This window comes from Mytilus galloprovincialis, chromosome 7, assembly GCF_965363235.1.
Source record: "Mytilus galloprovincialis chromosome 7, xbMytGall1.hap1.1, whole genome shotgun sequence".
NCBI lineage: Eukaryota > Metazoa > Mollusca > Bivalvia > Mytilida > Mytilidae > Mytilus > Mytilus galloprovincialis.
Window position 1 is genome coordinate 91889193 of NC_134844.1, and position 53417 is coordinate 91942609.

The 53417-nt window shown below is 33.2% G+C and overlaps 1 protein-coding gene across 1 annotated transcript; it reads right to left on the minus strand.

The window, feature by feature from the left end:
* Positions 1–2187: 2187 nt before the first annotated feature.
* LOC143084315 (putative ankyrin repeat protein RF_p14) lies at positions 2188–32427 on the minus strand. The gene is made up of 6 exons (XM_076260727.1): positions 32324–32427; positions 12644–12818; positions 12007–12030; positions 11355–11447; positions 2796–2897; positions 2188–2193 (listed from the first exon to the last, which is right to left on the minus strand). The coding sequence occupies exons 3-6, from the start codon at positions 12022–12024 to the stop codon at positions 2188–2190; spliced, it is 219 nt and encodes a 72-aa protein (XP_076116842.1). The 5' UTR covers positions 12025–12030; positions 12644–12818; positions 32324–32427.
* Positions 32428–53417: the final 20990 nt, after the last annotated feature.

Here is a 53417-nt window from a genome sequence, read left to right on the forward strand (position 1 = left end):
TATTTGTCTGTGTTGATTGGTGATTTAAAGTGTGGTCTGTGGGTTGGTATGATTAATGTGTGTAATTCTAGTGACTACACCATGTTAAATACTTTGATTATTTGTCTGTGTTGATTGGTGATTTAAAGTGTGGTCTGTGGGTTGGTATGAATAATGTTTGTAATTCTAGTGACTACACCATGTTAAATACTTTGATTATTTGTCTGTGTTGATTGGTGATTTTAAGTGTGGTCTGTGGGTTGGTCTAATTAATGTTTGTAAATCAAGCGACTACACCATGTTAAATACTTTGATTATTTGTCCAAGTGTTAAGATTAGATAGGTGATTTAAAATGTGGTCTGTGGGTTGGTATGATTAATGTTTGTAAATCAAGTGACTGTACCATGTGAAATACTTTGATTATTTGTCTGTGTTGATTGGTGATTTAAAGTGTGGTCTGTGGGTTGGTATGATTAATGTTTGTTAATCAAGTGACCGCACCATGTTAAATACTTTGATTATTCGTCCGTGTTGATTGGTGATTTATAGTGTGGTCTGTTGGTTGGTCTGATTAATGTTTGTAAATCAAGTGACTACACCATGTTAAATACTTTGATTGTTTGTCCGTGTGTTAAGATTTAATTGGTGATTTAAAGTGTGGTCTGTGGGTTGGTTTGATTAATGTTTGTAATTCTAGTGACCACACCATGTTAAATACTTTGATTATTTGTCTGTGTTGATTGGTGATTTAAAGTGTGGTCTGTTGGTTGGTTTGATTAATGTTTGTAAATCAAGTGACTGTACCATGTTAAATACTTTGATTATTTGTCTGTGTTGATTGGTGATTTAAAGTGTGGTCTGTGGGTTGGTCTGAATATGTTTGTAAATCAAGTGACTACACCATGTTAAATACTTTGATTATTTATCCGTGTGTTAAGATTTGATTGGTGATTTAAAGTGTGGTCTGTGGGTTTGTATGATTAATGTTTGTAAATCTAGTGACTACACCATGTTAAATATTTTGATTATTTGTCCGTGTTGATTGGTGATTTAAAGTGTGGTTTGTCGGTTAGTCTGATTAATGTTTGTAAATCAAGTGACTGTACCATGTTAAATACTTTGATTATTTGTCCGTGTTGATTGGTGATTTAAAGTGTGGTCTGTGGGTTGGTATGAATAATGTTTGTAAATCAAGTGACTGTACCATGTTAAATACTTTGATTATTTGTCTGTGTTGATTGGTGATTTAAAGTGTGGTCTGTGGGTTGGTATGATTAATATTGTAAATCAAGTGACTACACCATGTTAAATACTTTGATTATTTGTCTGTGTTGATTGGTGATTTAAAGTGTGGTCTGTGGGTTGGTTTGATTAATGTTTGTAAATCAAGTGACTACACCATGTTAAATACTTTGATTATTTGTCTGTGTGTTAAGATTTGATTGGTGATTTAAAGTGTGGTCTGTTGGTTTGTATGATTAATGTTTGTAAATCAAGTGACTGCACCATGTTAAATACTTTGATTATTTGTCTGTGTCTTCAGATTTGATTGGTGATTTAAAGTGTGGTCTGTGGGTTGGTATGATTAATGTTTGTAAATCAAGTGACTGCACCATGTTAAATACTTTGATTATTTGTCTGTGTGTTAAGATTTGATTGGTGATTTAAAGTGTGGTTTGTGGGTTAGACTGCACCATGTTAAATACTTTGTTCACATAATATCAAGTGATTTTTTGTTCTATATATCAATTTAAAATGTATACATTTTTTGTTAAGAAAGATCGCGAATAAAAATGAAAACTGAATATTACCCATTTTGTTTTCACCCAAGGACTGCATCCTTGATCTGTTAACCATTTTGTTACATCAATCCGTCCATACTGAGCAGCCCAATGTAAAGCTGTGTATCCATTCTATAACAATATAAAAATATAAACATGTTAATGGTGTGTGCTAATAAATCAAGAGAGGTGTCAAACAATTTATCAAAATGTAAGAAATATAACATCGAAGAAGATAATATCCAATTATACTTATGTATAAACTGATAAATGGTAGATTAAGATATATAAACTAAATATATATTTTCTGATTCAGTTCTACAAAACAGGAAAAAATAATAGCAAACCCTATTTAATATAAGTCTAACAAGTATTTGTTGTCCATTTTACATGTCTGATTAACAACATAATTTTATGTTGATTCTGTCAAGTCTGTAGAATAATCAAAGTTAAAAAAAATAAAAAAATTCAAGAAACCTTGAAATGAGTTATATTTTCTGATTCAGTGCAAAAAGACAAGAAAAATAAGACCCCACTTTATATAATTCTCTCAAATATTAGGTCTCCATTAAACCCGTCTGATTAACAATGATTCAGTAGAATAATCAAAGTGAAAATTTTTTTTTTTTTCAAGAAACATAAAAAACAAGTTATATTTTCTGATTCAGTACAAAGAGACAAGAAAAATAAGACCCCATTTTATATAATTCTGTCAAATATTTGTTATTCTTAAAAGATGTTTTACATTAGATCTGTAGAATTAACATTATCTGACTAAAGATGTTAACACAACTTGTTCTCATCAACTTCTCATTTAAATCAGATGTTTATAAAATAATTTTTTGTCAGGAAACAAAATAAAACCTTTCCTATCTGATTCAGTTTTGTGTTACAAATAAAATGAGACCCCACTTTATATAATTCTAACAAATATTTGTTGTCCATTAAATCTGTCTGATTAACAACATGATTTTGTGTAGATTCTGTATAAAGTTGTGTTTTGGTAAGAGTAAGGTGATTATATCTATCATTACCCTGGTGTCTGTGGCCTCTAATTGACTGCCCTGACTAACGAGGTACATCACTACCTCCAGGTGTCCTTCCTCAGCCGCCCACATTAATGGTGTCCTTCCAAACTGTAATATCAACATATAACAGACATCAAAACTTGTGTCATAAACTGGACAATGTTGTGTAAAAAATATAAACAAAATATATATCACATGAATCAGTGGTCAAAACTGAATAAAATGACCAGTCACACTTGTATTTATATTCTACATAAACAACAAATAAACATGTTTTATTGTGAGATGTCAGAACTTCCATCAAAACTGTCAGATTAAAAAAAAAACTTTTTTCAAGAAACATAAAAAAGAGTTATATTTTCTGATTCAGTACGAAGAGACAAGAAAAATAAGACCCCACTTTATATAATTCTGTCAAATATTTGTTATTTTTAAAAGATGGTTTACATTAGATCTGTAGAATTTACATTATCTGACTAAAGATGTTAACACAACTTGTTCTCATCAACTTCTTATTAAAATCAGATGTTTACAAAATAATTTTTCGTCAAGAAACAAAATAAAACCTTTACTATCTGATTCAGTTTTGTGTTACGTATAAAATGAGACCCCACTTTAAATAATTCTAACAAATATTTGTTGTCCATTAAATCTGTCTGATTAACAACATGATTTTGTGTAGATTCTGTATAAAGTGGTGTTTGGTCAGAGTAAGGTGATTATATCTATCATTACCCAGTCTGTGGCCTCTAACTGACTGCCGTGACTGGCGAGGTAAGTCACTACCTCCAGGTGTCCTCTCTCAGCCGCCAACATTAATGGTGTCTGTCCATACTGTAATATCAACATATAACAGACATCAAAACTTGTATCATAAACTGGACAATGTTGTGTAATAAATATAAACAAAATATATATCACATGAATCAGTGGTCAAAACTGAATAAAATGACCAGTCACGCTTGTATTTATATTCTACATAAAACAACAAATAAACAACATGTTTTATTGTGAGATGTCAGAACTTCCATCAGAACTGTCAGGTTAAAAAAAAAAACTTTTTTCTAGAAACATAAACAATATTTATATCAATGGACTCAGCTGGACAAGACAATTAAAATAAGACCCCACTTTATATAATTCTATCAAATATGTGTTGTCCATTAAATCTGTTTGATTAACAATGATTACGTAGAATGACCAAAGTTATAAAAAAAAACTTTTTTCAAGAAACATAAAAACGAGTTATATTTTCTGATTCAGTACGAAAAGACAAGAAAAATAAGACCCCACTTTATATAATTCTGTCAAGTATTTGTTATTTTTTAAAGATGTTTTACATTTACATTTAACATGTCTGATTAACAACATGATTTTGTGTAGATTCTGTATAAAGTGGAGTTTTGTCAGAGTAAGGTGATTATATCTATCATTACCCTGGTGTCTGTGGCCTTTAACTGACTGCCCTGACTGACTAGGTACATCACTACCTCCAGGTGTCCTCCCCAAGCCGCCCACATTAATGGTGTCTGTCCCCGCTGTAATATCAACATATAACAGACATCAAAACTTGTGTCATAAACTGGACAATGTTGTGGAATAAATATAAACAAAATATATATCACATGAATCAGTGGTCAAAACTGAATAAAATGACCAGTCACGCTTGTATTTATATTCTACATAAAACAACAAATAAACAACATGTTTTATTGTGAGATGTCAGAACTTCCATCAGAACTGTCAGGTTAAAAAAAAACAACTTTTTTGAAGAAACTTAAAAACGAGTAATATTTTCTGATTCAGTTCAAAGAAACAAGAAAAATAAGACCCCACTTTATATAATTCTGTCAAGTATTTGTTATTTTTAAAAGATGTTTTACATTAGATCTGTAGAATTAACATTATCTGACTAAAGATGTTAACACAACTTGTTCTCATCAACTTCTCATTAAAATCAGATGTTTTCAAAATAATTTTTCGTCAGGAAACAAAATAAAACCTTTACTATCTGATTCAGTTCTGTGTTACGAATAAAATGAGACCCCACTTTATATAATTCTAACAAATATTTGTTGTCCATTAAACCTGTCTGATTAACGACATGATTTTGTGTAGATTCTGTATAAAGTGATGTTTGGTCAGAGTAAGGTGATTATATCTATCATTACCCAGCGGTCTGTTGCCTCTAACTGACTGCCGTGACTGACGAGGTACGTCACTACCTCCAGGTGTCCGTACCAAGCCGCCAACATTAATGGTGTCCTTCCTAACTGTAATATCAACATATAACAGACATCAAAACTTGTGTCATAAACTGGACAATGTTGTGTAATAAATATAAACGAAATATATATCACATGAATCAGTGGTCAAAACTGAATAAAATGACCAGTCACACTTGTATTTATATTCTACATAAACAACAAATAAACAACATGTTTTATTGTGAGATGTCAGAACTTCCATCAGAACTGTCAGGTTAAAAAAAAAACTTTTTTTCAAGGAACATAAAAACGAGTGATATTTTCTGATTCAGTACGAAGAGACAAGAAAAATAAGACCCCACTTTATATAATTCTGTCAAGTATTTGTTATTTTTAAAAGATGTTTTACATTAGATCTGTAGAATTAACATTATCTGACTAAAGATGTTAACACAACTTGTTCTCATCAACTTCTCATTAAAATCAGATGTTTACAAAATAATTTTTCATCAGGAAACAAAATAAAACCTTTACTATTTGATTCAGTTCTGTGTTACGAATAAAATGAGACCCCACTTTATATAATTCTAACAAATATTTGTTGTCCATTAAACCTGTCTGATTAACGACATGATTTTGTGTAGATTCTGTATAAAGTGATGTTTGGTCAATGTAAGGTGATTATATCTATCATTACCGTGGATGTGGCCTCTAACTGACTGCCCTGACTGACTAGGTACATCAGCACCTCCAGGTGTCCTCCCACAGCGGCCAACATCAATGGTGTCCTTCCATCCTGTAATATCAACATATAACAGACATCAAAACTTGTGTCATAAACTGACAATGTTGTGTAACAAATATAAACAAAATATATATCACATGAATCAGTGGTCAAAACTGAATAAAATGACCAGTCACACTTGTGTTTATATTCTACATAAACAACAAATAAACAACATGTTTTATTGTGAGATGTCAGAACTTCCATCAAAACTGTCAGATTAAAAAAAAAAAACTTTTTTCAAGAAACATTGAAACGAGTTATATTTTCTGATTCAGTACGAAGAGACAAGAAAAATAAGACCCCACTTTATATATTTCTGTCAAGTATTTGTTCTTTTTAAAAGATGTTTTACATTAGATCTGTAGAATTAACATTATCGGACTAAAGATGTTAACACAACTTTTTCTCATCAACTTCTCATTTAAATCAGATGTTTACAAAATAATTTTTCGTCAGGAAACAAAATAAAACCTTTACTATCTGATTCAGTTCTGTGTTACAAATAAAATGAGGCCCCACTTTATATAATTCTGTCAAGTTTTTTTTTTATTATTATTAAATCTGTCTGATTAACAAAGTTAAAAAAAAATTATTTCAAGTAAAATAAAAACAAATTATATTTTATGATTCAAATTAATGAGACAGGAAAAATGAGGCCCCACTTTATATAATTCTAACAAATTTTTGTTGTCCATTAAACCTGTCTGATTAACAGTATTTTGTGTTAATTCAGAATATTGACCAAAGCTTAAAAAGAATTCAGAGGTATTTCCATGTAAAATGTTTGTGTGGTGTATAACAGTTGCTTCAAATTATATGTGCTGTTGCTTATTATGGTAATATAGCAGTGGTGTATGTTTGTGTTGAGTATAAGTGAAGAATTTCAAAAGCCGTGTTTTTACTTTTTGTTTGCGTTGCCTATAAATGTTGATATGTCACTTGTTTGTGAGCAGTATAAGAGTGTCATTGCTATGTCACTTGTTGGTGTTGAGTATAAGCATGTCATGGTTATGTCAAGTGTTGGTGTTGAGTATAAAAGTGTCATTGATATGTCACATGTTGGAGTTTGGTATAAGAGTGTTATTGCTATGTCACATGTTGGTGTTGAGTATAAGAGTGTCATTGCTATGTCACATGTTGGTGATGAGTATAAGAGTGTTATTGCTATGTCACATGTTGGAGTTTAGTATAAGAGTGTTATTGCTATGTCAGGTTGGTGTTGAGTATAAGAGTGTCATTGCTATGTCACATGTTGGAGTTTAGTATAAGAGTGTTATTGCTATGTCACATGTTGGTGTTGAGTATAAGAGTGTCATTGCTATGTCACATGTTGGAGTTTAGTATAAGAGTGTTATTGCTATGTCAGGTTGGTGTTGAGTATAAGAGTGTTATTGCTATGTCACATGTTGGTGTTGAGTATAAGAGTGTCATTGCTATGTCACATGTTGGAGTTTAGTATAAGAGTGTTATTGCTATGTCAGGTTGGTGTTGAGTATAAGAGTGATTTTGTAATTTCACATGTTGGTGTAAGTATGTGATTACTATGTCACATGTTACCAGGATACCCATGTCATGTTTAGTATAGAAGTGGTAAATATATGTTGTATGATCAGGTATCACATGTCATGTTCAGTACAAAAGTGGTAAATAAATGATGTATGATCAGGTTTCACATGTCATGTTCAGTACAGGACTGGTAACTGAATGCTGTATGATCAGATGTCATAATTCATATTCAGTACAGGAGTGGTGAATGAATGTTGTATGATCAGGTCACACATATGCATGTCATGTTCAGTACAGGAGTGGTAAATGAATGTTGTACAATGTTGTGTCACATGTCATGTTCAGTGGAGGAGTGGTGGATGAATGTCGTATGATCAGGTGTCACATGTCATGTTCATTACAGGAGTAATGAATGAATGATGTATGATCAGGTGTCACATGTCATGCTCAGTACAGAAGTGGTAAATGAATGTTGTATGATCAGGTGTCACATATCATGTTCAGTATAGGAGTGGTGGATGAATGTTGTATGATCAGGTGTCATATGTCATGTTCAGTACAGGAGTGGTAAAAGAATGTTGTATGATCAGGTGTCACATATCATGTTCAGAAGAGGAGTGGTGGATGAATGTTGCATGATCAGGTGTCACATGTCATGTTCAGTACAGTAGTGGTGGATGAATGTTGTATGATCAGGTGTCACATGTCATGTTCAGTACAGGAGTGGTAAATGAATGTTGTATGTTGTGGTGTCATAATTCATGTTCAGTACAGGAGTGGTAAATGAATGTTATATGATCAGGTGTCACATGTCATGTTCAGTACAGGAGTGGTAACAAATATTGTATGATCAGGTGTCGCATGTCATATTCAGTACAGGAGTGGTAAATGAATGTTATATGATCAGGTGTCACATGTCATGTTCAGTACAGGAGTGGTAATGAATGTTGTATGATCAGGTGTCATATGTCATGTTAAGTACAGAAGTGGTTAATGAATGTTGTATGATGTGTTGTCACATGTCATGTTCAGTACAGGAGTGGTAACCAATGTTGTATGATCAGGTGTCACAGGTCATGTTCAGTAGAGAAGTGGTGGATGAATGTTGTATGATCAGGTGTCACATGTCATGTTCGGTAGAGGAGTGTTAATTGAATGTTGTATGATCAGGTGTCACATGTCATGTTCAGTACATGAGTGGTTAATGAATGTTGTATGATGTGTTGTCACATGTCATGTTCAGTGCAGAAGTGGTGGATGAATGTTGTATGATCAGGTGTCTCATGTCATGTGTAGTACAGGAGTGGTGAATGAATGTTGTATGATCAGGTGTTGCATGTCGTGTTCAGTACAGGAGTGGTAAATGAATATTGTATGATCAGGTGTCACATCTCATGTTCAGTACAGGAGTGGTAATGAATGTTGTATGATCAGGTGTCGCATGTCATGTTCAGTACAGGAGTGGTAATGAATATTGTATGATCAGGTGTCACATGTCATGTTCAGTACAGGAGTGGTAACGAATGTTGTATGATCAGGTGTCACATGTCATGTTAAGTACAGGAGTGGTTAATGAATGTTGTATGATGTGGTGTCACATGTCATGTTCAGTACAGGAGTGGTAAATGAATATTGTATGATCAGGTGTCACATGTCATGTTCAGTACAGGAGTTGTTGATGAATGTTGTATGATGTGGTGTCACATGTCATGTTCAGTGCAGGAGTGATGGATGAATGTTGTATGATCAGGTGTCTCATGTCATGTGTAGTACAGGAGTGGTGAATGAACGTTGTATGATCAGGTGTGGCATGTCATGTTCAGTACAGGAGTGGTGGATGAATGTTGTATGATCAGGTGTCACATGTCATGTTTAGTACTAGAGTGGTGAATGAATGTTGCATGATCAGGTGTCACATGTCATGTTCAGTACAGGAGTGGTAAATGAATATTGTATGATCAGGTGTCACATGTCATGTTCAGTACAGGAGTGGTAAATGAATGTTGTATGATGTGGTGTCACATGTCATGTTCAGTACAGGAGTGGTTAATGAATGTTGTATGATGTGGTGTCACATGTCATGTTCAGTACAGGAGTGGTAACGAATGTTGTATGATCAGGTGTCGCATGTCATACTCAGTACAGGAGTGGTAACGAATGTTGTATGATCAGGTGTCGCATGTCATGTTTAGTACAGGAGTGGTGAATGAATTTTGTACAATGTGGTGTCACATGTCATGTTCAGTAGAGGAGTGGTGGATGAATGTTGTATGATCAGGTGTCACATATCATGCTCAGTACATGACTGGTAACGAATGTTGTATGATCAGGTGTTGCATGTCATGTTCAGTATAGGAGTGTTAATTGAATGTTGTATGATCAGGTGTCACATGTCATGTTCAGTATAGGAGTGGTAACAAATGTTGTATGATCAGGTGTCACATGTCATGTTCATTACAGGAGTGGTAACAACTGTTGTATGATCAGGTGTCGCATGTCATGTTCAGTACAGGAGTGGTAAATGAATATTGTATGATCAGGTATCACATGTCATGTTCAGTACAGGAGTGGTTAATGAATGATGTATGATCAGATGTCACATGTCATGTTCAGTACAGGAGTGGTAATGAATGTTGTATGATCAGGTGTCATGTGTCATGTTCAGTACAGGAGTGGTTAGGAATGTTGTTTGATGTGGTGTCACATGTCATGTTCAGTATAGGAGTGGTAACAAATGTTGTATGATCAGGTGTCACATGTCATGTTCATTACAGGAGTGGTAACAACTGTTGTATGATCAGGTGTCGCATGTCATGTTCAGTACAGGAGTGGTTAATGAATGATGTATGATCAGATGTCACATGTCATGTTCAGTAGAGGAGTGATGGATGAATGTTGTATGATCAGGTATCACATGTCATGTTCAGTACAGGAGTGGTTAATGAATGTTGTATGATCAGGTGTCATGTGTCATGTTCAGTAGAGGAGTGGTTAATGAATGTTGTATGATCAGGTGTCAGATGTCATGTTCAGTGCAGGAGTGGTAGTGAATGTTGTATGATCAGGTGTCGCATGTCATGTTCAGTATAGGAGTGGTGAATGAATGTTGTATGATCAGGTGCCACATGTCATGTTTAATACAGAATTGGTAAATGATTGTTGTATGATCCTGTGTCATGTCTTGTGTCATGATGATGCAAGATTTATGTAAAACCAAAGGAATTTTTTAATAGAATACCATGAAAGTGTATGTTAAGTGTCTTAAAGTATAATAAAATAAATCACAATATTTCAGTTGTATGCAGTTAAGAGGTTTTAGACAGCAACCCTTTGACATACAAACTAGAGTGGTATTCATCAGTGAAATGAATAAATCACAATGTTTCAGTTGTGTATGCTCACAAATTATTAGACAGCAACCCTGTGACATACAAACTGGAGTGGTATTCGTCAGTGTAATGAAGTAAATCACAATATTTCAGTTGTATACGCTTACAAATTATCAGACAGCAACCCTTTGACATACAAACTAGAGTCTTATTCATCAGTGTAATGAAGTAAATCACAATATGTCAGTTGTATACAGTTCATGCAGTAAGGAAGTATCAGACAGCAACCCTTTGACATACAAACTGGAGTGGTATTCATCAGTGTAATGAAGTCAATCACAATATTTCAGTTGTATACAGTTAGGAAGTATCAGACAGCAACCCTTTGACATACAAACTGAAGTGGTATTCATCAGTGTAATGAAGTAAATCACAATATTTCAGTTGTATACAATTAGGAAGTATCAGACAGCAACCCTTTGACATACACACTGGAGTGGTATTCATCAGTGTAATGAAGTCAATCACAATATGGCAGTTGTATACAGTTATGAAGTATCAGACAGCAACAGTTCTATATACATTTGCGATGTGTAATCATGTTTCTTAATATTTTGAAGACTATTTGCAATTATCAGAAATTAACATTGAATCATTGAACACTAAGAAGAGCAATGTTTAACTGATTCATATTGTGTGTACTATATATATAATAAATACATTTTACTTCACTTACTCTATCATCACTTCTACATTCCAAACTAGCTCCATTCTTTACACATATTTCTACCTCTTTTATATTCCCCTCCCTTGCAGCTTTAAGAAGTTTCTGTAAGCAAAACAAAGTTTTTACATTTTCCTCTAAAACATACAAAGGTATTATACATGTAATAATTGAATTTAAGCTATATGTTTACAGTTTCAATAGCTTATATTTAAACATTTAAATACAATGACTATGACAATGTACATGTATGAAGAGGGAATGAAATTGTCTATAATTTCAGAGTTTTTTTTAGAAGAATCTTTAGACAATTGTATTAATTATGCATCAGTTTTGAGATGAGCCTTTTGAGTTTTTGTTGGGGTTAGTATTGTAGGGTCTTGTATGTAATGTTTTGAAGAATGTTGTTTGTATTTTGGTTGTTTTTCATTTTTTGCCACATTTGCCATGGTGTCGTCAGTTTCTCTTTGACTTGAAAAGAGTTTTGATATCTTATGTCTCTTTGTTTGTTCCCTGGAATTTTGTATATTGAAATTCTTTTCACTGTAATGATATTCTTTTTCTCCTATTCTAATTCTGAGAATACTACACGCCTGTATCTTTCTGTACAGTTTATTGACAACATAGGTCACATGACCATTGACTTTTAAGGAGAAAATCTTACCTGATCCCAACTTGCCATTATATCCTACAAAAGAAAAAAGAAAACATTTTATCATGTTTGTACACAGGAGGTGTAATTTGAAGAGGAATATTGTAATTGTAATCATGATGTCATATTTAGGTTTTTCTCCGAAATATGATTAGCAACCAACCTTGTCTTATTACATACATGTACAATCATATAACATATATAAAGTTGTATTAGATAATTTTAGAACAAATCACTTTTTTTTTAAATAGATGCTGTACTTTCAGATTTTGCATACATTTTAGCGTCATTGTTAAAACAATCAAGGGCCATAACTCCTGAGCAGTATAAGTGAAAATTGGCACTTTCATATAATAGAATGCAAGTTATTACACAGAAATGTCATAAACAGTTATTTTTCAATCAATCAGGACAATAGCCCTTAATCAGAAAAATGAAAATGTAAAAGTCTTTGTAGCAACCATTTGTCTAAACTGGTTCAGTCATTTTTAGTCTCTGGTGGAGAGTGGTCCCATTGGCAATAATACCACATCTCTTTATTTTTATATTGTTAAAATATTATCAGTTTCAGCATGTGTTCAGCATAAATCATTAAAAAAAAACTTAAAGTAAAGTAAAGCCCCTATCTTAAGCTAATTTTATTAAATACCCAAAGTGAAATCTGTAGGTCCAAGTTCTGCAAATGTCAATAAAGGTTTACACGTGGGCCTTCGTCAAACTCTAACTTCAACTTCAGCATGTTATGTAAAGTCTGTCTTCATGGCCTTAATGCCACTTTATATTACATACCCTTTCTGCCAACAGTCAATTAGCATGATAAGAAACTGCAAATAAAGTTTTATAAAAAATGTTAAACAAATACACATATGAAAACCTGTAAACAAAAGTGCACAATCTGTTTTGTCTGCTTTACTGATAATCATTGAATGTTGACATGTGTTGAAAGTGTAAAGTGTAACTAAGGAACATTCAATTAAAGTTTGCAGGTATTTGGCCCAGTAGTTTCAGGAGAAGATTTTTAAATGTTAACAAACTTGATGAACAAATTGTGTAAAATTGTCTTTAAAGGGCAATAACTCCTTTAAGAATACCCATGAGACCAGGAAAGATAATAGTGTTAATCACTTGTTCAAATGATTTTAAATCACTGCACATAGTGATTTACATTAAATAATTAAAATCACTTGTACAAATGATTTTAAATCACTGCACAGAGTGATTTCTGTGATGGTACAAATGATCTTACTGCACAGTGATTTTTAATAATTTGATATAACATGCATAAATCTGGATGTTAGATCAATAAAAACTAAAATGCAGGCTCGTATTGATGTACAAGATTGTCAACAACAAAGTAGCCATCAACAAAGACATGTACCTCCTATTAGACCTACTAGAGTATCTAGCAGGGGTGGATCCAGCCATTTGAAAATGGGGGGGGGGGGAGGGGGACAAAAAGGGGGGGACAACTATATGTCCCCATTCAAATGCACTGATCGGCCAAAAAAGGGGTCCAACCCCCGGGAACACACCCCCCCCCCCCCTGGATCCGCCAATGTCTAGACATACACAACAGCATGAACGCAGGGTACAAACAGTAACCAAAGACTGCAGGAAATGGTCCTTCTTTGTGAACACCACCAAAGACTGGAACAAGCTTCCCCTGGAGATCGCCACAGCAGTCATCAGTGGCGGATCCAGAATTTTTCTTAAGGGGGGCGCTGACAGACCTAAGGGGAGGCCTGCTCCAGTCATGCTTCAGTGATTCCCTATATAATCAACCAAATTTTTCCCTTGAAAAGGGGGCAAGTCCCCCACCCCCACCCCTGAATTCGCCTATGGTCATTTGAGACATTCAAAACACAAATGACCAATCTCACAAAATAAAAATGAACATTTGTTTTTATCCTGTATTAACCATGCAGAACCAAGTTGCCTGTATATATAGAAAGTTGAATGTGAAGAGTATACACGGAAAAATATGTAAATTATTTGTTTATCATCTCTGGTAAAAGAACATTATATTGGCATGTTAGTTGTTACGGAGTTTGGTCATAAAGATCTGCTTTATTAAGTCTGAATTTTTCAAATAAATATTTAATATTTCTGTTTGCAGTGTGAAGAAACTGTGAAATTATAATAAATATAAAGAAGGCACACAATGATTTCATATTCATATTATCGTGCCAAAATTTTCTGACATTCTGACAAACATAAACCTTTTTGTTTAAACTTTTTAAGTCGTCAGGAGTTAATCCCCTTTAAGTTAATTCCATTCCAAAAAATCACTTGCTGGAATGATCTTTTATATCTGAATAAAAATATCACTCATTGAAGTGATTTCCAATCTTCAGAAGGTCCAATTTTCGGACCACGCAAGTACTTGTATTTCTATCGAGAGTACATATATTTTTCAACGTCAAAATGTAGTTTAAATGTTGAAGTTTATCGGAAAAATATTCACAGTATCAGCAGAAATCTTATAAAATCCCCAGACTATAAATATTTCAAGGCTATTTTTAGTCATTTTCAAGCAATTTTTGTAAATTCCTTTATTTTGTCAATGTTTACAGTGTTTCCCACCATATCTTTGGAAAACCATGTTGTTTACGAAAAATCTCGCGAGATTATATCAAGCTACAAATTGTGGGAAATTCAAATTTTCAAGTTTTTTTACCGATTGCTATGTTTCTAAGCAAAAATAAAAAATCACTCAAATAAGTGATTTTAAAAATCACTTGTACAAGTAACTCCCCTGTGTGTACACTGTATTCATGTGTGTTGGGAGCAAACATTTAAATGACATGGGATAGAAAAAGTCTGCCAAAAGTAATGGAACGGGGACCCAATTATTTGCCCTATTGGAACGCATTGAAAATCATAGTAAATACATAGGGTCCTGTTCAATAAATAATTTTGATAGCCACCTTGGGACTTCTGGTTCATGTTAGGCATTCATTTTGCAGTGTCTAAGCACAATCTCAGTACCTCATGACCGTCATTCCGTTGCAAAAATTTGTTTTTATTGACAACAGGGTCAGTCTGTCTACTTCCAGGGAAGAATAAAGGCTAGAATTTAGGCAATTTACTCTATGTACTGATGCCAGATTACATTGAAATCAATCAAAATTTTTACAGAAATTTAAACTAGAAAGCAGACCCTTAAAAATAAATCTACTGTCAGTTACAGAACTAGTGAAATAATAACACTACACAATTTATAACAAAAGTTATATATTTTTTTTAAGAACTACATTCGTGGGTACCGGACTGGTTGCCCTAACTGGGATCCTATTCCTAATGTCAAAGAGGCCGGCAGGGGAAAGCATCTCCCTATGCTGCAATGCATTGGTTAAGGGAGATGGATTTTATCAAAAATAAAACTTTAAGCTATTCTTTGAAAGAAACGTTCTGAGAGACCTTGTAGAGGACTCAAATTTTATCTTTTGTAAAGCAGAAACAGATGATTTCTGCTTGGCTTTGTCGCTTCATGAGATAGTTTTTCACCAGGACATCACAGAACAAATATGTGTGGCTCTTACATGTTTTGAACTTATTAAATATTTGAAATTTATCATTGACACATTTTCCCTTGAACCAGAGAACAAAGTATCTACTATTATCAGAACCACAATCATGCAGCATTCAAGATAATTATGGCTGTAAGCACCAAAGCTTAAAGACCAAAATGGTCCCAGATTTACAGGTTTATAGTAGTTTTGTACCAGTAGATGCTAGCCTGGTACAAAACATACATATTTTAAAGACTAGCATCTTGTGTCTTTTGAAGTACTTCCCCCTTTTCTTGCCTTTCTTCTTAACATGAATAAGATAATTCTTAAAACATAAAAGATACTGACAGAAACATATTTATAAATGTATCTAGTGTACTAGTGATGAATAAAATCCCCTCCTTTTCCACAATTCTAAGGGCTCATTAATTTATCTGTATTCATGTAATGCATGTCCAGATTTCTGTTAATCAAACAAGCATTACAACCCATTATTTATTTATCTGTAAAGATTGTCTGTCCTGCTGCATATTTCCATTTTGAATTTATCATACGTTTTAAACCTAGCTCTGAAAAACCTTGCACTTAGATAATATATTATTAGTATAAACACCATGTCTATTTGTGCCAACCTTCCAAATATTTAATATTTTGCTATCCTAATTTGGTTCAGATCCTTTATCCTCAAAACTTATCAGGGGCAGTATGCTTATTTGTATGGTAGTTCGTCACACCTTACATGTATGATTACCAGCCTCTAGGTATTGGTTTGAGCCCTAGTTGGGCAGTTACAAAATTAAGGTTTGATTTTCATGTCATATGTGATAAGTTAGTTTCCTCCCGCAGGTTGGCGTTTTCCTTCAAGTACTACGGTTTAGTACGCCACTAAAACTGACTGCCATGAAATTACCCATATGGTGTAGAAAGTGATGTTTATAAAACCAAAGCAAACAATCAAAGTTTTAAATCTTTGTCCATTTATACAAGGAGCCGTAGTGGTTGAGCCATTTAACTTGTGGTAATTTTACCAAACTGTGACCACAACTTCAAATGTGACATTAGGCCTCTGTTCAATAGGTCCCACAATAAAAGTTCAATTTTCACGTCATACATTTTATATGGTTAATTTGTCAGTTTCCTGCCTCAGTTCTGTGTTTTTTTCTGGGTACTTTGGTTAACTCTGCCAATATTTAAACTGGCTGTCTTACATACCTGTCAACTGACCCGTATTCTGCGGGTGTGACCCGAGATTTTCACAATTCTGAGGGATCACCCGGAACACCAACCGGGTCATTGAAATAACCCGGGAATTACAAAAATGACCCGATTTCACCCGTATTTCTTAGCCTTGAGATTGATTTCATAAGTAATATTCCTTTGAAATACCGGCAAATTCGTAATTCTTCCATGAACAGGAAGTTCATCTAGCTATGTAAACTGTCAAATTAAGTGACCCATTAAGTGCATGGCTTCACTTGACAGCTTTCGGGTGTCAAACACACTGTTAATTAACACCAATTACCTTAGCTTTAGGTCGTAAATAAATTGCACCATAATTTGGTTTACAAACTGAACTAGAGTTACTTCCCCTTATTTGTCACCATTCAAAATTATTCCTTATATTTATGTTTAATGGGTGAAAAAGATTAAATCATAAAAATATAAAATTCAAATTGTGGCATCTTATGCTACATATATATAAAGTAGAATCCAAGTAAATACTAGTATTTATTATACAACTCAAACGATCGAACTACAGTTACAGAATGATTATAATCCTAATAAAAGCCTTATTAAACTATCGGCCTAGCCAAGATCAGATGTGCATTTCATATTGGGTCTATGTTATAGGCTTGTAAAGACAAGAAGATAAACTGTACATAAGTAATACATCTTTGAACTGAAGAAGAGAATGTAGGGCTTCACAATGAATATCAAATATCAAGTATAGGTGTTACCGTTTTGAAAAAAAACACTAAAATACACGCTGAAAATGGGCAAAATTTCACGTTATGTTGTTTCATTTAAAATTTCGCTGTTTTTATCAATTGATAGTTAATAAGTGAACTTAATTTGAACTACATTATTGGTTCATTGCTATAGACAATTTATTCATCTTTCTTTTACTGTTTGTTGTAACAAAAAATCTTCAGTGGTTACAAAGTTATGATAAAAAATTGAATACTATGCGCTTGTTATGCAATTTTGTACTTTTGTTTTTAGCTTGCTTGAGTGTAACGATAAAAGAGAAAAAGAAATCAAATTTATGCTATTATGTGTTTTGTTTTCTCTTCTAGTATATACATTATCAAAAACTACCTCATTTATCAAAATTGAAGTACCCTAGCTGGAGAAATATGCCATCAAAGTTGGATATACAAATAAAGTGAAAAAATGTCTTGTCCGTAGACATGCATTCCCTAGTAAACTGGAAGCATAATTACATTAATGTTGCATTGCTAAGTTCCTGTTCTTTTGTAGATATGAAAACACTACTAACATTTTTTTCTACCATCTATTAATAGAGGAAAAAATTCAAAAATATGTCAGAATGTCTTGTCCGTAGACACATGTCTTGTCCGTAGACACATGTCTTGTCCGTAGACATGTCTTTTTATCAATATTTCATGGCTTTATGGGTCTTAATCAGTCCTATGTGTTGTTTAAACTTAGAAATATCTTATTTTAAATAAATAAATGGTAATTTAAGTGTTCTCAATTTTTGTAAAATTACTTTACAGGAGCGGATTTTAAAAAGTGTCAGATTATCAGTCATAAAAAGCATACCTTATTTTACTTCAATATTGTTTATTCCAGTTGCTGCATACCTTAAAAGATTAAACTAAATCAAATGAAGAAAAAGTATTTCTCTCTCTCTAACTTTATCTTTTGCATTTCAGTATTAATAGCAGATGAGGAAGTGTCTACGGACAAGACACTTGTACATAACAAGTATTAAATTCAATTATTTGTCTGCTATGGAACTTAAATCTTATTTATAAGTGATGAAAGTTATCTATTCAAATTAAAACTCAGTATTTTGAACATAAATATAGTCACAATTAATTCTAACAGATTTTTTTTTAACTAAAATTGTCTTGTCCGTAGACATTACCACAATTCATTCGTATCCAATTTCCTTGAGTTCAGCCTAATTTGATAGGTAAAATGTATATACATGTTATTTTTTCAAGAGAACACATTCAACTATGTCAAAATTAAGTTTTAGTAATAGTTTGATTGTTTTAAACAGTCAGATATATGGATTTCAGTTAAAAGAATGTGTCTTCATTTTGGCTTAATCAATAAATTATTGAGAAATGTAAAGAATTATGGGTACATTTTTATATTTTCCAAAATTAAAAAACACCGCTTAAAACTTAATTAGTAACTTTTAATCTTAACTTTAACAATCATCTTTGAAAGCATTTAATTGAATATCAATAAAATGTCTTGTCCGTAGACATTATCAAAATGTATTTGTTTCTATTTTCCTCGAAGTTAAGCATCATTTGATAGATAAACCTGATAAAATGTATGTTTTTTCTTTCAAGATAACACTTACAGCTATATCAAAATTAGGTTTTAATAATGCATTTCATTAAATATGAATACAATGTCTTGTCCGTAGACAAAACATATAAATTGTATTGCTAAGTTTGATTGTTTATTGTAAGAATAAGTTGTTTTAATGTTCTATACACCAAAAGAAAGGTTTTTTTTGGAAGTTTTGTTATTTATAGATAATTTTAGATACAGTTTTATCAGATAAGATTAATAATCAAAGAAAGCTACTGTTGTTTGAAATAACTGTGAGTCAAACATGTTCTTGTTAATTTCTTTTCAATTAAAATGTTTGATATTCAATAGTTCTAAACATATTTTGTTGTCTTTGTCATTGACCAAAAATCTGTCGCTGGTGACCATGTCTTGAAGGCAACCATTAAAGAAAATTATACAGTTTTTAAACACCATTTATTTAATAAAAATATTAAATATTTCCTTCAAAAACTGCATGGAATTATATAAATGCTTCCAGTGTTAGCCTAACGATGGCAATTTTTCATAATTTAAACCATTTTTGAACCAAAATATCAAAAGAGTTTTTCCCTGAGGTGATACTCATTTTTGACTACATGTGAAACACAAAATGCACATCTGATTGTGGCTAGGCCGTATGTGCAGATAATGAACCTGTGTGTGGTCGAAATGATAGAAACATAGAAACTGTCACAGTATCAATTATCAGCGGATGTAACTGTTTATATTAATGTCACTACACACCTCGATCCTTAGATTTCACATAACCTTAATGTTTATAGTTCATTTATCACTGAATGAATGAAAACACAATCAGCTGCTTTTACTTTAAATTTATGAATGAAATTCTGCACATATATTTATCTACAGAATTTTAAACTGAATGAACTTTTACAATTATAGTGTATTTCCTAAATCCTACTAAAAATTGAAAATAAGCAATATGTAAATCTATTTTTGCATGCAAAACAAAGAATAGGTAGACTGCCTTATTTCTTTGCATAAAATGGTTATAAGGGATTATTCTGCCCTTTAACATTTTAACCATTGCCTTAACCAAAGTTCGTTCAATTTTAATTATACACAAAATCTCCATATCTATTTGGCGGTTTCCGTGGTCTGGTTAGTCTCGGAGTCTCAACGGTAAGTTTTATAACAGATTTTGAATTGTCACTTAATATGTCACTAGAACCAGACGGTGTTTCTACATCTGCTTGATTGTCGGATACGACTGGAATCGGAATATCTGGAATCTCAGATATATCTGGTAATTTATTGTCACTATACTGATCATATTTGTGTCTGATCTGATTCAGAGCAGATAAATGTTGACCTGATAAACAATTTTACCCCATGTCAGATTTGCTCTAAATGCTTTGGGTTTTGAGTTATAAGCCAAAAACTGCATTTGACCCCATGTTTTATTTTTAGCCATGGGGGCAATCTTGGTTGGATGGCCGGGTCACCGGACACATTTTTCAAACTACTAACCCAAAAGATGATTGTGGCCAAGTTTGGATTAATTTGGCCAAGTAGTTTCAGAGGAGAAGATTTTTGTAAAAGATAACTAAGATTTACGAAAAATGGTTAAAAATTGACTATAAAGGGCAATAACTCCTAAAGGGGTCAACTGACCATTTCAGTTATGTTGACTTATTTGTAAATCTTACTTTAGTGAACATTATTGCTGTTTATAGTTATCTCTATCTATAATAATATTCAAGATAATAACCAACCAGATGCTCCGCAGGGCGCAGCTTTATACGACCACAGAGGTTGAACCCTGAACGGTTGGGGCAAGTATGGACACAACATTCAAGCTGGATTCAGCTCTAAATTTGGATTGTGATTAAATAGTTGACACAGCATAGGTTTCTGACACAGAATGAATGTGGTCTAATGAACTTAAAATATTTTTTTTGCCTTTGAGCAATTCACTATGCTGTTGAATATTAATCCTCTCAAAAAAATGTTTGAAGAAATTTTCTTTTTATTTATGAAATCTGAAATGAGAAAAATTTAACCCCCACCCCCATTTGTTTTCACATCCCCCTTTCCCTTTTTCCAAAACTGATCTCAATTCAAATTACTAATGGAGTTTGCAACAATAACTACTCATTTAAATACATCATAAAATATTAAAATGTAAAATAAAGTGCTTGTTATCACTGAAAGGTAAAGATTGTTTTAATTTATCAGTTGGTAGAAAAAGTGAATATAAATTGTATATTGTATAAAACAATGATTTACGTTGATTCAACTACTATTCTGGACAAAGAAAGATAACTCCAATTGAAATATTAATTATATATCTGTATTGTATAAAACAAAGATTTAAGTTGATTCAACTACTAATCTAGACAAAGAAAGATAACTCCAATTGAAATTGCAATTAGATATTTCTTGCTATTGCGCAATACTGAGTATTTGAAAATATTTGCTATTGCACAATACTGTGCAATTGAAGATTTCTTGCTATTGCACAATACTGTGCAATTGAAGATTTCTTGCTATTGCGCAATACTGTGCAATTGAAAATTTCTTGCTATTGCACAATACTATGCAATTGAAGATTTCTTGCTATTGGTGAATATTGTGCAATTGAAAATTTCTTGCTATTGCACAAAACTTAATATAATTATTTTGGATCCTGATTTGAACCAACTTGAAAACTGGGCCCATAATCAAAAATCTAAGTACATGTTTAGATTCAGCATATCAAAAAAACCCAAGAATTCAATTTTTGTTAAAATCAAACTAAGTTTAATTTTGGACCTTTTGGACTTTAATGTAGACCAATTTGATAACGGGACCAAAAATTAAGAATCTACATACACAGTTAGATTTGGCATATCAAAGAACCCCAATTATTCAATTTTTGATGAAATCAAACAAAGTTTAATTTTGGACCCCGATTTGGACCAACTTGAAAACTGGGCCAATAATCAAAAATCTGAGTACATTTTTAGATTCAGCATATCAAAGAACCCCAAGGATTCAATTTTTGTTAAAATCAAACTAAGTTTAATTTTGGACCCTTTGGACCTTAATGTAGACCAATTTGAAAACGGGACCAAAAATTAAGAATCTACATACACAGTTAGATTCGGCATATCAAAGAACCCCAATTATTCAATTTTTGATGAAATCAAACAAAGTTTAATTTTGGACCCCGATTTGGACCAACTTGAAAACTGGACCAATAATCAAAAATCTGAGTACATTTTTAGATTCAGCATATCAAAGAACCCCAAGGATTCAATTTTTGTTAAAATCAAACTAAGTTTAATTTTGGACCCTTTGGACCTTAATGTAGACCAATTTGAAAACGGGACCAAAAATTAAGAATCTACATACACAGTTAGATTCGGCATATCAAAGAACCCCAATTATTCAATGTTTGATGAAATCAAACAAAGTTCAATTTTGGACCCTTTGGGCCCCTTATTCCTAAACTGTTGGGACCAAAACTCCCAAAATCAAACCCAACCTTCCCTTTATGGTCATAAACCTTGTGTTTAACTTTCATAGATTTCTATTTACTTATACTAAAGTTATTGTGCGAAAACCAAGAATAATGCTTATTTGGGCCCTTTTTTGGCCCCTAATTCCTAAACTGTAGGAACCAAAACTCCCAAAATCGATCCCAACCTTCCTTTTGTGGTCATAAACCTTGTGTCAAAATTTCATAGATTTCTATTCATTTAAACTAAAGTTATAGTGCGAAAACCAAGAAAATGCTTATTTGGGCCCTTTTTGGCCCCTAATTCCTAAAATATTGGGACCAAAACTCCCAAAATCAATCCCAACCTTCCTTTTGTGGTCATAAACCTTGTGTTAAAATTTCATTGATTTCTATTCACTTTTACTAAAGTAAGAGTGTGAAAACTAAAAGTATTCGGACGACGACGACGACGACAACAACGACGACGACGACGACGCCAACGTGATAGCAATATACCACGAAAAATTAAAATTTTTGCGGTCGTATAATAAAATTTTTGAGGTCGTATAAAAACAGCAAAATTTCCTTAAAATTACCATTTCAGGGGCAGCAACCCAACAACGGAATGTCCGATTCATCTGAAAATTTCAGGGCAGATATATCTTGACCTGATGAACATTTTTACTCCGGTCAGATTTGCTCTAAATGCTTTGGTTTTTGAGTTATAAGCCAAAAACTGCATTTTACCCCTATGTTCTATTTTTAGCCATTGCAGCAATCTTGGTTGGTTGGCCGGGTCACCGGACACATTTTCTTAACTAAATACCCCAATGATGATTGTGGCCAAGTTTGGTTTGATTTGGCCCAGTAGTTTCAGAGGAGAAGATTTTTGTAAAAGTTAACGACAAAGGACTACGACGACGGACGACGGACACCAAGTGATGAGAAAAGCTCACTTGGCCTTTTAGGCCAGGTGAGCTAAAAATCTATGGAAAAACACTGTAAAACTGAGATCATACTAATGAACTAAAGGCTCTAAAGAGCCTGTGTCGTTCACCTTGGTCTATGTGAATATTAAACAATGGACACAGATGAATTCATGACAAAATTGTGTTTTGGTGATGGTGATGTGTTTGTACATCTTACTTTACTAAACATTCTTGCTGCTTACAATTATCTCTATCTATAACAGTACTTTCTGTGGAAAATGATTTGAAAATCTTCAAATTTTAAGAAGATTGTTAAAAATTGACTATTAAGGGCAATAACTCCTTAGGGGATCAATTGACTATTTTGGTCATACTGACTTATTTTCAGTTCTTACTTTGTTGTACATTATTGCTGTTTACAGTTTATCTCTATCTATAATAATATTCAAGATAATAACAAAAAAACAGCAAAATTTCCTCAAAATCACCAATTCAGGGGCAGCAACCTAACAACTGATTATCCGATTCATCTGAAAATTCCAGGGCAGATAGATCGTGACCTGATCAACAATTTTACTTCCTGATAGATTTGCTCTTAATGCTTTGTTTTTGAGTTATAAGCCAAAAACTTCATTTTACCCCCATGTTCTATTTTTAGCCATGGCGGCCATTTTGGCTTGTTGGCCAAGGGTGCTATAAACAGTTTCGTATAAAAAACTAGGGGTTATTCCCCGACTAAAAATAACCATGGAGGGAAACCCCTGTTTATTTACTCAATTGGTGAAAAAGTATCATGTTTTTTGTATTTGATTGTAAAAATTAGTTAATTAGCTTTCAATTAAAACAGGTTGAATGATTGAAATAATTTTAAAAATTATATTAACTTTACATGTTTTGAGGGGAGACAACACTGTAAACATCCTATTTTTTTGGCAGTGAAAATTGAAAACTTATTTGCAGCCACTGTAGCTCTTTTCGGAGCAGGAAACCGTACCCTGAAACAAGATCATTTTGAAAGGCCAGGTACAAACCTACAAATTTCATACAGTTTTGATTATGTAAAATGTGCATGGATCATGTCTTCATGGGTGTGCACATGACCTGGTTTCAAGTTTTTTATGTTCAAATTAGACCTTTTTTCCCCATGTTCATTGGATGGAATATTTTTAATATATATTAAAAGTACACATTATTTTTATTTCATTATAAACTAGAGAACATTCTGATTCCAGTGATATCTAGTTTTATACAAGTATCTTTATTAATCAGTCCACCACTAAGGGTCACTTATGCATGGTCCCTCAAAATGTGACGTCATAGAAAAAACTGTTGATTGCACCCTTAAAGGGACAAATATATATTATAGTGATGTTTTCGCATAGAAATGTGTACGCAAATGGAGTAAAATAATTCTGAAAAATATTGTACGGCACGTATACTTTAATTTAAAAGCATCAGTTTGGTATATTTAATGCAAATATTACAGATTTGTACATAGCAACCAGAAATAAGAAAACAAGACTCTGCGCGAATATTGAAGTTTTTTTCATCTTTTTGTGACGTCATGATATTTTATTCAATCTCTCATATATTTGGAACCAAACGTTGCACATGCAAAGTGTAGACTTTTTCTACTTTGACCTGTACTTCTGATCAGTGTGACATAAATTTTAATTCATTATAATATATATTTGGTACTTTTTAAAGTCATAAAGGTACAAGTGCCATACCTAAGAAAAACACTATTTCCATATTTTTCTCAACTCAGCTATAACTTAGTTCACATAATACTAGGGACAAAATATATTTCAAGTAACTTTATCCATGCTTATTTCATAGTTTTTATTCTATTTATTCAAAAGAAACCCTATTTTATGATTTATTTTCTTTGTAAAACTGATGAAAATGGGATATAGGAAATGTTTGGAGTTTGCTGGTTAAACTGTTTGCCACTGGCCAATATGCCAGTACTATGCGACATGAAAAAAGAGCTGTATTTTCACTATTCGTGGTCACAATCCTTAAAGTCAGACATCATTTTAATCGGTAGTGTACAGATTCAGAAAAGCTAAGAAATTTTAATATATCGCATATAAAGTTTTGCCTTAAGGGTGCTATAAACAGTTTCGTATAAAAAACTAGGGGTTATTCCCCCGACTAAAAATAACCATGGAGGGAAACCCCTGTTTATTTACTCAATTGGTGAAAAAGTATCATGTTTTTTGTATTTGATTGTAAAAATTAGTTAATTAGCTTTCAATTAAAACAGGTTGAATGATTGAAATAATTTTAAAAATTATATTAACTTTACATGTTTTGAGGGGAGACAACACTGTAAACATCCTATTTTTTTGGCAGTGAAAATTGAAAACTTATTTGCAGCCACTGTAGCTCTTTTCGGAGCAGGAAACCGTACCCTGAAACAAGATTTTTTTGAAAGGCCAGGTAAAAACCTACAAATTTCATACAGTTTTGATTATGTAAAATGTGCATGGATCATGTCTTCATGGGTGTGCACATGACCTGGTTTCAAGTTTTTTATGTTCAAATTAGACCTTTTTTCCCCCATGTTCATTGGATGGAATATTTTTAATATATATTAAAAGTACACATTATTTTTATTTCATTATAAACAAGAGAACATTCTGATTCCAGTGATATCTAGTTTTATACAAGTATCTTTATTAATCAGTCCACCACTAAGGGTCACTTATGCATGGTCCCTAAAAATGTGACGTCATAGAAAAAAACTGTTGATTGCACCCCAAGTTACCGGACACATTTTTTTAACTAGATACCCCAATGATGATTATGGCTAAGTTTGGTTAAGTTTGGCCCAGTAGTTTTAGAGGAGAAGATTTTTCTAAAAGATTACTAAGATTTACGAAAAATGGTTAAAAATTGACTATAAAGGGCAATAACTCCTAAAGTGGTCAACTGACCATTTTGGTAATGTTAACTTATTTGTAGATCTTACTTTGCTGAACATTATTGCTGTTTACAGTTTATCTCTATCTATAATAATATTCAAGATAATAACCAAAAACACAAAATTTCCTTAAAATTACCATTTCAGGGGCAGCAACCCAACATCGGAATGTCCCATTCCTGTAAGATTTGCTCTAAATGCTTTGGTTTTTGAGTTATAAGCCAAAAACTGCATTTTACCCCTATGTTCTATTTTTAGCCATGGTGGCCATTTTGGTTGCTTGGGCGGGGCATCGGACACATTTTTTAACTAGATACCCCAATGATGATTATGGCCAGGTTTGGTTAAATTCGGCCCAGTAGTTTCAGAGGAGAAGATTTTTCTAAAAGATTACTAAGATTTACGAAAAATGGTTAAAAATTGACTATAAAGGGCAATAACTCCTAAAGGGGTCAACTGACCATTTTGGTCATGTAGACTTATTTATTTGTAGATCTTACTTTGCTGAACATTATTGCTGTTTACAGTTTATCTCTATCTATAACAATATTCAAGATAATAACCAAAAACAGCAAAATTTCCTTAAAATTACCATTTCAGGGGCAGCAACCCAACAACGAAATGTCGGATTCATCTGAAAATTTCAGGACAGATAGATCTTGACCTGATGAACAATATTACCCCTTGTCAAATTTGCTCTAAATGCTTTGGTTTTTAAGTTATAAGCCAAAAACTGCATTTTACCCCTATGTTCTATTTTTAGCCATGGCGGCCATCTTGGTTGGTTGGCCAGGTCACCGGACACATTTTTTAAACAAGATACCCCAATGATGATTGTGGCCAAGTTTGGTTAAATTTGGCCCAGTAGTTTCAGAGGAGAAGATTTTTGTAAAATTTAACGCAGGACGACGACGGAAGACGACGACGACGACGGACACCGGACGCCAAGTGATGAGAAAAGCTCACTTGGCCTTTTGTTGATCTACCTGTACAAGCTCAGGTACAAGTGATTAGCGATCTTAATCCGGATATCCCTCAGGCGATAGAACTGGATTACACTATAAAGAAAGCCTGAAGGTTATGCAATTACATGCATTTGATTATAATTGCTAAAAAAATGGCGTCAGGCTATAAAAACGATCACAGTTTTGAACGATGGCGCAAGACATTTGAACGATGGTGCAAGTCATTTGACAATGGCGCAAGACATTTGAACGATGGCACAAGACATTTGAACGATGGCGGGGCGCCATCGTTAAACAGGTCATGGAGATCCCTGGCTAATAGTTCTTCCAACAGGGCTAGTAAAATCCTGCTAACAATAAGCCCTGGGCTAGTGAGCTTTAACAAAATTTCTTAACCCCTGGATATTTATTTACAGGAAATATTAAAAGTTTTTACTTTTTAACTTTTAAAGTAATTCTATATTATCGTTACAATACAGCAGTACTCGAGTTATTTGTGATGAAATAATAATTACTGTTTTACGTCTTATTTTGTACTTCTTAAAAAGGGGGATGCTGTTTGCGTAATGCACAAATAAAAACATGTGTTATACTTGTAAAACTTTGTAACTGGACTATTAATTAATTTATTTAATCTGAATTATCATAAGCATTTGCGGAAACGTAATTAAATAATTCGACAAATGAATCGTCTATCTTCAGATAATATTCTCCTGTCTGCTTTGTTGATCTACCTGTACAAGCACAGGTAAAAGTGATTAGCGATCTTAATCCGGATATCCCTCAGGCGATAGAACTGGATTACACTATAAAGAAAGCCTGAAGGTTATGCAATTACTTGCATTTGATTATAATTGCTAAAAAAATGGCGTCAGGCTATAAAAACGATCACAGCTTTGAACGATGGCGCAAGACATTTGAACGATGGTGCAAGTCATTTGACGATGGCGCAAGACATTTGAACGATGGCGGGGCGCCATCGTTAAACAGGTCATGGAGATCCCTGGCTAATAGTTCTTCCAACAGGGCTAGTAAAATCCTGCTAACAATAAGCCCTGGGCTAGTGAGCTTTAACAAAATTTCTTAACCCATGATACTCCAATCATGTGATAAGAATCACGAGAATACTAGGTTGTTTTATACCCCAATCATGTGATAAGAATACTACATTTTTTTAACCCCAATCATGTCAATCATGTGATAAAAATACTACGTTGTTTTATACCCCAATCATGTGATAAGAATACTACGTTGTTGTATACCCCAATCATGTGATAAGAATACTACATTTTTTTAACCCCAATCATGTCAATCATGTGATAAGAATACTACGTTGTTGTATACCCCAATCATGTGATAAGAATACTACGTTGTTTTATACCCCAATCATGTGATAAGAATACTACGTTGTTTTATACCCCAACCATGTGATAAGAATACTACATTGTTTTATACCCCAATCATGTCAATCATGTGATAAGAATACTACGTTGATTTATACTCCAATCATGTGATAAGCAGTCAGGGGACTTACTGATGTAAGTGATTTTTAAATCACTTATTTGAGTAGCAAATTTGAAGTTTTGTCTCAAATTTTGATTTTGTAATTTTAACAAAATTTCAAACACATAGGTTTAAATAATATCTTTTCATTAGTAAAATTGAAAAAAATGTATTTTTTGCTTCTTTTAAGTAGCAAGGTTTATGCCTTTGATGCTATCATTTAGCTGCAAATTCTATTTTAGTTGAAAAAATGCTGCAATAATGGCTTTACATAATGAACTAATACTTTCTTGACAGATTTTTCCCAGCAGTGGGAGTATTTTTCCTGTAAAGTTCAAGGTTTCATCTTTCAGATTATGTAATAAAATTCTACTGTTCCCGATAAAAATTTCACTGTTCGGGGGTGTTGAAATTAGTGGGGGTTATTAAAATAATGATACTTAACCTGATGTTGTTTCTGAAAAGTTTAGAAACATAATTAGTCCCTGGATCATTAGTATTCTATATTTAAACCTACAGTAAAATTAATTGTAGTGATTATTTTGTACTACCTAAATAGGTGATTATTAAAGAAAGACAACTCTTAATTCCAACCTTTATGAAAATAATGCTACTTGAATCAGTGATTTAGAAAATCACTCATTTAAGTAAGTCCCCTGACTGATAAGAATACTACATGTATGTTGTTTTAAACCCCAATCATGTGATAAGAATACTATGTTGTTTTAAACCCCAATCATGTGATAAGAATCATGAGAATACTACGCTGATTTATACTCCAATCATGTGATAAGAATACTTTGTTATTTTTAACCCCAATCATGTGATAATAAAATTGAGAATGGAAATGGGGAATGTGTCAAAGAGACAACAACCCGACCAAATAAAAAACAACAGCAGAGGGTCACCAACAGGTCTTCAATGTAGCGAGAAATTCCCGCACCCGGAGGCGTCCCTCAGCTGGCCCCTAAACAAATATATACTAGTCCAGTGATAATGAACGCCATACTAATTTCCAACTTGTACACAAGAAACTAAAATTAAAATAATACAAGACTAACAAAGGCCAGAGGCTCCTGACTTGGGACAGGCGCAAAAATGCGGCGGGGTTAAACATGTTTGTGAGATCTCAACCCTCCCCCTATACCTCTAACCAATGTAGTAAAGTAAACGCATAACAATACGCACATTAAAATTCAGTTCAAGAGAAATCCGAGTCTGATGTCAGAAGATGTAACCAAAGAAAATAAAAAAAATGACAATAACACATAAATAACAACAGACTACTAGCAGTTAACTGACATGCTAGCTCCAGACTTCAATTAAACTGACTGAAAGATTATGATTTCATCATATGAACATCAGGCACAATCCTTCTGTTAGGGGTTTAGTATCATACCATCATAACATATATGAGAAGAACATAACCCGTGTCATGCCAACAACTGTTTTTAAAAAAATAATGTGTTTAGTTCCGATGCAAAGACCTTATCAGTGACTCAATATTAACGCCAAAATATGCAATCTTTAATGACTTGACAACAGTATCGTAATTATATCCCTTCTTAATAAGTCTATTCAAAGGTTTTGTAAGTTTCTGAGGTGAATACTGACACCTTTGTGCTTTATAAAGAATATTACCATAAAAAATTGGATGTGAAATACCTGAACGTATTAAAAGTCTGCATGTTGAGTTATATTTACGAATGATGTCTTTATACCGATGATAAAATTTAGTAAATGTTTTGACTAGTTTGTGATATCGAAAACCCTGGTGTAATAATTTTTCAGTAATACATACATTTCTCTCGTTAAATCTAAAACATTGTTACATACACGAGCGAATCGTACAAGTTGAGATATATAAACACCGTAAGATGGTGATTCTTGATAAGAATACTATGTTGTTTTTACCCCAATCATGTGATAAGAATACTACCATTTCCATTTCTCATTCCCCATTTCCATTCTCAATTTTACGTTGTTTTATACCCCAATCATGTGATAAGAATAATACCCCTATGATTACTAAGATTTACGAAAAATGGTTAAAAATTGACTATAAAGGGCAACAACTCCTAAACAGGTCAAGTGACCATTTCGGTCATGTTGACTTACTTGTAAATTTTACTTTGCTGAACATTATTGCTGTTTACACTTTACATGCTTTATCTCTATCTATAATAATATTAAAAATAATAACCAAAAACAGTAAAAATTCCTTAAAATTACCAATTTAGGGGCAGCAACCAAACAACTAGTTGTCCAATTCATCTTGACCTGATAAACAATTTTACCCCATGTCAGATTTGCTCTAAATGCTTTGATTTTTGAGTTATTTATAAGCCAAAAACTCTATTTTACCCCTTTGTTCTATTTCTAGCCATGGCCCCCATCTTGGTTGGTTGGCCGGGTCACCGGACAACTTTTTTAAACTAGATACCCCAATGATGATTGTGGTCAAGTTTGATTTAATTTGGCCCAGTAGTTTCAGAGGAGAAGATTTTTGTAAACGACGGACGACGGCGGAAGCGGGACTCAAAGTGATTGGAAAAGCTCAATTGGCCCTTGGGGCCAGGTGAGCTAAAAAAGGTAGGACTTTGTAATTACGTAAAAATTTCTAACCAGCAATGAAATTTCTTGTCAAAATTGGGTGTCAAAGTTCCCCCCAAAATTTGCTCTCAGACTCCAGACGTAAAAAATGGCTTCAGCGTTATGACGTCGTAGAAAGGCGTCCCAGAAAAAAAATGAAATAGCCTAGCCAGAAGTCATATGGGTCTCATTAGGGGGTTCCAATCCTGGATCCCACATTGTTTTGTCAGATTCCCGTATCCCGCTTACACTATGTACGTAAGCAATTCTTATTTTGTTGTCATTTCCCGGGTCCCGTTAGACGTCATTTCCCATTTTCACAACACAATAGTTTGACTTTCAGGTGTCAGGCTTACAAAAAATAGGCAATCCCACGTCATGCTTAGACCCCAATGAGACCCACGTCATAATTATTTGGACTAGGTATGAACCTGAAATTTGAGCATGAATTGACAGCAAAATACGGTTTTGAAGAGGAGAGGTGAAAAAAGTAGTTGGGTACCTTCTCCTAAATATACGTTGATAGTGGTTCTTCCCATGGATAGAAAAAAAAGTGTTCAGACAAGCTTTTTATAAAAAAATACTTGTTTACAAAAATGTGGACAAACATCAGCGCCGCCTGGTGTCTAAAAACTATTCAATAGTTCAATCACACGATTTGTACTGACTTTTAACTTTCAAATTTGGTTTCACAAATACTTTTACCTTGAAGAAAATAAAATTACTCAGTTAAATGTTCAATTGAAAATGTCTTCTCAGTCATTGTTCAGAACATTAATACAAAGAAGGAGAGATGTGGAAACCCGGAAATATGTCAAACTGTGTTCAAACTCAAAAATATTTTTAAAATCACCTAAAATAAATGTGTCATTTATTCACCTGAGTCAGATATAACAGAAATATTAAAAACTTACCCTTTAAAGCCATTGAAATGACGTCTTCTAGGTGAAAAAGAACTGTTTGCAGCCTGTCGATAGCAGTTTAAATTCCGAGAAGAGCAGGAAGTTTTTGTCAAAACGAGACACTGAATAACGGTATTAGGACAAGTCGGACCAAGAAAACTCGGACCAGCTTTAAAGAAACTCGGATAAGATTGACAGACAAATCGGACCAGTTTGAAACACCGATTGGGCCGATTTAAAGGTGATTCTTAACCAGTTTTCTAAAACAACTAGAAGCAATGGGAAACACTGATTGGGTCCATTTTGAGAAGGCTAAACGGCTTCTGAGTGGTTGATTCGGGGGGGGGGGGGGGGGGGGGTTGCTAAACGGCGGAAACGGAAAACTGAACTGAATAAAGAACTATGAAAATCAATAGATCTTGTCTTGCTGGTAATTTTTGCTATTTAAAGTTTCTATCTATTTATCATTAGGGCACTCTATTTCAATATAACAGGCGAACATGCGAGTGAGAAAATTCGTCATAGAAGGTCGATAACTCCTATTTATAAGAAGTCATGAGAATGAAAACGGGGAATTTGGCAAAGAGGCAACTGTGTTACAGCCCGACCAAAGAGCAGACAACATCCGAAGGCCACCAATGGGTCTTTAATGCAGCGAGAAAATCCTGCACCCGGAGGTAGTATCAGCTGGCCCCTAAATAAAATTGTGTACTAGTTCAGTGAAAATGGCCGTCACACTAAACTCCAAAACATACAAATGAGATAAAAATGAAGAAAAAAAAAACACACAAAAGACTAACAAAGGCCAGAGGTTTCTGACTTGGGACAGGCGCAAAATGCAGCGGCGTTAAACATGTTTTGTGGGGTCCCAACCTCCCCTATACCTCTAGCCAATGTAGAATAAACTACATATGAAGCAATACACACAGTAAAATTCATTTTAAAAGAAGTCCGAGTCCGATGTCAGATTAAACATGATTTTCACATCAGGTTTTCGTTATTCATAGCGTTTTTTAAAAGACAGCACTTGCGTTATCCCTATGTTTTAATTTTAGCTATGTCGGCTAACTTGGCTGACAGGCAGGGTTATCCAATACAGTTTTTAAACTAGATACACCAATGGTAATTGTTGCAAAGTTTAACCGAGACTATCAGGCGACTCCCTAAAAGACGCGGCAATAACATTTGGCCCAGTAGTTTCAGAGACTGCGAAGTTTTGTAAAAGTTAACAAAGCAAAATCGGACGACGAACGCCAAGTGACGAGAAAAGCTCACTTAGCATAAAAAAATGATCGAAAAACAAATTTATACTGCAATCAGCTATTTTACTATACAGATAAAGCTATACGTATAAACGTAAGCTTTATACGTCAATGACCTCAACTGACCTATAAGTCCCGCCTACTTACAACGTCACGTCACAACCATGACAACGTGTAGCAACAATGGTCAAACTTTTATGAATTTAAACCTGTTATGTCTTCAAATTGGTAATTTATATACCATGTTTATCAAATGTTATTAATTAACTTCATTTTCCCTTTCTAATTCCTTAAATTGTCAATGCTTACCGCCTAGACTACGCTCATAGGGAAATACCCCAAAATGGTACCCCAGGGGGGAAATTCCAAACATTTTTTTTTAATAATATTTGTTTCATATTTTTATTATTTTTTTTGTTTTTTGATCGATTTCAGTATAAAAACAATATACGTATAGTGTCTTGAAATATGAAATTTATTTGTATTCGGCACGAAACGGGAAAATGCTCGGTAGGACCTCGCATTTTCCCGTTTCTTAGCCTCATACAAATAAATTTCATATTTCAAGACACTATACGTATATTGTCTAATTATACTGCAATCAGCTATTTTACTATACAGATAAAGCTATACGTATAAACGTAAGCTTTATACGTCAATGACTTCAACTAACCTTTAAGCCCCGCCTACTTACCGGAACTACTGTATTTCATCAACAACGTCAGTCACAACCATGACAACGTGTAGTAACAATGGTCAAACTTTTATGAATTTCAACTTGTTATGTCTTCAAATTGGTAATTTATATACCATGTTTATTAAATTTTATTAATAAAGTTCATTTTCCCTGTTTAATTCATTAAAATGTCAATGTCTTACAGCCTGGACTACGGTCATAGGGAAATACCCCAAAATGGTACCCCAAGAGGGAAATTCCAAACACTTTTTTTTAACAATATTTGTTACATATTTTTTTTATTTTTTTTATATTTTTTTTATCGATTTTAGTATAAAAACAATATACGTATAGTGTCTTGAAATATGAAATTTATTTGTATTCGGCCCTTAACGCATAAACAAACGACAACCACTGAATTACTGCAGGCTGCCTGTCTTTTGTTCATAAATAAGGCCGTTAGTTTTCTCGTTTGAATTGTTTAAAATTGTCATTTCGGGACCTTTTATAGCTGACTATGTGGTATGGGTTTTGCTCATTGTTGAAGGCCGTACGCAAGCAAAGAGTCGTGGTAAATTGAACAACCTCAAACAGGTCCAACATGCTGTTGATTCTTGGGGATCTCAAAGAACTGTTCTAGGTCAGGTCTTATTTAGTAATGCTATCAGTGATATCTTGGAAAATCGGGTCAGGTGTTATTTAGTAAATGGTATCAGTGATATCTTGGAAAATCGTGTGTATGGCCAGTAGAAACACCCAAACGATCAGATACGTAGCTTGAAATAAAGTATCATTTCCGTCATAAAAATAGCACAGAGCAGAATGAGTTTTCAGTTTTCTTGACATAGAACTAAAATCATTAAAGACTACCAATATAAATAAAAGTTTTTTTCAAATTTCAATATTACTTTTGTGTGAATGTATATGAATACATGTCTATGTTAACAGGTGACACATGTGAAGCTGGATCTATTTACCCTTCCGGAGCAGCTGAGATTACCCCAAGTTTTTGGTGGGGTTCATGTTGCTCAGCCTTTAGTTTATATGTTGCATTTTGTATACAATTAATTGTTTGTCTGTTTGTCTTTTGGTCTTTTGGTCTTTTTGACCTTTTTTCTTTTTTAGTCATGGCTTTGATTGTTTGTTTTCGAATTCTGAGCTTGAATAACCCTTTGGTATGTTTCGCCTATCTTTGTATGTTTTCTACTAAAAACAGCATACTGAATAAGGGACACTATTTACAATTGTAATATTATGAAACAAAAGTCACGGCTGTTTGAGAGGAACTGAATTTTCAGAGTAGAATTAAGCGGCATGATATTCAACATGTTTAAAGCAGCGTGGACAATTTGATTTTGAAAACCTTGGGATATTACTACGACTAACTTGGTGAGGGCACTGTACAAATCGTATATATCCATGTAGGCTTCTAATTGTTAGCCACTTTTTGCACATTAATTCGTATTTATTGATTTAAATTCTAGAAGATATAATGCTTTTCCTATGTAAATACCAAACAGCATACTTCAAAATTGCAAGGATTTACTATACAAATCCTTGAGTATTGTAAAAGAGCGAGAAAGGCTTTGTGTAGTGAGAGGGATTTTGTCATTTTTTTTCTTAAAAATAAAGTACATGTACATACAAGTTTCTATTCTAGTTCCCTGGTTTCCATATCGGATTTTGTCCATACACCATTGTCCTGTTTCTTTTATGTTTCCTTTCCCGCATTATACAAGAAAAGATTCAACGAAAATCACCAGTACAGAACAACCCATCTCAAGGTAGCAGCCACTTGCAGAACAACGCAACAAGATACAACACATCACTAATCTTAAATCAAGGCAATTAAAAAAGTAGCACAAAAAAAGATGCAAAGGATGTATTACTTATTTATTAAAAGTTTATTACTTACTTATTAAAAGTTTATAACTTATTTCTTAAAATTGTATTACTTATTTATTAAAAGTTTATTACTTATTTCTTAAAAGTTTATTACTTATTTATTAAAAGTTTATTACTTCACAACCTATAAGAATCGAGGCCGATGTCAATGTTTTTAGGCCTATAGTTTATTACTTTACAACCTATAAGAATCGAGGCCGATGTAAATCTTTTTTAAGGCCTGTAGAGAATTTTTTTGTGTTGTTGAGTTGCTATCTTATAGACATTGATCAAACTTAAAAAAAAAAAAAAAAAAAAAAAAAAGTCGAACAGACTATCCTGAATCGCACGAACGATTACACATGACCTTATCAAATATTTCAAAAACATACTGCAGTCTCATCATCTGGTAATTATTTCAAAACTTTTTGCTTTAAAATCTTTTATTTTAAATTTATTCCTCTGTTGTTTTTTTTTTTCCTTTTAAACATGTGTATACAATATAAAACATGACTATGTAGATAAAATAACCAAAAAGAAAAGATGTTAATTCTTCCTGTTTCCGTTTTCCGTTCCTTATTCCGTTCCGTTTTCCGTTTCCGCCGTTTAGCAACACCCGGTACGTACGACCCGGCACATCGTTTCATTGATCCGATTCGTCTTTTAAACAAGACTTTAGTGTGATTGGTCTTAAAAAAAATAATCCGACTTGTCTTAAAATGATTTTGAAAGACTGTCAATGCTTTATACATAAATGTCTATACAGCTACTAAACTACTCAACGTTCCCTCTTACACGGAACGAACACGGAACGAACACGCGAATGGAATGAAATGAGAACAAACGAGTTAAATCAGTCAGAATCGTGTATCTCCACTCATTTCGTTTATTACATGTACATAAATTATTATTATTAATTATTATATTATTAATCAGTATTATAAAGAGATATGTCAAACGGAACCATTGATTCACATAAATTTGACAATGAATATTGACTGATTGCTGCAATTCCCCCAACAGGAGCATCTTTTACTTTGCCACCTCCGTGAGTGAGGGTCTGGAATTTGGGGATCATTAGAAACAGGCAAACGGTACCATCTGACTGGAACCACGCAAACTGCGTCACACCTGTATTATAAAAGGGGTAAACATAACCCGTGTAACTACAGACCTATATCCCTAACATGTATAGCTTGCAAGTTACTTGAACCTACTTTTGCAAGCAGCATGATGCAACATCTAGAAATCAATAACACACTTTATAAATTACAACATGGATTAAGGGCAAAACGATCATGTGAGTCCAAGTTATCTTTCTGATTCATGAATTATCACAAAAAAATGACAAGAACATACAAACAGATCTCATAATCATGGATTTTGCTAAAGCTTTAGACAAAGCACCACACAAAAGATTACTATACAAAATGAAACACTTTTGGCATATCAGAACAAACCATAAACTGGGTCGAATCCTTTCTTTCAAACAGAACTAGAACAGTACTTTTAGAAAACATGACTTTGTCATCTTCAAAAATACCAGTCATATCGGGTGTCCCACAGGGTACATTGCTAGGACCTATACTTTTCCTTATTTACATAAATGACCTTCCAGAATACATCCAAAATAGCAACATCAGACTCTTCGCAGATGACGGTATAATTTACAGTCAAATTAAATCTCAAACGACTGCATCAAACTTCAAACCATTAAAGACTAGGACAAATTATCCTCCGACATAACTTAAAACACCACTACAAAAAACCTTCAAGGATATACTCACTCACGATGTGCTCCCAGGACCGTAACTACATTGAGGCAAATGAGGCAAATGCCTTATGTTAGAAATTTCAACAACAAAAATGAAACAAAAGATTGTCTTAATATTAAATTGTTTTCACAGAAAGTGTCTAGCAAGAAGCAAGTTCTCTTCACTCTCTGGTGTCGCCCATGCATGATTTTCGTGATCCATGTTTCTATTTTTCTTTTAGTTTTCAGAGTTGATGGTGTATTGGTTGTACTTCTGTGTCCCGGGTCTTTTGTCTTTTGTTCAGTTATTGTTCTACTTTGTGACTAAAGTCTGAGTGTTGATTTTCATTTGTAAACGTGTGGTTTTGCAATGTTGCATGCCCACCGATGTTCAGATATTGTCCGAGAAAATATTTTAAGATTATACGATGCTACAAGACACAGAAAAAATGGTCGTTCCTGCATGGAGAATTGAACTTGATATCAAAGGATACAAAACTGTCTTTTTTTATCTATCTTTGGTAGATAAAACTAGATAGCTGACATGGTTTGAATTAAAGTAAGCTCACCAATTTCCCGGTATCAAATAATTTGAAAAAAAAATAAAGTCTTGCCATATGACCTTTTACATTGAAGGGTTAAACTTGCATTAAATCATGTTCAGAACCTTAAACAGAAAATAAAGGAATATGGAGTAAATGTGCATGATACCTAATCGCACACAAAGTCAATGCACAGAAAAAATACTAATGATCAATGATTGCTGGAGGGTCTTCAACAATAAAAGAATCATTAATACCGTGAAACAGGGTCAAGATCACTGGGGTAAATGTGATCTCCGTAACTGCAGTTACGTATATCAAAAGATGGCGGACGAAGTTTCTGGTCAATATTTCTTTTGTCAATTCTGTAATAATTCAGTATTATTCTTCGGTATTTTGTGTCTTATTTAAAGTATTACTAAGTTTGAAACTGAAATACAAAGCATCTTTTCATAGTTCAACCGCTAAATAGAGAAATCATCATTTCAAAAAAATAGCGAAGATATGGGTAACTGTGTAGACTGATATCCGTAACTGTAATAAACGTTGAGTGAAGGACATCCGTAACTGTTGAGTTACATTGTTTCTGCTTCATTCATTATACTCGATTTAATATATATATATTTGCTATTTGTTCTTTTTTTGTGTACATAAATAAAGCCATAAGTTGACTTGTTCGAATTGTGTTACATTTGTCTTTTCGGGGCCTTTAATAGCAGACTTTGCAGTATTGAAATTGCTCACTGTTAAAGGCCGAATGGTGACCTGATAAATGTTAATTTCTATGTCATTTGGTTTCATATAGAGAGTTATCTCATTGGCACTCGTAGCACATCTTCCTATTATTATATATATGTTCCGGACGAGAGAATGCAACATGCCGTCTATTGACCACCGTCAAAGAGTTGTGACAAGGGTTATCAACGTACAACGAGCACGGAATAATCTCTACACGAGGCATCTGATTAAACGACCCCATTCTGACCGGACGTGGATGCGTACTTGTACATCCCGCACAGCAAAACGGATGCCCCATTTTTGCTACGGTTTTCGGGGAGGTAGTCCAATGGAGACCATTTTTTCCAATCCCCAGTCACTCTTGGAGGTCTTGAAATGTAGTGGTTAGGTACTTGTTGATTATGACCAACTGTACGTGATATTGTGCTATTTGGTTTTGTCTTTGTATATTGTTAACCTTTACTCTATGTTACTGTTTAAATAATTTATTTTGGGGTGTCTCAGTATTCATACATACCGCCATTTTGTTACGGTGCTATGGTCATTTTGTACTTTTGCCTTCAAATTTGTTTTAAAACTTTATCCTTAAGGATGTACTTAGGTGAGGTTAGGTAAAAATGAGTAAATCAAGAAATTAAAATTGATACTATAAGCTTGTTGAGCATCAATTAATGATAAAGATAAGCTAAAAATATTGATAGGTCATGTACCTCCTTTTCGAGATATTTGAGATTTAAAATATGGCGGGAAAAGGCTGACTCGGACTTTTACCTTAAATTTCCATTGGTATTATTTGGGTCTCAAAACAAACGAAAGAAAATCAAGAATCTTCTAAAATTTTGGTAAATGACCTTTCATGAGCTATCAAGTCTTATATGAAAACATAAATGGGTGTTATGGGGCAAAATATTTTACATGGTATTGTATGGAAAAACACCGAGGAGTCCGAACATTTTACACAAATTCCAAAACCTCACCTATTACATCATTAAAGTGCGTAATTGCCATTTTGTGTTTCTCTGTTGAAATAGTTTTAAATTTTGTTTTCTAGGCATTCAGATGTTAAAATAATGTTGACTGTGATACATTGTACCCCAAATTTTGATATTTTTACCGTTTACTTTACCCAATAATTGTTTTTAATATAATGGAATTCTATGCGAGTCTGAGAGTCAGTGACTCTCATACAAGTGAGAGACTTAGCTATCTATATTAATACCAGGTTTAATCTACCAGTTTCTACATAAGGTAATGCGTGTACCAAATCAAGAATGCAGTTGTTATCAATTCGTTTAGTGTGTTAAAGGTTTTAGATTTTTTTCATTTTCTAAAAGACTGTCCGTTCTCAATTTTTCTTAACATTTCATCTAATGCTGCTGACTAAATAGAAATACAGAATTGGAAGCCTGATCAATATTTTCACATAATAATTTTAAAGACTTCGAAGAACAATTCTTATTCATGTTTATCACACTTTAAATAACCGGAGACATTTATTTCTGTTCAAACATGATTGAATTGTGTCGAAATAAAATCAGTTACGGATATCAATATTTGCAGCTACGTATATCATTGACAATTTATTTACTTCAGTTACCCATATCATCACGATATTTTAAATGGCTGTTTTCTCCATTTCAGCGGTTGAATTATGAATAAAACATTTAGTATTTCAGTTTCAAATTTAGTATGACATTAAAAAAGACATGAAATACCGAAGAATAATACATTATTATTACAAAATTGACAAAAGAAAAATTGACCAGAAACATCGTCCGCCATCTTTGGATATACGTAACTGCAGTTACGGAGATCACATTTACTCCAGTGAAGATGGTCCTTAGTGTCGACTTAAGCAGTACTAGTACTTAAAGTATAATTTGTACTGCACTGTCACTAAATTTAAATCTAGTCATAAAAAATCACCAAAGTCTAAGCACAATACAAGACAAGAACAGACAGACAGACAGACAGACAGACAGACAGACAGACAGACAGACAGACAGACAGACAGACAGACAGACAGACAGACAGACAGATCCGGTATTAATAATTTTTAACTTTATTGAAAAGCACTTTACGCCCATATGGGCCAATGGCTTAAACATGATACATAATATACAGTTTACATATATAAAGCAATGAAAATTAACAATGCAGACACTTTGAACTATGATTCTTGTCTTTCTTTAAATCAATATATATATATATATATATATATATAAAACGTCTACATTTTTACGGCCGTTTGTTCACGATGTTTAAATATTCAGACTCTGTTGTAACTACTTTACTCTCAATTTCAAATATTTAGATCGTTCAGTGCTGTCTATTTGGTAATTTTACAGACGTTATCATGCGTATACATGTTATACCATCATAATTGTCGTTCCCGATACAGTTTTAGAATTGTGCTAGTTCAAATCGCACATTATTATTTGTATTTAAAGCATATATATTAGCTCTCTGTTGTAATAAACCATATAACCTATGTCATGTTAACATTTTTTAGAATGGTGCAAGCGTCTTTACTGATGTTCGGTTTGACTTTTTTTATTGTATATAATTCAAGATTTAGTAAAAGTTTAATCTAACGAGACTCAAAGATGATTCATTTCACATCAGAATCTGACTGACGAAGGATATCTGTTATCCGAAATATTTATAAATAATTACATTTATAGTTACCTTTTTTTGTATTTGGAGTTGTTGTGTACACTTTTTTAGGCGTTTATATATATATATATATATACAAGAGATTTAAATCAGGTTAAGGACTCCCAGCCCTCAGTCTTAGTGACTTTTTCAAAAAAAAGGAGCCTAATTTGCAAGTGTCCTGTTTTGTTTCAGGATTGAGAATATGTTTTATTATGAGAATTACAATTTTTGCTTTATCCTACACATCGGTCTTTTAATGTTGTCCATAAAACCTAAAAATCTTTAATTACAATGAATCTATGTTTTTGCTTTGAGACCTGAACATTGTCGAAAAAATAGCTAAAAAATAATTGCGATTCTATGTCATCTAAAGAGTCCGGGAAACGCTCAGAATGCACGATTATGCGTTATTTTTCTCAGAGCTTCTGGGAGCCTTGAGCGACCCCCATACCCCTCGCCAAATTTTTTTCGCCTTGTTCCGGTCAGCGAATATACTTTGCCTCACTATTAGAAGTGGCTAGTTACGGCCCTGGCTCCTTGATACCTTTCCACACCTGAAGTAAACAGGCAATCATGATTTTATCTTAAATTTAAAGGTAAATACAAAAAAATATATTAGAAAAATTAAATAAAAACGAAAAATCTAAAAACAAAGAAAAATTGTAAAAATTGAAAGTATATATAATAAATATATAACATAACAAAAATATTTATTATGGAAAAAAAAATATACTAATACTTAATTATAGATTTGGAAACATTTACCAGACATGCGCCGGAAAGTAAACATCAGGTTTTTTTATGGTTTTCTGAAACGGAAGAAGAGAAGAAAGATGAATAGAAGAAGAAGAAGGGGGGGGGGGAGGGGGGAGTCGTTGAACAACTGACCAATCAATGACATATGTAATTACAGAAAGTCACATTTTCCTTCGTCACTTTAGCGACACATGTAGTTTCAGATGTCAATTGGCTGTTTTTTGTAGAATATAGTAAATTTGTTTTGCACAAGTTCAATTTGTATGCATACATGCGAACACAGACATGTACACTGTTCATATGGCTTTATTTCAAGAAAAAAAATATTGACCTGTTCCTTTGGTGAATGCAGGATTTACACTTCCGAACACAAAAGTCTTAACACTTTCTGATATGTCAAATCCTCTCTTTGCTAAGCAATTATCTCCTGGTAAAAGTTTCGTTAACAGTCGGTAATTTTCAGTTATTTTCTTGTTACTAGATCATCCACCCTCGCGTGCACCCAACCTTTAGACAGTATATAAGAGGGTGTGGGTGGGGTACACACCGGAATTGAGAATAGTGGGGAAGGGGAGTAAAGAAAAGAGTAAAATGGGCAAAAAAATAACAAAAAATAGAGAATAATATATTAATGGGTGCTAAAATATAATGAATAACTGCAAAATTTAAAGAATTGGGTAAAAATATACTGATTACAGAAAAGAAAAATGTCCAGAATCCAGAAGTAATTGCAGAATAGCCATTCCCTTATTTTTAAAAGATAAAGAGTAACGAGCGAAAATATTAAAGAAAACAGAAATGAACCGGGATCCCAATCAACACCCTCATATATGTCATATAATGACACAGATAAACAAATCAAAAACTTCACAGCTACTTGACCAGGCTTCAGCACGTGTAAGTAAATTCTAAGGTGTCTAACACAGTTAAAAACAATGTTACAAAAAACTAACCCTGTCACAGAAATATGTAACTTTACGCTGTCACAGAAATATGTAACTTTACACTGTCACAGAAATATGTAACTTTACGCTGTCACAGAAAGATGTAACTTTACGCTGTCACAGAAATATGTAACTTTCCGCTGTAACAGAAATATGTAACTTTACACTGTCACAGAAATATGTAACTTTACACTGTCACAGAAATATGTAACTTTACGCTGTCACAGAAATATGTAACTTTACACTGTCACAGAAATATGTAACTTTACGCTGTCACAGAAAAATGTAACTTTACGCTGTCACAGATATGTAACTTTAAGCTGTCACAGAACTCATCAACCCTATCACAGATCTACATATATAATGCACCATGTCACAAAAATATGTAACTACTCTGTAATAAAAATGTAAATTTACGCGGTCACAAAAATATGTAACTACATTTGTATACCATAACACAATGTTACAACAATATGAAACTTGTTATAATAATAATAATAATAATAATAATAATAATAATAATAATAATAATAATAATAATAATAATAATAATAATAATAATAATAATAATAATAATAATAATAATAATAATAAATTCTTTATTTAAAGAGGGTAACTCAATTAGAAATAGTCTAATTTTCATTGTGGCCCTCAAACAAAATACATGCATATTCGCGATTTTTTTGTTATGGTTTAAATATGTTCATAATGACATAATATATATATTCACAAAGTTTTATTGCTAAATGTGCAGTAATAAAGGAGAAATTCAATAATTAATGAAAAAATATTAACGACTTCCTGTAGGTCATGACGTTTTCTCCTGGTTTTTGCATGCCGGGATTTAAAATACAATCATTAAAAGTCTTGGTTTTTAATCATATTTTAACGTAATCGTAAGCGCGCCGATGACTTATGCTTTATCTAATAACAGAGACATATATATATATATGTCTCTGCTATGTCTCTGCTAATAACCAGCCGATAATAAGAAGATAAAACGCACAGACGTGCAATTGTACACATTCATGAGATAAATTTTCTATGTTAAACGTATATATTCGAATTATTTTTTTAGACAACACAAAAAGTTATAAAATTATTTTTAATTAATGCATTTTCGGACTGATAAGGTGAACAAATTAAAGTACAATAATCTGTAAAGACAATTTGTTGGTGTACTCTTATTGACCTTTTACTATCTCTGCTATGATTAGGTTTATACGATGTGTGTATTCACGGTTCTGTGGCAATACTCGTAGATGGCTTGTTTAAAGGTAAATTGTTATTTGCACTTTGGTATTTAATCACGCCTCTAGGGCACACCTTGCCAGGTGTGACTGTCTATTCGGATCAGTGGATTATAATTAAACAAGGGAGCATTTAATACACACATTAAAAATACAGGTGACAAATAGAAATAGATCGCCGTGGAATTATTTAATTATATTTGGTGCTATTATTTATTTGAATTCAAATAAATTAATTTACTAAGAAATAAACAGTTTTCGGTTAAAGACGGGAAACTTAATTCATGTGTCAGAATAAAATGATATACACCTCTTGTCCCTTGATTTAAGTCTCATAAAAAAGGGGAACTTAGAAATTAGAAATAGCTTACCAAATCATTTTGATTGTCTTTATTAGGCAAAAAATGTACGAGAATACTTACATTTAGACTTTTGAAACCCATGTATTAATTTATATCTGAAACTATCTGAAGATAACTCTACCGAAGCGGAATATAATTGTACGAATAAAGAAAAAAAATGTTTTTAAATCTTTGCACATTTATGATTAATTATTAAGGTCTTTCCTTTCTTAAATGGAAAGACCTTACTGTATTTCGTTTGTTTATTATTATTATTCTTTTTCTTCCGCCGTTTTCAAAGTCAATCCCCAAGAAAAGTACGCAAGATATCAAAATAATCTTTGGTACCAAGTATTGGGTCAATAAAAGCTATCTTGTATTAAGGGCACCGAAGTGTACTATTTACGTTATAGGAGTTATCTCCCCAATTACAAAAAACACTGTTATCGCTATAACTCATGAACTATAAGACTTAGCGGCAAATGGTTTTTTTTTAAATGTTCCTTGCCAAATGATACAAGTTCAAATAATTTTAACCGAAGCGATCCAGTGACTTATTATAGGAGTTATTTCCCCTTGAATATTTTAATTTTCGATATGCATATAAATCTCATGAACCGTAAGTCGTAAAGACTGCGGGTCTTCAGATTTGAGTTCATTGGACCAAAACTTAAAAATATAGGTCAAGGTCAAAGGTCAAAGTCATATTTTAGATTTTCAAAAGTTTTTCATTTCCCTATAACTATTGAACGGTTATAGATACAGAAAATTTAAGCAGTGAAAAATGATTGGTACTTCAAGGGGCAACTTTTTTACATTATGACTATATTGATTTTACAATCATGTAAGGGACATAACTCCCACTAATGGTTTTTAAAAAGCCATTTTTAGGCAAAACTCTTAAACAAAAGGTCCTTGACCCATAGGGTCTTTGCAATGACCTTGTGGAGCAATGACCTTGACGAAGGTCACAAGGTCAAAGGTCAAGGTCATCAAATTATGTGGTTTTTGGCACTATTTAAACAGTTTTATGTGTGTTTGAATCCAAACCAACCAACCAACCAACCAATCAATCATTCAATCAATCAATCAATCAATCAATCAATCAATCAATCAATCAATAAATCAATCAATCAATCAATCAATCAATCAATCAATCAATCAATGTTTCCGTTTAATGTGTTTCATAAGGGATCCAAGGTGGGTTTTTTTTGCTTGTTTTAATTGAGCCTATTAAACGTGTTTAACCAACTAAACGTGTTTAACCAGCATATTTAACCGACGTGTTTAACCAACCAACCAATCAATCAATCAATCAATCATTCAATACATGTTTCCGTTTCATGTGTTTAATACGGAATCCAAGGTCTCTTTTTTTCGCTTGTTGCAAGAGACCCTGTATCAAGTGTTTAACTGATAAACCAACCAACCAACCAACTAATCAATAAATTTATCAATCAATATATATATGATATATTTATTTATGACAGTATAATTAAAAGAAAATGGAAGGAAAGACCTATCAATTATTCAAGAAGAATTGAACTTTAATTGTTATCTATTGTTCATTTAATTATACTTAATTAGTACCTTAAATATGTCTACCGCTTGGCATTACATCTTGGTGTGGTAGGAAGGGATTATTACATATAGATTATATTATTTGGATGAGGATTTGAGCTAGCCTATAAAAACACATTAATTAGTTAACATGCATTCGAGACCAAAGGATATTAACTTTGCTAATTCAATTAACTTTTACTCACATATATTTCTCTCATGATTTGTGCGTGCTTGTTTCTAAGGGACAGTGTATATATTGTCCCAAAATTAATCATAAAATCGTAACTAAAAATGTCTTGTTCGGAGGTTGATAGAAAAAAAAAGAGGTTGATAGTACTAACAGTGGTTCCAGTCCGGTCAAGAGAGGCAGATTTTGACGAGTATGGTCAACTTGGGTACGCACTAGAGCCAGAGTATACCGAAGAAGAGCTCCATAAAATGGAAGCTGCAGAAAGTTCCCGAAATCAAGATATCCTTAGCAACCCTCGCCAGTTTAACACAGCCGGTTTGGTGTTCGTGTACTAAATGCATAGTTATGCCGTTATTGACGGAATGTCTTTGTTGCCCCGAATTTACTCTCTTTGATGGTAATATTGACTTGGATGAATGCATTAGTGACAATATCGATTTCAGAACAGTTTGTCTGAACCCGGTTGTTCTTGAAACAAGCTGTATAAGTTTTCCGAGGTACAAGCGCCATAGAAGGAGAGCTCCAGACGTACTAACTCACAGCCATGTTCACAATTAGTTGAATTATACAATATACTTTTAATTTTGTTCACTGTTGAAGGCCATACCGTGACTTATATAGCTGCTTAAGTCCACTTCATTTGGGTAAGTGTCTCCCAAGTAAACAAACCACAACTTCTTATTTGATCAAATGACTTATCTTTTTGCGAAAGTTTGGTATGCAAAAGTGCAAAGTTATAAATGGGTGTCTTGCAATATCGAAGTGATAATCTATTTGTCAGATCTCTTATATCTTTTGACGAAATCAAACCATCATGGTATATTCTGCATTTGTATAGACCGAAGTGTACTAAATGATATTCATATTATACATGTTAAATGAATGAACAAATATTAAACCTATCTTTTTATTGTTTTCCGCTCATGTCTGCTCATCGCCAGAAATAAAGTTTGTCGCACGAAAAAAATGGTATTAATTCAAGAGTCAAAATTTAAAGAACTTATTTTCCATGCATGTTTTCTGGTATTGTACGAAAGATAATTGACCTAACAAAAGAATTGCTATCTTAGACTGTTAGTAACACATGTAGAGCAGTGGGTCGTTGTTGGACATATAAATCTTAGAAAGTGTATCATCTGTTAAATTTGCAGGTCACTGAAAGGGGAAGTCCCATACGGAAGTAGGTGTTGAGGATAATTTGTTTTATCCAGTGACACATATTACATGCGTATTCTTGAACGTTTGATACATCATTTACTCTCAAATTGCAAAAACGAAAACTTCCAATTGTATTTATAGTATTTGTATTTTTATCCATCTGATGAGTTAACTAAAGCCTTTTTCAACTGATTGTATAGTTCGTTCTTCTTCTTCTTCTTTTGGTATACAATAGTCTATCGAATTCGTTGATTACATACTGTTGGCATACGTGGACTAGTCTATTTACAAAACTTTTACCCCAATTTACACAAAATGCATGTTTCTTTCTTATGTTCAATGTATACATGTATATAATTTAAATTGCGCTATAGTTCCGTAACTTTCTATCCAGGCGTATAAACGAATCGTCGGCAAATGCGTACATTTTTTAAAATCAATATTTCTGGTATGTTCCAATCTGTCCTTTACTATTGACAACGAGTTTATATTACATTTTCCTAAATTAACCCTTGGAAAAAATATGTAAATAGATTTTTATTTCTTCAAATCTTTTTTTTATGTATTATTTATATTTTTATAAATAATTATGAACGAATTATATTTTTATAAATAATATTTTTTACACACGGTGAGCTATAGTTGTTAATCACGGTCTGTGTCATTTTGGTCTTTTGTGGATAGTTGTCTCATTTGCAATCATACCACATCTTCTTTTTTATATGATGAAAAGTTTGAAGAATTATGAATAATGTACCATATAACATCTGGCTTAGGAATTTAATAGTTGTGGCCATTACACGCAGATTTGAGAGTTTTGAGATTGATTGTATTTATTTACATCCAGTGTCAAATATTTATGCAAGTTAAAGACCGTTGAATTTTATTTTTTTCACAATAAATACAGCTTGGAGCTAGGTCCTGTAATACATGTAATAGTCACGGTGTCGTCAAGGACGAAGCCAGGTTTGGAAATTTAAAAATGCTATGGATTTGAAAATGAAGGATTATTTGATAGGAGCAGAAATGATAGTTTGCCTTTCAGTAGACCAACTACGAACTCCTCAAACAGTTGCATTCTCTCTACAACTAGGCATCAAATTTAATGTCCCTATTCTGACCAGACGTAACTGCGTATTTGTACGTCCTGCACAGCCAAACGGACGACCAAAATTGGCAAGTCGGATGAAGACAAAGTGGAAAGTTAGTTGAAAACTAACAACAACTAATAAAAAAACTCATGTGTCTAAGTTGAGGTTCATTCAAGTATTTGTTGATAGAAATGAAATGATCTGAACCAAAGTTCTAGTTTATAGTTTTCATATAAGGTAAAATCGTAAAAACATTCAATTCTATCCAATATTCCATTCACTGATGACGAGAGACTAGTGTACACATCACATTCGAAAATTAAAGAGTTTTGACAACTTCACCGGCTTTTATCTACAGATACACCCAATTCTATACCTTTTAGCTTAGGATATAATATAAGAAATATTTTAGGTTTTTTAGCCTTCTTATAGCAGCAATAATAAGTATCATGATCCGTACTTCACCAGCATAACTGTAAGACGTTACCGCATCCGTTTTAACTTTTATATGGTTTTATATGAGCAAGCTGTCGCCATTAGGGAGCTACCATTTAATTTTTATGGGGGGGGGGGGGGGGGGGGGGGGGGGGGCTAGGATGAAAAATGTTGTCCTGCATTTTTTTTTAGCTGTAATCTCTGTCCTGCCTTTTTATTTTTCACTCTGTTCGATCCTGGTTTTTTTTTTTAGTTTATCCTGACTTTTTATTACCTAAATTGTAGTCCTGACTTTTTTTTTTTGTAAGTGTCTCATCCGGCCTTTTTTTTTACTCAAAACTCCTGTCCTGCCTATTTTTTTTCAAATTTCATCCTAGCCCCCCCCCGCCCCCCATAAAAATCAAATGGTAGCTCCCTTATCACGCTTAAAATGTTGGCGGGAAAATATTCTCTCTTGACTTTTCATAGCTCTATCATTGACAAGTTTCTCAAAAACTATTGAAAAATAATTAAACTTTTACAGAAGGATTTTAAAATCATGTTAAAGATTTATATAAAAAAGCTAAATGGGGGTCAATGGCAGTGGCTGATCCAGAAATTTTCATAAGTGGGGGCCCACTGACTGACCTAAGAGGGGGTCCGCTCCAGTCACGCTTCAGTGATTCCCTATATGAGCAACCAATTTTTTTCCCAAAAAAGGGGGGACGGGCCCCAGACCAGAGGATTCCGAAAATCTGACAAACATGACAAGCGAACTTCCACATGTATTCTTAATTCATTCCATCAGATAATGAAAACAATTAAACTCACGAAGTTATGACCAAATAAACAATAAAACTTCAGACATTTCTACTTCTTACGATACATGTATCTATTTTTATAAAAATCGCTCATAAAGTTAGAAAATCAGGGGCGGTAATCCGACTCTAGTGACGTAGTCGCCTTGGTGATATCTAAATATTTCAAGATGGCAGCCAAGTGTAAATAAAGCCAAAACAATATCGTTTTAACAAGTTTTGTCCTTAGAAGTGCGACATATCTTATAATTTATTTGTTACATGGTACCATAAAATCTACAGTCCGAGTAAGTAAGAAAAAGTATCCGAATTTGAACAAGTTTACCGCTCTATTCTAGCAGGTGCTCGTTCAGCTGATCAGCGTCATGTCTCGTTATGATCCAAATCTTACAAATTTATAGAGACACTTTACTAGAGAAATGTTTGCTTAAGGAGTTTTATTTAAAGCCAAGTTCACTCAATACAGGTTACTTAAATTACACATATATTTTGTAATTTTTAATTTATGTCTTCTGGTGAATTTCCTCTTCTGAGATAGAAAACCTGCTTTATTCATTAAAATGTTTAGGAGCCATGACCTTCTTTTTGATTATTTTAGTTTGCTTTATACAACATTCAGGCCATTTAAAAGAATATGTTTGTTTGCCCTAACCCTACCGGTATCAGGTCCATTCCCGCCCAATACACTTTCGCACCTCACATGTTTTCCCCTGAAGTTTGTTTGCACCCAATTTTATTCGAATTTTAGATGAATTAATAGATATTTGTATAGCAATACACTATCCAAAAACATGAATTATTCAACAACAAAAAAACAAGACATTGTCAGAATTCAAATTCCTTTTGAATCTCACTATATTTAGAAACAATGAAGAGAAAGAAAAAAAATTAAGTATAGCAATACACTAACCATGCTTACCATTTATTCAACACCAAAAAAACGTTGTCAGAATCGCACTTTGTTTACTAAAAACAATGTCAAAAATATTTATTACAATATGCTTACCATGACACAAAAAAAACCTTCAGAATCTCACTTTATTTAGACATTGAAAATGAAAAAAATATATATATAGCAATACACTAACCAAAACTCGATAATTATTAAATGCAAAACCAATAAAAATTGGGCTCCAACAGGTAGGGTCACCTTGCGAACAGACCCTGGGGGCAAACGTGAATGGGCGCAAACCTTACATACCCAGAAAAAAAACTGCTTACTCTTATCCTTATTGTCCTGAATGTGAAAAAGTTTTTTTTAATCAGATAGGCATGATAGGCGTGAAGTCTAAAATTAGCATCTGACACTTAAATTTCTCTATGCTGAAAAAAGAAAAGAAAACGCCTGTAGACCTACCTATTATCTCGACCTTTGGGTAGGGTTTGGGCAAACCAAAAATTTTAAAGTGTGGCCTCAATTAGAAAATTATTAAATTTGTTTATTAGATAAAACACACATATATACCATGTCTATATAATGCATATAAAAGTTCACGGGTATTACAAATAAAAACAACACAATACATTTCCAAGTTATAATGGCCATCAGAATCCACTTGTATTTTTGTCCATCTGATGAGTTAAGCTTTTTTCAACAGGATTCCCAGAACTGTTAGGGAGCTACCATTTAATTTTTATGGGGGGGGGGGGGGGGGGGGGGGCTAGGATGAAAAATGTTGTCCTGCATTTTTTTTAGCTGTAATCTCTGTCCTGCCTTTTTATTTTTCACTCTGTTCGATCCTGGTTTTTTTTTTAGTTTATCCTGACTTTTTATTACCTAAATTGTAGTCCTGACTTTTTTTTTTTGTAAGTGTCTCATCCTGCCTTTTTTTTACTCAAAACTCCTGTCCTGCCTATTTTTTTCAAATTTCATCCTAGCCCCCCCCCCCATAAAAATCAAATGGTAGCTCCCTTATCACGCTTAAAATGTTGGCGGGAAAATATTCTCTCTTGACTTTTCATAGCTCTATCATTGACAAGTTTCTCAAAAACTATTGAAAAATAATTAAACTTTTACAGAAGGATTTTAAAATCATGTTAAAGAAAAAATATATATATAGCAATACACTAACCAAAACTCGATATTTATTAAATGCAAAACCAATAAAAATTGGGCTCCAACAGGTAGGGTCACCTTGCGAACAGACCCTGGGGGCAAACGTGAATGGGCGCAAACCTTACATACCCAGAAAAAAAACTGCTTACTCTTATCCTTATTGTCCTGAATGTGAAAAAGTTTTTTTTAATCAGATAGGCATGATAGGCGTGAAGTCTAAAATTAGCATCTGACACTTAAATTTCTCTATGCTGAAAAAAGAAAAGAAAACGCCTGTAGACCTACCTATTATCTCGACCTTTGGGTAGGGTTTGGGCAAACCAAAAATTTTAAAGTGTGGCCTCAATTAGAAAATTATTAAATTTGTTTATTAGATAAAACACACATATATACCATGTCTATATAATGCATATAAAAGTTCACGGGTATTACAAATAAAAACAACACAATACATTTCCAAGTTATAATGGCCATCAGAATCCACTTGTATTTTTGTCCATCTGATGAGTTAAGCTTTTTTCAACAGGATTCCCAGAACTGTTAGGGAGCTACCATTTAATTTTTATGGGGGGGGGGGCTAGGATGAAAAATGTTGTCCTGCATTTTTTTTTAGCTGTAATCTCTGTCCTGCCTTTTTATTTTTCACTCTGTTCGATTCCTGGTTTTTTTTTTTAGTTTATCCTGACTTTTTATTACCTAAATTGTAGTCCTGACTTTTTTTTTTTGTAAGTGTCTCATCCTGCCTTTTTTTTTACTCAAAACTCCTGTCCTGCCTATTTTTTTTTCAAATTTCATCCTAGCCCCCCCCCCCCCCCCCCCCCCCCCCCCCCCCATAAAAATCAAATGGTAGCTCCCTTATCACGCTTAAAATGTTGGCGGGAAAATATTCTCTCTTGACTTTTCATAGCTCTATCATTGACAAGTTTCTCAAAAACTATTGAAAAATAATTAAACTTTTACAGAAGGATTTTAAAATCATGTTAAAGAAAAAATATATATATAGCAATACACT

Coding starts and splice junctions, on each gene's coding strand:
- LOC143084315 (XM_076260727.1), bottom strand. Junction 2,898..11,354: donor AATGTAGAAGTGATGATAGA/GTAAGTGAAGTA, acceptor TTGATATTACAG/TTTGGAAGGACACCATTAAT.